The sequence below is a fragment of the Nelumbo nucifera genome, chromosome 4, assembly GCF_055504915.1.
Source record: "Nelumbo nucifera cultivar China Antique chromosome 4, China Antique-T2T, whole genome shotgun sequence".
NCBI lineage: Eukaryota > Viridiplantae > Streptophyta > Magnoliopsida > Proteales > Nelumbonaceae > Nelumbo > Nelumbo nucifera.
The window spans coordinates 38,677,087-38,749,175 of NC_142652.1; the positions used below are offsets into that span (position 1 = coordinate 38,677,087).

The window sequence follows — 72,089 nt, forward strand, 5'->3', positions numbered from 1 at the left end:
GCTGCACCCTTCTGGCTGCATTGCGATCTGCAGGGAGGGTTCCACGTAGCAAGAAGCTCGCGAGCGGGTCAATCCAGCTCAGCTCTGCTTGAACGACAGGAGCGACCTCCTCTGCCCCCTGAGAATGCTAGGCCGAGACAAGTTCTCTATGTACACGGTTCTCATGGTGGTGTCGCTAGTGCTAGCTAACTTGGACAAGGCATCGGCCTCAGTGTTCTCCGACCTAGGGATCTGTCTGATGAAGTGTGACTGGAAGTCGAGCAGGGCCTCTCTAACTTTGGTCAAGTAGGCAATCATGGTTGGCTCGCGAGCTTCATACTCGCCGGTGACCTGGTTAACCACGAGCTGGGAGTCGCTGCTGATAACAATGTGCTTTCCTTTTACTTCTCTGGCTAGGGCTAGTCCAGCTATCAACGCCTCGTACTCTGCTTCATTGTTAGACGTCGCGAACTCGAAGCGTAGCGCGTATTCCAGTTTCGTGCCGCTTTGGCCATGTAGAACTATTCCGGCTCCGCTGCCCTGTTGGTTTGAGAAGCCATCTACGTGAAGGATCCATGGCTCCTCATCCCAGCTCGCGGTTGGCCGAGCTAGGAGAGATGCCACACTGGCTGCTACCTCATGGGGTTCGGACTCGACCGGCCTAGGAGCTTCGGGCTCACCCGAGCTGGGAGCCTTGTGCTCAACCGGCTTGGGGACTTCGGAGCTTAATGTGCATTTAGCTATGAAATCTGCTAAGGCTTGGGCCTTAATGGCAGTTCGCGGCTTGTACTGGAGGTCATACTCGTTGAGCTCAACGGCCCACTTCGTCAACCGACCAAAGACCTCGGGCTTAAGCAATACTTGCCTCAGAGGTTTGTCGGTGAGGACGATAACAGTATGAGCTTGGAAGTACGGGCGAAGCTTCTGAGCTGCGATTATCAGTGCATATGCTAGCTTTTCCATCTTTGGGTATCTCGTTTCTGCTCCTGCAATACTTTACTAACATAATAGATGGGTCACTGGACCCGATCTACTTCCTTTATTAGTACCGAACTGACCACTTCGTCGCTCGCCAAGAGGTATAGTTTTAAAACATCACCCTCCTTGGATCGGGTTAAGGTTGGCACACTAGCGAGTTATTTCTTGAGCTCGTCGAACGCGAGCTGGCAGTCTTGGGTCCATTCGAACCCTTTGCTCTTAATTGCCTTAAAGAACGGTAGACAGCGGTCCGCCGATTTAGACATGAAGTGGCTCAAGGCGGCTATGCGGCCATTCAACCTCTGAACCTCCTTCAACTTCCGGGGTGGTCTCATATCTAAAATGACTATAATTTTGTCCGGGTTGGCTTCGATGTCGCGCCAGTTAACGATGTATCCTAGGAACTTGCCCGAGGTCACACCAAACACACACTTATTTGGGTTCAGTCTCATATTAAACTTACGCAGAATTTCAAAAATAGAATGCAAATCTTGTATTAATTCATGTGAAAATTGAGTTTTGACGACCATGTCGTCTACATATCATTCTACTTTTCTGTCGATTAACGGTGCAAACAACTTATTTACAAGCCTTGGAAAGGTTGCCCCTGCGTTTTTCAACCCGAAGGCAGTCTTTTCTTCGTCCGCTGGGTCCATCTTGATTTGGTTATAGCCCGAATAGGCATCCAAGAAACTTAGAAACTCGTGCTCTGAGGTCGCGTCCACCAAGCGGTCGATCTTGGGGAGTGGGAAGCAGTCTTTTGGGCAAGCCCAGTTTAGGTCGGTGTAATCGATGCACATGCGCCACTTGCCGTTGGCCTTCCTTACCAGGACGGGGTTGGCTACCCAACTCGGGTAGTGGACTTCTCTTATGAAGTCAGCTGCGAGGAGCTTTTCGACCTCCTCGTCGATCGCCTTCCACCGCTCCGGGGCTAAGTGGCGTTTCTTCTGTCTAACGGGCCTAACTACAAGATCAGTGTTCAGCTTGTGAGTTATGAGTTCGGGGTCTATACCGGGCATCTCTGCCGCGGACCATGCAAAAATATCTAAATTTTGGAGTAAGAAACTTACCAGTTCGGATTGCAGAAGTTCTTGGACAGAAGTGCCGATATGAAGCGTTCGAGATGGGTCCACTGCTGAGGTTGGAACCGCGACTGTTTCTTCTGTGGGTGCGGCCTGTTCTTCGCTTTGCTCCATAGGCCACTCCAGCTCGAGGTCATCGACTACCTTGGTTTTTCCCTTCAGGGCGGCGATGTAGCACTTACGGGATTCGAGCTGGTCGCCCCACGCTACCCCCACGCCGAAGTCTGTTGGAAACTTCATAGCCAAATGGTAAGTGGAGACCACCGCCCGTAGGACATGGGTGATCGGTCGACCTACTATGGCATTGCAGGGCGAGGGGGTTGTGACCACCAGAAGGTCATGCTTGAATCTGACCACACAAGGCCACGTGCCGACTTCCACAGGTATTGTTATTTTCCCAAGGGGCTGGACTTCTTCACCGCTGAAGCCTACCAAAGGAGTGTCTGCGGGCTTCAGGTGGCCTATCTGCAACTGGTGCTGGTCAAACGCAGCTTTGAAGAGGATGTCGGTTGCGCTGCCTGAGTCAACGAGTACGCGCTTGACCTCGTAGTCGTTGATTCTTAGCTTTATTACGAGCGCATCATCATGGGGATAGTGGACCCCTCGTGCATCATCTTCTGTGAAGAAGATTGGCTATTCTATCCTCGGCCGCTTTGGGGGGCTCTGCTCCTCCCGGGTGGCCTCACGAACTGATGTCCGAGCTGCTGCTGACGTGCAACCCGCGACGATCGAACCTCCCACTATCATGTGGATGGTCCCCCGAACTGGCCTCTCCTCCGGAGGTTGCCTCTGCGGTTGTTTGACTGGCATGCTGCTGGTCGGGAGCATCCTTACCGTGCTCCCCTTGACGACCTGTTTTATTACTATTATTATTATTATTTTGTACAAAGTTTCTTAGATACCCGCGACGGATGAGCTCCTCTATCTCATCGCGAAGGTTTTTACAACTCTCGGTACTGTGACCGTGATCTTTGTGAAAACTGCAAAACAGATTCTTATTTCTTTCATTAGGATTCCCCCTTAGACGGGGTGGCCACTTCACGTATGGGGCATCCATGATCGCCATCAGGATTTCAGCCCGCTTTGCGTTCAATGAGGTGTAATCGGCTCGGTCCGCTACAGGAGGTCGGAATAATTGACCCGGCCTTGCACCCCAAGCTGTGTCCTTTTTCTTTCGGTTGTCTCCTTGACTGGAGAGCTCTCCTTCCCTCTTTCTTTTTTCGGGCGCGCCTTCGCCCTTTTGGTTGATCTCCTCTTCGGTAGCTATGAACCTGTCTGCAAGCTTCAGGAACTCGGCTATGGTCGCTGGTTGGTTAACGACCATGTGCCATTTAAACTCTTTGTGCGTCATGCCCTTCTTAGCTGCTGCAAGGCGTACGGCGGGGCCCAGGCGCGGTATCTGCATACAACTATCATTGAACCACTTGATGTAACTTTGGATGGATTCTCCCTCTCTCTGCACTATGCTGAGGAGACTTTCTTCAGTTCGCGGACACCGCTTGCTAGTAACGAAGTGGGACGCGAAGGCTTGCGCGAACTGCGCCCAACTTCTTATCAATCTAGGTGCCAAGTTTCGGTACCATGTACGGGCTGCTCCTCTAAAAGTAGTGGAGAAAGCCACACACATGCATGACTCGCTTGCTCTCGCCAGGTGCATCCGCGACTAAAAAGCATCCATGTGATCGTTTGGGTCGAATGACCCATCGTACTTGTCAAGAGGGGGGAGCTTGAAGTCTCTAGGCAATGGGACTGCCAGGAGCTCGGGAGATAGGGGAGACTGGACTGAAAGGAGGGGTGCCTTGGCTTCGCCCGAGCTTACCTCTTCTTTGCCCCCAAGCTCGGGTAGGTCGTGGGTGGCAGATCAGCGAGCTCGGCGGCGGCATCTCTGCTTCTTGGCGGGCTCGGCATTAGTGCTGCTCACCTCCGCGCTGTCAAGAATGGTGTGTGTCGGAAGTAGCTCAGGCCACTGGTGGTGGCTGCGGACAGAGGGATCCTGCTTGGAGCCTGCGGCCAGGATCTCGAACCAGTTCTCTAGGAACGGGGTATCGGGCTTCGAGGGCTGAGGAGATGTGGACCTGGTGAGCTGGGGTCCTTGATGTGTGGCTCATTGTGACACTAGCAAGTGCACTAGCCGTTCAAGTAATAAAGTAATGAGTAGAGTATTGTTCCCACGAGGACTTATGTAGCAACTACTAGTAATAAATTAGTCTACTGTTATCTGATCAGCCAAAATGTAAAACTAATGAAAATATGAAATTCTAACTACAAAGTTATTTCTAACACATTGGACCAAACACCTTGTATGCAAGTGAGGAGACAAGCTAAAGATGCATAGAAAAATAAATTCAGCAACTGGTTTCTAGGCAATTCGAGTAGAATAGGATTCAGCCTTGGTTTGGTGAAATCCCAAAGCAATGAACAGCCTCTCTCGAGCGCATATTCAGTCTATGCATGAGTGATGATCCTTATATCTCTATCAAGGATCTAATCAACATGCATGCATTCAGATCTAGCAATTTTAGGGCTTCATTTTAGCTGGATGATCATCAACTCAGCTGAATGAACACCAACCAAATTGTGCAAGTTATCTCTAACCTTGCACTCAATTCAGCTCTTGATTGGAAGATCTGAAATCTTAGAGTCTTTCTCAAGCTACCTGAATAGCAGTTCGAATCTCACTATTTCATGATCTGAATTTACAGATCTGAGATTGGAAAATAGCAATTCAGATCTTGTAAATTCATGATCTGAAATTTCAGATTTGAGATTTCAGAATAGCAGTTCGGCCAACAATCCACAATTGATATTCCAAACAAGAAACTTCAAAATTGAATCTACTTTACTCGAATGAACTTAGAAAATAAATTACTGAATTGAATTTGCATAATACATGCTTTGATTACAGCAAGAAAGGAAAATTTGATGGAGAAATTACATAAATCTTAGCTGAATTCGATTACCAATTTGTGCAGAAATCAAGTGAGGATGAAACCTTGATCTCCAATTGCTTTCTCCCCCTTCGAATTCAGCTTCTTCTTCTCTTGAAGCTACTTGTTCCTCCTCTCTTCTCCTCTCTTACACCTATCTCTCTCTCTTTTTCTCTCTTAGAACAAGAGCTCAAGGAGAATTTGAAATCAAATGTTGGACCCTTTTTCCCCCTCTAGAGGCCTCCTTATATAGGCTTTCAAGGAAGCTCTTGCCTCTTCTTGAAGTCTCTAGAATTTGGTGTAATACACCCCTCATGAACCTTTTAGAGTGTTCCCTCGTTCTCTTCAAGAAACTTCTAGGAGTTGCCGCCCCTAGCTCCCTTTGGGCCGCTATTTGGGCTGCAACTTAACTTACTTTTGAGCACATGTAGGCTACACTCTAGGCTGTTCTTTGGGCTGAAAATGGGCTGAGCCGAAATTTCCTTCTTGCTAGGCTTCTTCCCTTGGGTTTTCCAAAGAGTTAGCTTGCACTACTTGGGCCGAATGAAACTCCCTTGCTCTCAAGGCTGGGCTGGGCTGAACTTGATAAATTTTGGGCTTTCTTTTCTTGCTTTTGCCTTCTTTTTCTTGAGTTGGCTGCCCTGAAATCTTTATTGCAATTAAGCTAAAAATAGGGCAAAATTTAATTAAACCGGCATAAAATTTCATGCAAAAACCTTATAAAATATAGATAAATTGTAGGTTCATCAAATACCCCCACACTTAAGCTTTTGCTTGTCCTCAAGCAAAGACTTCAGGCATAAACTGAACATTCCCCCCTTCTGTTCTCACTATTTACCTGGTGAACTTTTTAAGATAGAAATGCATTGAGTAGTCGGGGAACTGTTGTAAGTGCTCAACTCTTATACTTGTAAATTACCATTTAACATATATAAGATCCAAGGAAAGGAGAATATGAATTTCATCAAAGTCCAGCCTTCACTCCCAATCAATATATAATTCAGCTCCTTAATTGTCAAAGTTAATAATCAAATTGCACTAAGTTTCACATCTGTAACTTTATCTTAATGAGAGTTCAACTTAGTATGCCAACTTGGACCTCAACTGTCACCATCATTACTTATTTCTAGGGGTGAGTGCATTTTATGCTCCATCTCACCTTTTTCTTTTTTCTGTGTGAGTGCATTTTATGCTCTATCTCACACACTTTTTTTTTGTGTGAGTGCATTTTATGCTCCATCTCACACTGGTCACTTGCTTGAGGTAGGTAAATAGGACTCATGTTCTGAGCTGCTAGTTTTACTATTTAGCTCAAAATAGCGGAGTCAATTTGGGCTTAATTATTGAACCTCATGTATCAGTAATTCAGATGTACACTAGCTTTCTTGACCATTAACAATGAAATCAAGAGCTTCCATACACTTGAAGGTAGTTAGGGCTGGTCATGCTGAAAGGCATATTCAACTCCCCTTTTCTCATGCATATATCAAACTGGGTTATTCACAAGAATAAAAACTTAACAAGTACATCGGTCTCCCTCAACTCATTGAATTCCTTCTTAAAAATCATCAAATAAATAGTAATGAACTTGAGGGGTTCTAGTCTTTTTTTGGTTATGTCATTGCCTGCATATGTGTGTTGGGGTGAATGAGGTGCATGGTTTCAGCCCCTATACCCTAGCCTCGGGCTCACTCCCCCGCACTTAAGATGAACATTGTCCTCAATGTTCCTAGTGTTAGGGAGTCACAATAAAACCAACAAGAGTAATACCAAGGAAAGAAAAGGGTGTATATAGGACTCCCTGAAGATTGTTTTCAAATTTTGTAATGGTTCTTTTGGTGGGAGGCGTCTTCTCCTAAAATCACTTCAAACTAGAAGGAGAGATCAGAATCTTTATTCTAACTAATAATCTAAGCCAAACAATAAAAAGACTACTATACACAATTCCAAACAATGTAAATAATTTAACCAATCTGTAATACACATCAGAAACTTACAAGGCCAAGAAGTTTGAATTCAATCTTGAAATCAGTAACCTCTGAGAGTAGAACAACAGTTTACAAATTCCTTCTCATTATACAGATCTGATTTCATTGTTGAAATTAGCAATGACATTGAATTACAGAGATCTGAACTTGAGAATAGCAAAATATAGATCTGAAATCAATTATGATATCTTAGCAACTACTGAGAATAGCCATATATAGAACAACTACGACTGCTACTGAGATCAGATCTGAATTCAGTAGCCACTGAGAGTAATACAGTTGTGTTCAGGTTTGATTTCCACATTGAAAGGCTACTAAATATCAGATCAGACCCCACTGTTTTTATGAGTTATGCATCACCAAACACCAGCTAAAGTGGCCATACTAAAACTGAGCAATTCAGCAAGATAACCCACTGATATCAGCAGTGAAGCATGCTGTATACAGATCTGGACAAAACCGAAATCAATCAGTAGTAAAAAGATATTTAGTGTGCTCATATCTGATATGAGATTTTAGAAGAAAGAGCTAGTGTATACAAATCTGAATCTATGGCTATACTATGTATGGTAGCAAAGTTTCAGATCTGTATATACCACAAATACAGATCTGAAACTCAGAATTGAAAGTTATAGCAGCAAGTTATACATATATGATTCGGTATGTGTTCAGATCTGATTGCAGAAGTGATAAGTAAGGTAATCAGATCTGAACCACATTATTTTCATAAGATACACGGACCAAAAAGAGCAGAAGCTATAGCAATAATGAGTTCAGATTTGATCTTTGATTTCAAAAGTAACAAGAAAAGTAATCAGATCTGAACTGCACTCTTTTGAGTAGCAGCTACTCAATCTGAAATCAGTGGTTATTGTGAGGTTTTACAGTAGCTACTTGATGCTAGGTCAGGGCTGATATGGAAATTCAGCAAGGAGTGCAAGTGTATACAGATCTGAAATTAGTGGTTATGTATGGTAGCAAAGTTTCAGGTCTGTATATCAGGTCTGTTCTAACTTGCTTCCCATAAGACCTGCTAGATCTCCGAATTGATGTGGGTTTCAGATCTGAAATCATGGTTAATATAGGTTTGATTTCAGATCTGAAACTCTGAATTGAAAGCACCAGGTTAGAACAAAAATGCTTCATTAAGTGTTCAGATCTAATTGCAAAAGTGATAAGCAGTGAGATCAGATCTGAACCACAAAATATGCAAGCAATTATAGCAATAAGTCTAGGTCTGAATTTTATAAATCACAGTTAATGCAATCAGAACTGTACTAGCTGCCTATGCATCATTCAACCATACATTGAGAAAAATAAATTTTTTTTAGATGAAATAGAACTAGAACACAAAGAATTAATGCAACTATACTACTGCACTATAACAAAATCTATTGTTAGTTCAGATCCGATTGCTGAATTCAAAATTGACAAGTATAAGTAATCAGATTTGCACTCTTTTGATGTTTATACATTTTTTTTTCTTTTGAGATAATAGAACCAGAAATTTACTACATTAACTAAATTGAAACTAATATAGAAATTCAGCAATGGGCGCAAGTGTATTCAGATCTGAAATCAGTGGATCAGGTCTGAAATCATGCATAACCTGAGATCAGATCAGTGTATCAGGTCTAAATCCATGCATATCCACTGATTCCAAATCAGGTCTGTTCTAACTTGCTTCCCATATACTGCAACCGGATCTGAATTAAGGTTGGAATCAAGAGCTTTAAGCTTTTTATTATTTGTATAACTCGTATACATCAAATAGTTGCAGAGACCTGAAATCAGGTCTGCAACCTGTGCTACTGATAGTAGCCGAATTCAGATCCGAGTTAAATGAGTTCATGTCTGAGTTTGGATGAACTCTGATCTCAATTCATTTAACTCAAATGATTTCAGATCTGCAATCTGAGTTCACACCTCCATCCTAATAGGGTACAGATGTTGTACATGATTTCTACACCTTGGGATCTGAAGTTTATGAGGGTATATGCAAGAATCCTTTACACCTTCATATCTATAATTTTTCATTTCAGCAGCTATTGATGCTAAGTTCAGTAGCTAGAACCACAGTTATCAGGGCTGATATGAGAATTCAGCAAGGTGTATTGGTGTATATAGATCTGAGATCAGTATATCAGGTCTGAAATCAAGCAATACCACTGATCTTAGGTCTATACAATAGTTGTTCTAGCTTTCTTCTCATCAGTCCTGATGTATCTTCAAATGGGGGTGAGTTACAGATCTGAAATCAGACCTGTACACACACCATTTCAGATCTGATCTCAGATTTGAAAGCAAACATACCATTTTTTTTTCTTTTTTTTTTCTTTTAAGATGGAAGAAAACTAAAAGAAAAGAAAATAAACTAACCAAAATCTTTTTATGTGAGTGCAGATCTGATTGTTGAATTCAAGAAACAACAAGTAATGCAATCAGATTTGTACTCTTCTGAGATAATGAAGCTAAAAAAAAAGAGTGATCAGGTCTACAAAAACTCAACTAAACTGAAATTAAAGATGGAGCAATCAAGTATTAAGAGAGATAACCGGCTCCATCAATGAAGCCATTGCATTCAAAACTGAAATTTAAGATGTAGAATTGAAAATCAGCAATGAATGCAAAGCTACAAATCAGATTAAGAATGACCAATGGTTCCTAATATTGCTATAATAAATCCCCGGCAACGGTGCCAAAAACATGATGTGAGGCTCATTGTGACACTAGCAAATGCACTAGCCGTTCAAGTAATAAAGTAATGAGTAGAGTATCGTTCCCACGAGGACTTATGTAGCAACTACTAGTAATAAATCAGTCTACTGTTATCTGATCAGCCGAAATGTAAAACTAATGAAAATCTGAAATTCTAATAACAAAGTTATTTCTAACACATTGGACCAAAAACCTTGTATGCAAGTGAGGAGACAAGCTAAAGATGCATAGAAAAATAAATTCAGCAACTGATTTTCTAGGCAATTCGAGTAGAATAGAATTCAACCTTGGTTTGGTGAAATCCCAAAGCAATGAACAGCCTCTCTCGAGCACATGTTCAGTCTATGCATGAGTGATGGTCCTTATATCTCTATCAAGGATCTAATCGCCATGCATGCATTCGGATCTAGCAATTCTAGGGCTTCATTTTAGCTGGATGATCATCAACTTAGTTGAATGAACACCAACCGAATTGTGCAAGTTATCTCTAACCTTGCACTCAATTCGGCTCTTGATTGGTAGATCTAAAATCTTAGAGTCTTTCTCAAGCACTCTAGGAATTCCAAGAAAGAGGAACAATTCGGCCAGACTGAATTAAAGCTACCTGAATTCTTTCTCAAGTAATTCAGGTATTACAAGTTCATGATCTGAAATCACAGATCTGATTTTATAGAATAACAGTTTGGATCTCACTATTTCATGATCTGAATTTACAGATTTGAGATTGGAAAATAGCAATTCAGATCTTGTAAATTCATGATCTGAAATTTCAGATTTGAGATTTCAGAATAGCAGTTCGGCCAACAATCTACAATTGATATTCCAAACAAGAAACTTCAAGATTGAATCTACTTTACTCGAATGAACTTAGAAAACAAATTACTGAATTGAATTTGCATAATACATGCTTTGATTATAGCAAGAAAGGAAAATTTGATGGAGAAATTACATAAATCTTAGCTGAATTCGATTACCAATTTGTGCAGAAATCAAGTGAGGATGAAACCTTGATCTCCAATTGCTTTCTCCCCCTTCGAATTCAGCTTCTTCTCTTGAAGCTGCTTGTTCCTCCTCTCTTGCGCCTATCTCTCTCTCTTTTTCTCTCTTAGAACAAGAGCTCAAGGAGAGTTTGAAATCAGATGTTGGACCCTTTTTCCCCCTCTAGAGGCCTCCTTATATAGGCTTTTAAGGAAGCTCTTGCCTCTTCTTGAAGTCTCTAGAATTGTACACCCCTCATGAACCTTCTAGAGTGCTCCCTCCTTCTCTTCAAGAAACTATAGGAGTTGCCGCCCCTAACTCCCTTTGGGCTGCAACTTAGCCTGCTTTTGAGCACATGTAGGCTCCACTCTAGGCTGTTTTTTGTGCTAAAAATGGGCTGGGCCGAAATTTCCTTCTTGCTAGGCTTCTTCCCTTGGGTTTTCCAAAGAGTTAGCTTGCACTACTTGAGCTGAATGAAACTCCCTTGCTCTCAAGGCTGGGTTAGGCTGAATTTGATAAATTTTGGGCTTTCTTTTCTTGCTTTTGCCTTCTTTTTCTTGAGTTGGCTGCCCCTGAAATCTTTATTGCAATTAAACTAAAAATAGGGCAAAATTTAATTAAACTGGCATAAAATTTCATGCAAAATCCTCATAAAATATAGATAAATTATAGGTTCATCAGTCCTCCCAACCTGACTACCCGCAATGAGGCCGGAGTGGTTGTTCTTCTACGTCTGCTGCGGGAGGAGGCCTAGCTCCTAGGAGGCTTCTGGGGGGCCTCTCCTTGGTGAGAAAGGTGCTCCTCCTGGCGGCGGGACCTGGCTTGCTGCGAGGCCGGGTGCCAAGGAGGGAGCTGCGGCTGCTGATGCTGAGGTTGGGGCAGCTGAGGGAATTGCTGCTGATACTGGTACTGGGAGACCTGGTATAGTACGTGTTGTTGATAGATTTGAAACTGTTGAAACTGCTACATTTGAGCCTGCATGGTCCGCATGCACTGCACCAAATCTTCCAGCTGGTTCGGTGAGGGTTGTTCCGACTGTGGTAGGGAGTGGAGCAACGACGGGTGCCCCTGCAAGAGGCACGTTCAAACTTGGGATCCCGTCCACTGAAAGGGGGACGGTGAACTGTCCGATGTAGACAGTAGGAAGCTGGGGCTGTTCCTTGGTGTTATTCATCTCCGTGCTTCGTCCGATATTGCTTGAGGACGCCATGAGCGTTGAGTTTTAGGAGAGTAAAGAGATGTGAAAGTTTAGAGAAAGTCTTTTCAAAGCGTTTCCCATTGATGGCACCAAATGATGTAGCGCGATCCGGTCACTCTTAGCTAGCGCTCACGTGGCCCCTGGAAGATACCTGAGAAGAAGAAAATTCCCGGAGGGAGTTACCCGGCGGGAACACTCTGATGACTAAGTTTGTACTTGGTAGGAGAAGCAAGGAGGAAGATGAAAACTAAGAGTGGAGATAGCGCACGTACCGTAGATGAATCCCCCTCCCCCCCCCCCCTTGATGTTGAACTCCTTATAGCATAAATTTGTTACCTCTCCCTGTTGGCCTCTGACAGGGTGGGTATAACCGTCACTACCAACCTGCCACAACCGTTATTGGCAGGGCTGAGGTGGCACGCATAGGGCCGCCACTGCTGGGTACGTGTCTGTCAGGTGTAGGACACCTTCTAAAGGTGGCAGGCACGACGCTGCGTAACGAGAGACACGACTGTTGTCACCAGATTTGTCTGGTACGGTGGTCGAGCAGGAGATCTTCCTGCCTTCCCTCATGCGGCTCGCCGAGCTGCCACAAACTGGGGTGCTTCAGGGCAGATGGATCTCTGCCCTGAAGCACCGAGGTACTCCCTCCCAGGTGGGAAAAATCTTGGCGTCCCTTAGGGGAGAGCCCGGGCTCTCCGAGCTAGGCGGGGGACTGACTCACCGAGGTATTAGCCTTCGGCAAGTTGGCTGTCTTTAACTTGGCGTTTCCTCTGCGCCGAGTCGGGATCGCGCTGCTAGGCTGGATTGTTCACCAAGCCAGGTCATGCGCACGTGTCCTGGGTTCATGGGGTTGAGCCAAATCGTCCTCCATCACATAGGAATTGAGAATACCATAGTTACCAAGATGCTCATTATTGAGCAACCGAGAGGTGCTACCGGCTTCCATCCTCGCTAGTTGGTAGTAGGAATGGATTGCATTCCTTCAGAGGTGGACCTAAGAGAAGTTTCTTTTTTTGGCTTGCTTTGTTCTAGTTCGTCTTTCATTTTATCTTGTGGTTTTACTTAGTTTTTCTTCTTGTTTCTTATTTCTTCTGTCATCTCATCAGTTGATCTTCTATTATTTCTAACTTTCTTTCTTTTGTGCCTCACCTTTGTCACTTCTGTGGAGTGGTAGGGCCTGATTCTTCGTGGGGATTAAAGTCTCCCATAAGAGAATGCTGATGATGTCCAAAATCGAAAAAGAGATTAACTAGTGGAAAATTGCGTTTGCCTTTGTAACTAACACTTACGATGAGAACCCAATTGGTGAAAAGAAGAACAATGCCTGTAATAGAATCCTCAAGAAGGAGTACTGGGATGATCCTATAAGGAAAACAATACGAAGGAGCACAATGATATGGCGCAAGTTCAAGCATATGAGCATAAAATAGGAAATCAACTAAAAGTCAAATTAAAAGAAAGAAATAAGGAAACAAATTAAAAGTGATCCCCACCATTGTAAGAATTTTTTCTTTTTTTAAATAGCTTCTGATTGTAGACACTAATACATTCCTAAAACAGATTGAGGAAGAAGGGATTATGAGCTTTAATCTTCGAAAGAAAAGTATTGAGTACAAAGCAGCTAAATGGAGCTCTTGGAAAGTTAATGTGGGGAAACATAATAAGCTTAGACCTCCTAGTAGTGGACAATCAGACCAAGGATTAGAATGCATAGTTCACGGTTTATCTGATAGCTAGTGAGGATGAACTTGTCAGCCCCGGCCAAAAGACAAGCTAAGTCAATCCTCCAAATTAAAAGGTAATGCAACCTGTTCCAACTTCTTCATCGGATCTAGAAATAAAGATTTGGTGAAAGACCATCTACCTTTCCTCAAGGAAGTGGTTCACTGAAGTTAGAAAGAAGATCTGAGAGTCCTTAATTGAGCCTACCCTAAATGAGTGGGTAGAAGATAGAAAGACTGTTCAAGGGGGGAGATCCATCCCATTGTAGCTAGGCAGAAGATCCATGTGTTAGTGACATCTCTCCTAAGGCTCATGTGGATAGATCATCTTGCATATATAGGGGTCTCGATCGTTGAGTGTCTTATAACCCTACCATTAAGTCATTGCATGCTCCAGCATGATCAAACAAAAAAAAAATGAATTTGCTCCTGAAGACATGAAAAGCCTTTTGTCATGCGAATTGAAGAATGTATGATGATCAAATAATATTATTGGAATATAAGATAATAATGAAACCCCCAACTTTAAAGCCATAAAAGAAATTAGGAAGGGGGAGGCTCATCCTATTAGCCTATATACGATTGTGAGGGCCCTAAAACTTAATTTGCATGGGAAAAGGGGGCATGTCAAAGAGAACTCCAAAAGCCTCATTAAAAAAGGTGGCAGAAGTTACAAAGATGCCTTATTATGCCAGCATAGTAAGGCTCCTTCTCACGGGGACTCAAAGAGAGAAAGAGAAAAGCCACACTTAGTGAATACTAGCCTGTAATAAATGACAGAGATCGAGGAAGCTAGTGAGGGAGGGTGTATAAGAGGGAATCAGATCAGTGTTGAGGCAAAACACTTGGTTACCCAGTTTGTAGAAGGATTTAACTACAAATATGTCAAGAGAGCAGAGTTAGAACCCCACGTACTCACATCACCCTTGCATGGATTATCCTATATCCTTACATGAATTGTAATTCTTAATAATGGTTATCCTCTAGGGAGATTATCCTCTAGAGTCATGGTTTATTACAAACTCTATCTCAGATAGAGTTATCCTAACTAATGTACTTATCTTGTAAACCATCAGCCTTGTATTTAAACCACTGATCAATCAGTAATACATTGAACCATTCTTATCTAATTATCCTCTTTCACTTGGTATCAGAGCCATGGCTGCCAATCCATCTTCATTCTCTTTCTCTTTCTCTTTCTCTTCTCCCTTCCCTTTCCCCTTCAACAACCTTGCTAGTTTAATTTCTGTCAAACTAGATAAGCATAACTACCTGTTGTGGAAGGCCCAGTACCAAACTATGCTTAAAGGACTGGGCCTGTTCAACTATCTCGATGGCTCTACCCAATGTCCCCCTTAGTTCCTCTGTGATATGACAGACCCCACTGGCGTCAAAACCTTGAACCCTGCGTTCACCTCTTGGAAAATCCAGGACAAGTTCTTGCTTAGCTAGTTGTTTATGACTCTCACTGGAAGAGCTCTTGCTCAAGTAGTCGGTTTCAGAACATCTCATGATGCATGGATGACCCTGACTCGTATATATGCTTCTCCCTCACGAGCTAGGATCATGCAACTTAAAAATGACCTTCATCATCTTCAAAAAGGCTCCAAGTCGATGACTGACTATCTACAACAGGTCAAAGGCTACACAGATGCCCTTGAAGCCGCCGACCAAGGTCTCTCATCCGATGACATCGTCCTCTACACCACGGGAGGTCCGGGACTAGACTATGATACACTCGTCACCGCCATCACCACAAAAAATGACCCTCTTTCTCTCGAAGAACTTCATAGTCTCCTACATCAATTCAAGCTCCGCCTCAACCGCCAACACTCTACCCTCACCAACACTTAGCTCTCTGCCAACTTAACTATTCATAAACCAGGAGCTCGCCCACCCAACTCTCACCAGGGTGGTCACGGTGGCAACCCCTCTTCACATGGTGGCAGAGGTAAGGATCGTTATAGTAACACCACTCCATCTCAACCAAAGGTCACTTGCCAGGTCTATGGAAAGGTTGGACATTCTGCTCTTTCTTGCTTCCGCCGCTTTGATCTCAGTTTTTAGGCATCCGGAAGTAACCCACTATCTAAGGCCCTTATTTCCTCCAATACCACGAAATCTTCTGATGGCGATTAGTACCCCGACACTGGTGCCACAAATCACCTTACAGCCAATCTTGGCAACCCCTCTCTTCGGTCTGATTACAACGGCAATGACAAGATAGCCATAGGTAACAAGATAGGTTTGGACATCAAACACATTGGACATAATTCTCTTCATACCTCTTCCCGTATATTGCACTTAAATAATATTCTTCACGTACCTGACATCACCAAAAACCTGATATCTGTTCATCAGTTTTGCCAAGACAATAATGTCCTTTTTGAGTTTGATGATTCTAGTTTTGTTGCGAAGGACAAAATTTGGGGAACACCAATACTTTTAGGGATGATTAAAGACAACCTCTATCAGCTCTCTGTTTCTTCCCATAGCTCGAATAAGGGACTTGTGGCCATGTTGGGGGTACGTACTACTGTCGATGGCTGGCATTGATGCCTCGATCATCCTCAACACCGTGTAATTCAATAGATTGTTCAACAGCACCACCTACCAGTTGACTCCAAGTCTATCTCAAATTTTTGCTCTCCTTGTGTTCGTGGAAAGTCTCATCGCTTCCCACACCCACCTTCATCAATTAGTGTGCCTACTCCTTTAGATGTTATCTATTCTGACTTATGGGGGCCTTCTCCTGTACCCTCCAATAATGGTCATCATTACTACATTGAGTTTATTGATGCTTTTACTAGATTTACTTGGATTTTTCCTTTGTATACGAAATCTGAAGCCTTGTCCACTTTTTTTCGTTTTCGGACCATGATTGAAAAACAACTGAATAAGCCCATCAAAATCTTACACACTGATGAAGGGGGCGAATACCACAAATTTCATGATTATTTACAGGAACACGGAATCATCCACCGTTGCAGTTGCCCACACACTCACGCTCAAAATGGCGTCGCTAAGCGTAAACATCACCACATTGTTGATTCCGGGCTAACACTCCTCGAAATTCTATGCTTCCTCGATAGTTTTGGAGTGAAGCCTTTGCCACATCGGTTTTCTTGATCAACCGCCTTCCAACCCCGCTTCTTGGCCACAAGACTCCCTACGAGATGCTCTTTGGACGTCCCCCGGATTACTATCACTTCTGAGTTTTTAGTTGGGATTGCTACGTTCTACTATTTCTTGCTTCCACCACTTCGATCACCATTGACGTTGAGCCCACTTCCTTTACTTAAGTTGTGCGTGATCCAAAGTGGCGTGATGCCATGAATACCGAGTTCTCTACGCTGGTTCAGAACCAAACCTAGTCTTTTGTTCCTCCGCCACAAGACAAAAATATTGTGGGATTCCTTTCGGTGTTCAAAATTAAGCACTGTGCTGATGGTACCGTTGAATGATACAAAGCACGTCTCATTGCAAAAGGTTATCACCAACGAGAGGGGATTGACTTTTCGGATGCTTTCAGCCCAGTTGTTAAACCATGCACAATCAGGTTGGTTCTCTCCATTGCCACATCCAAGTCCTAGTCTATCCGCCAATTGGACGTCAACAATGCTTTCCTTCATGGCTACTTAACCAAGGAAGTCTACATGAGTTAGCCACCCAGTTTTTGACATCCATCCTACCATGATCATGTCTGCAGATTACATCGCTATCTCTATGGCTTACGGTAGGCTCCACGAGCCTGGTTCACTCAGCTCCACAATTTTTAAGTCACTCATGACTTCATTGAGTCCAAGGCTGATGCCTCACTGTTCATTCATCACACTCCTCGTGATGTTACTTTGGTGCTCGTCTACATTGATGATATCATCATCACTGGCTCCAACCCCGCTCTTGTTGATCAGTTCATTCAGGCCCTTGCTTCTAAATTCTCTCTACGAGACCTTGGGCCTTTGCATTTCTTTCTTGGGATTGAATCTCAGCCCACTATTGATGGCATGATTCTCTCTCAGCCCAAGTATGCCTTGGATCTTCTTCACCACACTCACATGACAGATGCTAAACCATGCACCACTCCTATGGCAGCTACTACTAAACTCTTTAGTTGGAACATAAGAGGGTTAGGGAGACCCCGGATTCATCATCAAATTTTGGAGTTCAACAGAACTCATAAATCAACTATTTGTTTTTTGCAAGAAATTAGAGTGAACCCTATAAGAGCAAAGAAAATTGTTAGGACTTTTTCTGTGTTTGATGAATCCTTGCTAATTGATCCAATTGGTTTTGTGGGTGGTTTATGTTTACTATGGGACAAAAGCAAATGTAATGTTAATGTTATCTTAACAAATGATCGTTTTGTGCAGACTCAAAATCAAAGATCAAACAAATAACAAACTATATTTTTGCACCTTTATTTATGCACCACCTTAAAAGCTAGAACAATGCATTTTATGGGATTGGATCAGACTCATTGCTGAAAATAATGAAGGTGCATGGATCCTAATGGGAGACTTCAACTCATACAGATTGAATGAGAACAAGTTGGGGGGAGACAAGTCACTCCAAACCATATTCGAAATTTCAATTGAATATAAATAACTGCAATTTAATTGAAATCAGCATGCATGGTTTGATATACATGGAAGAACGACACCACTTGGGAACACTTAGACTGGGTGCTCTCAAATGATTTATGGAGGAGGGAATTCCCAGATGCTAACTTGCTTAATCATCCCTTGTATCTGACCACTCCCCTATTTTGTTGGATACCACAGGTCTAACATTTTGCGGCTTGAGGCCCTTTAATTTTGAGGCCATGTGGTGCAGTGACCCAAGCCTTGAAAATGTTGTTAATAATGCTTGGAATATTAACACAGATGACTCACGAGCTATGACTTTCATTAAAATGCAAAATAATTTGGTAAAGGAGCTAAGATTATGGAATAAGAATCACTTTGGAGATATTCTCAAAAGAAAAGAAAATCTGTTAAATAGGATTGGGGAAGCTCAAAGGATTATTGTGAATAACCCTTAATATCACCCCACGATTAATCTGGAGAGAGCATTATAGATTCAACTAGAAAATATCCTTAAAAAAGAGGAAATATTTTGGGTGCAAAAAGCCAAAATTGACTAGATTAATTTGGGAGACAAGAAGAATAGGTTCTTTCACACCATGATGACTATCAAAAGAAACAAAATTAGAATTAATAGAATTAAAAATGATAATTGTGTGTGGATCCAAGATCAGGATGATGTTACCAATTTCTTTCTCAAGAAATTTGAAGATAGATTTAAATCAGAAGGAACTAGTAGGGATGATGATTTTATAGAGGGTATTAGCCCTAGTATCTCGATGAAGCAAAATGATCAAATTATAAAGCAAGTAACATACACTAAAATCTTGGAGGTAGTGAAGTTTATTAAGGACCTGAGAGCCCCAAGCCCTAATAGCCTAAATGCCCTATTTTTCAAAACATTTTGGCACATCATTGGGGGTTTAGAATGCAAGGCTGTCAAAGCCTTCTTCCATTCAGGGAAAATGAATACTATTTTTAATGAAACATTCATAGTCTTGATTTCCAAAACAAAGAACTCGGAGATTGTTAGTAACTGTAAACCCATAAGCTTGTTCAATGTGATCTATAAAGATATATCCAAGATTTCAGTTAATCGAGTTAAGTCATTCCTAGATAATATCACTTCCTTGTACCAAAGTGCCTTTGTCTCAAATAGGCAAATCAATGATAATATCCTAATTGCCCATGAGATTATTCACTCAATGAAGAAGAAGAAGAAAGGAATGGAATTATGGGATGTAAAGTGGATATGCAGAAATCTAATGATAGGCTAGAATGAGACTTCATGGAGAAAGTCCTTCTCAAATTTGGGTTCCATAAGAAATGGGTGGATTGGACTATGTCTTGTGTTAAGTCAGTCTCATACAAGATTCTTATTAATGGATCCCTAGGGATGCAAATGAATTAGACCAGATTTGAATCAGGGTATATTCAAATCTGATCCAACACTATTCATGTCGGATCGGATCTGATAGGATTCAATTTGAATTCGAATCTTATCGGTAAGTCAGATCTTTGGATCTGATCTGATTTGACTTGTTTTCTTTAAAAAATAATAATTTATTAAAAGAAAAATAAAATATACTAATTTAACTAAAGTAAAAACAAAAAATACAAGTATTTTTTAATTATTTTCATCATACATATATACATGTTTTTTATAAAAGATAAATAATATAATAAATTTATAAAATATAGTATAAAAAATATATTTATAAATAAATAAATAACATATATATTTATAAACATAATATATATCAGATTGGATAGGGAGGTGATTCGAATCCGATCTGATTTTTTATTGGATCCTATTACCCAATTTGATCTGATCCAAATATTTAAACAGGGGTGATATGAATTCGATCAAATAAGATCGAATCTCATATCGGATTGAATCATGATCCAATCCATTTGCACCCTTATGGATCCCCTTCAAGAAGTTTCACCCTATCTAGGGGGCTAAGATAAGGGAACCCTCTTTCTCCATATATTTTTGTTTTATGCATGGAAGCTTTGTCTAAAAAGTTTCAATATGAAGCGCCTAAACACCAAAGCCAAATAAGGTTTAGAGCCTTGAGAGGTAGGCTCTATATCCTAATCCTTCAATTTGTTGATGACTGCCTCATTTTTGCAAAACTTTTATGCCTGCTGGTTTCCAAATAAAAGATATTCTTAATTAGTTTGCACTAGCATGAGGACAATACCCAAACTTTGATAAATCTGCCCTAAGATTTTCAAAGAATGTTCCTAAAGACTTCATAGGATCCTTTCTAGATGCATAAGAATTCCTCTTGATGTGAAATCAAACTCTTACTTAGGGGTTCCTATGATTTTGGATGGGGTGACTAAGAGGACCTTTGGTCATTAAAGGGAAAGAATCTGCAACAAACTTGTTGCTTAGTTTAGAAGGAGTACATATACAAATATGTACATTATAAATTCATACAAAATATAAGGTTTTGTGCTCTACATATTTGTATTTGTACTCCTTCCAAATGGATCTTGTAGGGTGGAAGAAAAATACTCTCTCTCTTGCAGGAGAGTCACTCTACTTAACTCCACAATTAGTTCTATGCCCCAATTTATAATGAGATCTTTTAAGATCCCTTGGAAAACATCAAGGAGATCAATAGATGCCAAAGAAATTTCTTATGGTCAAATAATAATGGTAAAAAGCCTATCCACCTCTCATGAGTTGGAATAAAGTTTATTTGCCAAAACATTGGGGTGGGCTGGGGCTAAAGAACCTAAGTTGGGTAAATAATGCAAACCTTGCAAAACTTGGGTGGAAAATTATTACGGAAAAAAACAACCTTTGGGTCAAAGTTGTTAAAAATAAATACCTAAGAAGTGAGGACTTTTGGAATGCCAAAGATAAAAAGGGGATTTTGTTGGCATGGAGGGGGATTCTCAAATCTAGAGATCTTCTTAGTAGAGGTTTGTGTTGGTCAATTAGAAATGGGAGATCTATTAATTTTTGGAATGATAGATGGGTGGGGGTCTGCATCTTAAAAGTTGTTGTGAGAGGTAACACCCATGTAAATGAAGATCTCAAAGTTAGTGATTATGTAACTTGGTTCCAAATCTGATTTAGAACAAAATTAAAACCATCTTTATTCCCTCGGACCCAAAAAAAGATGTAGTTTGGAGACTAGACCCCAAGGGTAAATTTACTATAAATTAAAATTAGCTTACAAAGAAGCTTGTGTGATGGATAGTGGGCAAGTGGAACACCGAGGCTTCTTAAGCATGGTTTGGGGCCTCAATGTTCCTCCCAAAATTAAAACATTTATGTTCTTGCTCCTAAACTACAAATTGCCATCCAAAGACCTCCTCTGGAGGAGGGGTTTGCCCATAAGTGAGACGTGTAATTTCTGTGGGGATGATGAAAATATTGATCACATTTTCAAAAAATGCATGATAGCAAAGCCAATTGGACCTGAGTATGGTGAACCAATTGGACAAGGAAGGATCTATAAAAAGCTGGTGGTCTATTATGGACCTAAAAACAACCATATAGATAAATTCAATAGAGAGAAAGCCAACACAAAAAATAGAAAAGAAATATTTTAAATGACAAAAGTAATAATCCCTCAGGGATTAATCCTACAATTTCATTAATCATTTAGATGCTATAACCACTCATTAGGGGACAATAACACTAATAAAGCATGGAATTCAATATCTTGGAAAAGCCCAAGACCCGGGTCTATCAAAATCAATTTTGATGCATCCCACAATGACGAGGGGCGTTGTGCTATTGCTTGCATTGCCAGGAACTCCCTCAGTGAGGTCATGGATGTGAAAGTGTCCTATCGGGAATACCACCATTAATCTCATGGAGGGGAAGCCCTCAATATGACATTAATCTTTCTCATCGTCATTTCCTATCTTAGAAGACTCTTGAGTTGTCGTGGAGACTTCAGACCATCATTGAAGAATGTTTTCAATATGGTGGGGATGCTGGGTTGTAGTGTGGTGTTTTTCCATGCCTATCACGAAATAAATCAGGTTGCTGATTGATTGGCAAAAAAAGCTCTCACTCAAACCCTCTTGTCAGCATTAATCTTCGTTTGCTTCTTAGGCCTTTAGAATTCATTTGTTGTGATTTGTGGGACCACATACCATTAAACTTGTAGTAGTTCCTTAATTACCAAAAAAATTACGTTTAATCTAAAATTACATGATTTCGAGTCCTTAATAGTCCGTTTGATTGTTGAGAAAGGATTGAGAAGAGAAAAATCTTTAAAGAATATTCGATTTTCCAGGTGTTTGTTTTGAAGGAAAAAATGGGATGGAAAGAGATGGGACGCGGGTTCCCAAAACTCGATACGCGGGGTCGCACCAAAATGGTGAGACCCCACTGAGAATAGTAAAAAAGCCATTCGTGAGAAAATAATCCAACCCAGAGTGTCTTCTTCTCCTCACACGCCGTCCAACGGTACCTCGCCGGTGCCATCTCCGACAATTTTTTCCAAGGCAAGTTCAGATTTTGCATCCTCTGGCGATTTGTGTTCATTTTTTAACCATTATTGTCTTCTTTCATTGAATGAGCTTCCCCTTCAAATCTCACCGTTGTCTACCTTAATCCCTGGTCGTCCAGACCAATTTTCATTGCCAGAAAACGGTTGATCTACCGTTCAAGGCGTTGTTCTTCCATATCGACAGCCACTTGCGTTCATTTTAACGTCGGAGCTCCAGATCTGGCTTCCTGCGTCTGCCTCTTCCAGATCTGGCGTTTTATTTTTGATTTGTTTCAGGTCATCTCAAGCAAACCAAGTAGGGGATTTTTAGCCTGAGGTACCACATACCCTGTATATGTTGATCGTATTAATCTCTCTTTCATTTTTTCTATGTGTTGATCGATAGAAGTCTACTTTCCATTGTCATTTTTTGTTTCGTTTTTACATTCATATGATTATCTGTCTCTGAATCAGAACAAATGTTGAATAAACATCAGTCACCATGGGTTTCTGTGTTCATGTTTTTTTTTTGTTTTCTTTTTTCTTTTGAAGTTGTCATACCAGAAAAATTAAAAACACCTTGAAATGTATTTTTGCATTAACATTACCTGTCTTTTTCCTCAGTATAGAATACAATGTGAAAAATAAAATGCACAGGCCAAGATTGATTCCCACAGAATTTAAAAGAGCAGACACAATCATTACTTCAATTTGTTATCAAAAGGAGGTCAGAACAGAGTATCTTCCTATTCTCTTAAATGCCCAAATTCAACTTTAAAAAGATGAAGACCTGTAGAAAAAGAGGGGGAGATGTTGTTCGAAGCAAATCACTTAATTGTTCGAAAGCAGGTAAAAATAATTTTAATATAAGAAGCCCCAAAACAAACAAGGAGCTACTAGGGAACAATTATTCTGATGGGTGGATAGTGAAACTAGTAACTTCATGCTACAACATTTTTTTTTTTTTTTCTGTTGATTCTGTCTCTGTTAAACCAGTAACTTCATACTACCGCCCTCAAAGCTCCAAGGATAGGTTCCAGATTACAAGGATCAATTGTAAGATCCAAAAAGAAATCCTTCAATGTTCCAAGGATAGGTGCTGGTTGGGCCAGAAATAACAGCCCTCAAAGCTCACTAAAAAAGAGCCAAGAAAAATGGATTTTTTCAGGCCAAAACATCTGTTACAGACAAGCATATCTCCTTTGCCTGTTTCTTATCTGATTAGCATAAAAGTAAACAAAAGAATATAAATAAGTTTAACTACAATCTCATGGAATATGACAAGTAACTAGGTGACTGATCATGATTTTGTCTTCTGATCAGAACTTGGAGTGAATTTAAACTTTTGCTCATTTCTTCCCCTTCTATTCTGAGATTACCATGGAACCTGACATGTATGGTGGGTCATCTCTTCCTTTGTATTGCTATATGGATAGCATTTTTTAATTATCTGTGCTTTATGGGTAGAATTTTAATTGTCTTTTTGTGCAATAGTATCTTAGAAAACTCCATAAACTAGTGGCTATCCATAGCATAGGGTCTTGGGTTAGTTTTGACTATTGAAATGAGTTATTTACATGAAGAAGACTTGGGTTGCCGAGCTGTATTGATTTTTGCAAAACAGAGGGATTCATGGGTGTTTTCTTGATTAAGGCCTTCATGAGTTTAATTTGTGATGCCCATTCCAAGAGAAGATAGAATGGGTCATGTTGGTTTGTGCATGGTGTCCTATAGGTCTTTACAACCCAGATCCCCTATTCTTTAGTTTATTAAAGAATAGACTGGTTTGACAGAACCGTTTATATTAACTATTACAAGTAAGCTATATATTTAATATATAGGAGTTTTTAATTGTGCAATGTCAGCATGACACGTGGCAATATTAAAATACTATTGTGTCATGTCATCCAAAAAACAAGTCTTGTATTGTGGAATTGGAGATTGCATGGATTTGTCAAAGTGGAATGAATCCAACCATCTTGCAAAATTTTCTCAGCAACCAAACACTGGAAGTAGATTTGGTAGGATAATTGGTCTTAACAACCAAACACAGGTGATAGGATTGAGAAAAAAAATTTCCCTTCTCATCCCATCCCATCTCGTCTCATCCCATCCTTTCTCAGCAACCAAACTGACCATAATAGCTTGTTTGGTTTGTGCGATTGGGATGGGAAAATAGGAATATTCTTCAAAGATTCCTATTTTCCCATGTTTGTTTTGGGCGAAGTGATGAGATGCGATGAGAATTGGAACGCGGGGTCTCACCAAATAGGTGTGACCCCACTAAGAAAGGAAACAATTGAGAAACTTTTATCGAAGGAGGCAAGTTGAGCATCGTCTTCTTCTCAGCCGCCGTCCAACCATATACTCACTAGCTTCATCTCCGACGACCTTTCTCGAAGGTAAGCTCATATTTGGGTTCCTCTCATGATTTCCATTCGTTTCTATACCATTTTTACCTATTTTCATTGAATGAGCTCCCCATGAAATTTTCCCAATGCCTAGAGCCATTGTGGTCATACAGATCCAAAAAACATCTGATTTGCCATTGAAGGCGTTTATTTTAATGTCGAAGCTACATATCTAGCTTCTGGTGTTATGGTCCGTTTGGTTGCTGAGAAACGATGAGATGGGATGGGATGAGAAGGGAAATTTTCCCATCCCAGTTGCATAAATAATATGTTTTCAAAATTTTCTATAATTTTATTCTTATTTATCACACTTATTTTTGTTTAATATGATAAATATATGATATTAGAGATGTGCCCAAATGGCTTCTACAATTATTTTTTGTATTTTTTAATACTTTTGTTTGTTTTCATCCTTTTTAGTTTTTATTATTATTTAATTATTAAATCAAGGTTTTTTTTTTTGTAAAGGTAAAGTAATATTTATTGAGAAGAAATTACACAAGGAGGCTGAGATCAGTCCCATAAAAGTCTGACTGATCAAATCAGCAATTACACATTCCACCATGAGCTAGAAAGAAAAACAGCTGACACATTACAATTTCTGAAATCAGCAGACACAGACACCCAAGACATCAGCTTGCCCACTGTTTCCTGAATTAGCTCTTTCGGACTTAGAGTCTTGTTACTGAAAATCCTTCTATTCCTCTCAGCCCAGATGGACCACAATACAGCAATTGGAATCATCTTCCAAACGGTCTTCTTTTTCTTGCTCAAACCCATAAGCTGCCACCAACATAACAGCTCCTTAACTGACCTCGGCATCACCCAACTTAACTTCATCGAGCTGTGGAAATGGCTCCACAACTGAGCAGAAAACGGGCAGTGGATGCACAAATGGTCAGTGGATTCAACACTACTCCCACACAGACTGCAAGACAGGTCCAACATCTGAAAGCCCCTTCTCTCTAGGTTGTTTCTAGTAAGACATTTATTAAGAGCCATAGTCCAAACTAGGAAGTTGGCTTTAGTTGGGCTAGTGGGATTCCACACTTGATGATCAGGGAAATCAGGAATACCCCTCCTATAGAGGTTAGAAGCCAGAGACTTGACAGAGAACACCCCATCTGAGTTCCACTTCCATTGCCACTTATCCTCCGAATTGTAATCCAACTCATGGTTCTAAAGACAGGTCAACAGATTCAAAACCTCATCCACCTCCCAATCAAAAAGGTTCCTTCGAAATGAAGAAGACCAAAGAACTGAACCACCAAATACACTATAGCACTCTGCAACTGAAGCCTCTTGATCTGAAGCACATTGGAAGAGGAGAGGGAAGGAATCAGGGTTGATTTTAACCTAAAAGGTTGAATAGTTGACTTGCTACGAAATAGGAAAACAACTCTATTTTGGGTTGATTTTAAATTTGTATTTTATTTCTATCATCTATAAAACAATTATTCTTTGTTACGCTAATTTTTTCTAGGGAAATTGTCTAAAACTCACCATGACTTTTTAGTTTCTCTTAAACTCACCATAACTTTTCAAAATGTCCAAGAAACCCCACGTAAGTAACTTGATGTTAAACAGACTAAAGAGTGTTAGGAGATTACTATTTTACCCTTTGTCATATTCAACCCATTTTCAACATTTCAGAAATACCCCTGTTATTATTTGATCCAAAACCAATTTTTCAGCTTTCTTGAAATACTTTCAAGCAGTGCAATGAGAGCAATGAGAGCAAGCCGTCTCTCAACAAGTACAAATCTTATATATAAGGCAGTTGGGCACTTAAGGGCATTTTTAGTCATAAAAATATGTTTAATAAGGCTGACTTGCCATTCAGGGGCAGTTTGGTCATGAAAATTGCATTTATTCTGACATGGACAACTTCTGCCAATGTACACCCGGTGCTCTAATGGATGGTGAGTTTTGGAAAATAAAAACTCGCTGATATGGGGTTCTTTGGACATTTTGAAAAGTTATGGTGAGTTTAATTGAAATGATGAAAAGTCTTGGTGAGCTTTGGACAATTTCCCTTTTTTTAATATGGCCAATTAATATTAGAGTTAATGAAAAATTGGAGTTAATACCCTAAATATAAAACTTAATGATAGGGAATTGAATGAGGAGAAATGTAGTAGTTCAAATTACATTTTATACCCTCATAATTGGAGAGACCAAATTCGAAAATAGGGGTATTCTAGTCAAGAATAGGATTCAATGAATGTCATTGGGAGTTATTATGTATCTTAAATATAAGGCTTAATGATAAGGATTTGAATGAGAAAAAATGATTATTCAAATTACATTTCTGTCCTTACAATGAGGGGTCAAATTAAAAAAAATTGGGGTATTTTAGTCAAACAAAAAATTTCATTCTCATTCAAACTTTTAATAATAGTATAGATAGATATAGATTATTCACCATATAATTGGTTCGGAGCAGCAAGAACTAGTTCCAACCCAATTGTTAATCAGGACACAAACAGAACCAGAATTGACATAATTGGTTCAGTTTTTTCGTATAGACCTGACTCATTGACAGTAGGGGTGCAAGTTGGGCAGACTTGGGTTGCGCTTTTGTCAAAATTTGAATGGGCCTAGACTGAGTTCCAAGGCCGAAACAATGTAAAATGACAAATCAGGCCATAATGAGTTGTACTCTTAATTGACAGCTTTAGCTGCTGTAGCGAGATTGGGGCTAAGCTGGTCTGCTTGCATCAAAAGAGCAAAATGGCTTAATCTTTTTTTTAATAAATAATATATCACAGTTCATTAAAATACTTGATCTTTCTTTATCAATATAAAAAATTTGGACCATTTCTTGATTTGTGTGTATGGTTAATTTGGATGCTGGGTCCTTGTGAATTTGACAAATTTAATTTGTTTTATGCTCTAAAAAAACTAACCTGAAAATGAAGTCGGATAAGTACTGTTATGAATTTACTTTGGTTTTGGCAATGATAGTAAGTTGATGACTTGAATGTCGAATACAATTACATCAACTTTTTCAAATGTTGGTTACAACAGTTATAGTCATAAATTTTTAATAAACGATAGTGGATTTTATTAGAATTGTATTGGTTCAGGGGGTCTCAATTTTTTACATGGTCAATGAGTTAGAACCATGAAAACAGGAAAAACCAAAATAAAAAAAAACAGTGCAATCAGAAAACAAATATGGTGTCAATCCATCTGCCTTCCAGGTCTACAAAGGGCATCCACAACTCCTTTAGTTCAAGACTTCAGTGTGCCATCATGAATCTTATCTTCCTGACGAGTTTCTCCTTAGTTGTGCTCTTTGAGTTAAAAGAAATTCTGTTGTTTCTTTCACCATAAAATCAGCATAACTGCATAAGTGATGGAATTGAGGATTAATCTAGAAGATTTGATAATTTCTATCTCCATGTATTCATGAAAAACTCCTGCTAATTTGATTCTCTTAAAACTTGTAGAGGATGTAAAAGAGCCATCACCAGTAATTTTGTGAGTTACATTGCCATACTTGGGAAATTGTTGGTTCGCAGCATTCAACCAAACAAAATCTAGGCATTCCTAAAACCTAAATTTATTGATTCAAGCAATCCTAATCCTAATCATCCAGGTTTTTTAAGAACTGTTTTGGACTATTGTTGAAACATTTTTTTTTTTAAATCCAAATAATATTTAATAAACTAGAACTCAAATAAGTGGTTTGGCTAGTCTGCTAGCCAAATCATTAAAATTATAAAAAAGTATCCCATATGGGAGTCCCCTCTCTTTAAGTGGGGAGTTCCCCTCGCTCTAAGTGGGGAGTTCCCTCTCTTTAAGTGGGAGGGACAGGTGTCCTTTACCTAGGAGGAGGATGTAGTTACATAACTACCCCACTCCCTATTTAAGCTCCTTAAGAGGAAGCTAGAAGCACATATAGAGAGACGGAGAGACTTTTCGGAGAAAATTTTCACAAGAGATTCTTAAGGAAACAAAAGATAAGGAGAGAAGAAAAGAGAAGTGCTAAAGGGAAGGCGAGGAAGGAAAGTCTCACTAACATAGGTAGAAAAAAGAAAGGAAAGTCCTCGACTTCCTATTTACGTCTTCTGCTATGTATCCTTCTTTCTCTCTCTTTTATTTTTACTTTTGAGAAAGGAAATAGAGGGAAATAAACCATCTGCAACCAGGTGCGTTTACTTGGTTGATTACAGTCCCTCTTTCAAGACAAAGTTAGGGATTAAACCATCTACAGTCTAATTCACGAAGGCTGATTATGGTTCCCTTCAAATGAAAATGAAGAGTAGAGGGAAGTAAACCATCCACAACTAGGTGCCTTTACTTGGTTGACTATGGTCCCTCTTTCAAGACAAAGTTAGGGATTAAACCATCTACAGTCTAATTCTCGAAGGCTGATTATGGTTCCCTTCAAATGAAAATAAAGAGCAGAGGGATAAAAATCGTCTACAATCAAATCTTCAGTTTGATTGACTACGGTTCCCTTTTTGTATGCAAAAATCCAAGGATCAAGGCTGTCTACAGTCAGGATTTCATCTGATTGACTACAACTTCTTTTGAACAAAGGAGTGAGAAGGAAACTTGCTTTGTATTAAAAAGAAAAGAGAAATGTATTGTTGTATAGTTTCTCAATTGTATTTTCTTTTTCTTTCTTCTCATTTTTGTAGACCTGATATAAAAGAAAAGCAAATGAAAAGTTCTTTTTAAGTACCCTATTGTTCTTTTCTTTTGTTCTATGCATTCATTTCTCTAAGTCAGAATCAAAAGGTGTTCTCTACTTTCTTGTGGAGATGTAATTAAGGGGAACAATCCGTATGATTCCCTGATGGGCCTTACCCAAAATATTAAAAACTCAATCACTTGATTGAGTGAATTATGTTGCATGAGAATTTATTAAAATTTTCACACCAACATAATTTTGGCACGCTCGGCGGGACCCATTTTCCTTTTCATCTTTGACTTAGAGTATAGAACAAAAGGAGAGAACAAAAAAAAAAGAATGTGTAAATCTTATATCAATATTATCTACTTATAGGAAGAAATATCTCGAACATGGCACCTAAAGTGGTTGTCTACTACCACAAACTGACTGCTATGGAGAAGGAAAAGATAGGAGGCTCTAAGAAGTCTTCCTACAAGGCAACATTTACTGTGGACGTGAATCCTCTTGCTGCTGCTACAATGTCTTCTGTCACTAAGGTGGAGAAAAAGGTCAAGAAAGAGAAAAAAAGGAAGGTCACTAAGACCTCTCCTGTGAGGAAAAGTCTACATTACTCTGTGCAGAAGGTAGGTTTGAAGCCACCCAAGGCAAATTCCTCCAAAATGATTGCTTTGTTAATCTTGAATATTACAAAATCAATGGTGACTTCCCCGAAGAAGTCCACTAAAGTAAGGGCTAAGGTTATTTACCCTTCCCAAATCATGATAGGAACCATTCCAGTGAAACTCTCGATTCCTCCTACAACATCAATCATGATGGTCACTATTTCTGAAGAGAAATCTACTCTTCAAACCTTTAATGAGGCTAAAGGAGAAAAGGCAACAGATGTTCTTTCATCTACACAATTGAAGCCCCGAGTAATTAAACTTGGAAGTTCAAGTGGAAAAGGTTCTTCCTCTTGTGGGAAGAAAATTATTTATAATCAGAAGCCTTCAACTAGAATTGAAGGATCTTCAAAACAATTTCCAATTCCCGTTCGTAAGCCTAGATCCAAGAGGCCTCCAAAGGCTAAAAAGTTACAAAGTAGCACTCTCATTCCCCTTGCTGATTTTACTACAGAAAGATCAAAAAAAGCAAAATTAGACATGGAAGCTAAAAAGTGGGCTTTTATTTCTAGATACATGTTTGCTAAACAAGAAAGTTTTTACTTTGCATCGAGGGCATATATATGCCCAATGAAGAACTTAAGCCCTATAAAGGCCCTATCACTAGAGCAAGAGTTCAGTTGTTGCAAAGTTCTGAAGACATGTCAAGTTCAAGTTTAACCAGTGAGTCTGTCACTTCCAAAGTTAAACTAATCCAAGAAGATCATAAATCTTCAATTCAAGAAGATGAGTTTGTGGATGAAATTACTTCACAATTGCAAGGAATTGCTATGTCCTTGGGAGAAGATCAAGAGCCATCTCCTATGACAGTCATGGTGACTGGTACTTCAAGTTTAGAAGAGCAAATTCAAGAGATGTAGCGAAAGATGGCAGAAAAGGATGAAGAAATTGCATCTTTGGCTGCTCAGTTGGCGGCTCAAGCAAGCACATCTGCTAGAGAGTCGTCTCAATAAGCATCAACTTCTGCTCCAGCTCCTCAAATAGATCTAAAGACACTTATTGTAGAGGGAATAAAGGAATTCCAGACATCTCTCACACCACCTGTCCTTGGTTATAGGAAACCATATCCTGCCCATTATGATACACTTCCATTTCCTTCAGGATATCAAAAGTCCAACTTTAAGAAATTTGATGGAATAAATGGGTGAATTAGCAATGTCTGATGCCTTATTAATAAGGAAATTTGTGCAATCCTTAAAAATAGCAGCTTTTACCTGATACACAATTAGCACCAGGATTAATCATCACATGGGATGATATGGAACATGCTTTCTTAGCACAGTTTGTGAGCTCCAAAAGGAAATTATCAATTACAAACTTGGCTGAAACGAAACAAAGGCCAAATGAAAGTGTAAATGAATTCATAACACGTTGGAGAAACATGAATCTTTAGTGTGTTGAGCAATTAAAGGAAACTTCAGCAGTACAAATGTGCGCTAACAATCTCTTGCCAGAGATTGCCACCTTTGTAGGCACAGCAGAATCTCAATCATTTGATGCATTGGTTTCCAAAGCCAATAATGTGGAAAGACAAATTGCTAGGCAAAAGACTCTGGCGTGCAAGCCCAATCCTCCTTCAGAAACAAAAAAGGATGGCAAAAAGCCTGTAGGCAAAGGAGAGGCCATGGTCGCCTTTGTTAATATTAAAAAGAAGGATAAGGCTAAGGGAATGGATGTCCCTAAGCCTATAACTCTGCAAGAAAGAAGGGAAAAGAAATACTCATTTGACAATGAGGATGTGGAAGGAGTTTTTGTAGATCTCTTAGCAGCAAAGGCAATTGAGTTGCTAGAGCCAAAGAGACCATCTAAGGTGAACAAAACAAATGATCCGAAATATTGTTGGTATCATAGGATGGTCAGCCATAGTATCAAAGATTGCTTCGTTCTCAAAGACATCATCCAATCAATGATAAATAGGGGAGAAATTGAAATCGCAGAACCTCCTCCTAAGGAAACTATTGCAGCTGCAAATAATGTTTCTCTATTAGAGGAAGAGGGTCCTACCTTCCCTTCATTATATGAATCGATGCAAGAACTAAGTGTGATGTGCTTCGGTGATTCTTCTGAGGATGAAACAAATTGGCAAATTGTAGTCAAGGAGGCAAATGGGGCAGTCAAGCCCATACAAATTACACTCTCCAATTCTCTAGGCATTAGATTTCGGGGACAAAGAGCCTCCACAATGAACAATAAGAAGAAAAATAAGAGGGAACTTAAGAAAAAGTTCAAGTTGATTTTGAAGAAGAGTATGGACAACCCCCAAGGTTTCTAATCACATTGAAAGAGTACATCCCAAAAGAAATCTTGGGAGAAAGTTTTGATGAATTGGAAGTAGCACCATGTTATGTGGCTTCATGCAAAGAAAATGAAGAACCCACTACTGAAAATGAGGTGGATCAAATTACTTTGCAGTATAGCCGAAAACACAAGAAAGAAAAGAATATAGATGGTTTTATCTCCAGAGTAGAAAATGAAGAGCCAGGAAAGAAAAGGGAGTTAGAGTTGACTCAACAAGTTCAACAAGACAAGGAGGAAGACCATAGATTAGAGAATCTAATCAAAGTCAAACCTCAAGTTCACAAGGCATTGCAAGAAACAAAATTGCACATTAAATATGACATTCTTGCGCATCTGAAGCGCATTCCTGCATTATTAAGTGTTTATGATGCTCTCTAACTTTCTCTAGAATTGAGAAAGGCATTGATTCAGGTATTGCTTAATCCTGAACAATTCAAAGATGAAGTTAATCAAATTGAAGCACAACCAGAGTCCCCAAAGGTTTGTGCTTCACGTATGGCATGCATATCTTCTGATGATGAAGACTTGTAACTTGGGACGGAATATCACAACCGTCTTTTGTATATATCAGGGGTAATTGGTGATACTCCCATCAATAGAGTTCTCTTAGATTACGGATCTGCTGTTAACCTTCTACCCTTGAAAACATTATTGGTTATGGGTATGAGACCTTGCCAATTATCCCCCTCATGTTTGACCATTCGAGGGTTTAATCAAGAGGGGCAAAAATCAATGGGTACCATTGCTTTGAAGATTGAAATTGGGGAGCTATATTCCGATGCTTTGTTTCATGTTATTGATGCAGATACTTCGTATAATGTCCTTTTAGGACGTCCATGGTTACACACATACGGAGTTGTCCCATCAACACTTCATCAATGCTTTAAGTTTAGTAAAGATGGAGAGGTAGAAAAGGTGGTTGCAGATACGGATCCATTTCTAGGAGAAGTACATTATGCGGATGCTAAATTTTATAAATCTGCTAATTTTCAATCTTTCCCTTTTTCAAAGGAAGAAGTTAAAGAGAATGGTGAAAGTAGTCTTCAAGAGTGCAAAGAGCCATCAACTTCTAAAGTCAAGATTGTTGTATCATTGCAGCAGGAAGTCAAAGGGAAGCAAAAACCTCAAGTTGACTCAAAACCTAAAGCTACCTTTAGGTACATTCCAAAAAGCCCAAGGAAATTGGGGCAAAAGGCTCTTACATCATTGCAAGAGACTACAATGGCAACATTGATGACAAGTTACACTTGTCCACTTAGGAAGATTGATCAATCCATCCTATACACTCAGTTTATTGTGTCAACTTCCCTTCCAAAAAGTGGAAGAAAGAATAAAGGGTTAGTTCTCCAAAAGTTCAAGCCATTGAGTCACTACCATAATCCTACATGTAGTGATGCAGCATCGACCTCAACAATCCCTATGTTCACAGAACGTGAAAAGACTATTTTCAGCCAAGAGGAGATAAAGCCATGAGTCTCTGTGTTCAAACGACTTAGAGGTTTGAAGAATACACAAAAAAATGAAAAGAAACGAGTCTCTGTTTTCAAGAGACTTGTACTTCCAAACCAAAAGGTCAACAAGGTTGTGGAAAGGAAAGAGCAACCCAACATTATCATTAAAAAGTTAGAAGATGGTGGAGAATTCAAAATAGAGATCAATTACATCTCCACCAAAGAGCATGAATCCTCACATCTGGAGGATCAAGGTATGAACCCTATTTAGGATTCTGATACTTCAATGGCACTTCAAGGTACAAACCTTAGTTGTAATAATTTGCAACAGGTAATGCCTCAAGAGGATATCCCTCACTCAATCTTTTCCACGAAGATGAAGAAATAGAAGAAGTTAAAAGAGGCTCAAAACCTGTACCATCAAAGCTTGAAGATGGAGGTCAAGCAACGATAGATAACCTTCAAGAAATCAACCTCAGAAGTGTTGAAGACCCCAAGCCCATCTTTGTTAGTGCTCTACTTACTAGGGAAGAGCTAATAATGTATGTATCCTTAAAGAATACAAAGATGTTTATGCTTGGGGATATAAAGACATGCTAGGATTAGATCCTAAAATAGCTGTACATAGATTAGCTATTTCTAAGGATAGACATCATATAAAACAAGCTGAACGTCACTTCAAACTAGAGTTCACTGTAAAAATTGAACATGAGGTTGATAAATTGTAAGTGTTGGTTTTATCAGGGATGTTAAATATCCTACATGGCTTGCTAACATTGTTCCTGTTAAAAAGAAAAATGGACAAGTCCGCATCTGTATAGATTTTAGGGATCTTAATGATGCATGTCTAAAAGATGAATTTCCACTACCTATTACAGAATTGCTAGTGGATGCTACTACGGGATTTGAAGCATTGTCCTTCATGGACAGCTTTTCAGGTTATAACCAAATTAAGATGGCTCTAGAAGATGAAGAGCTAACTGCTTTTTGAACTCCAAAAGGGATATTTTGCTACATAGTTATGCCCTTTGGCTTGAAAAATGCTGGAGCTACATACCAGCGAGCCATGGCAATCATATTCAATGATATGCTCCACAACACTGTGGAATGTTATGTTGATGATTTAGTGGTGAAAACTAAGAAAAGAGAACACCACTTAGATGATCTCAAAAGGGTTTTCGACAGACTTCGAAAACACCAACTTAAAATGAACCCCTTAAAATGTGCATTTGGGGAAGCTTCAGGAAAATTCCTCGGATTTATATGCCTCATCCTTGAAATTTGCGAGAATTATGTGGCTTACAAGGGAGACTTGCTTACATAAGGATATTCATCTCCAACTTGTCTGGTGGATGCCAACCTTTCTCTAAGTTGACGAGGAAGAATGCACCTTTTATATGGGACGAAGCATGTCAAAATGCTTTCCAAAGCATAAAAAAATATTTGTTAAACCCGCAAGTGCTTGCCGCACCAATAAAAGGAAAGCCATTAATATTATATATTTCAGCTTCACCAAATTCTCTGGGGGCATTTTAGCTCAAAATAATGATAAAGGAAATGAATATGCCCTTTATTATCTGAGTAGAGCCTTAGTTGGAGCTAAACACAATTATTCTTCAATTGAAAAGATGTGCTTAGCTTTAGTATTTGATGTTCAAAAACTACGACGTTATTTGCTTGCACATCTAGTTACTTTAATTTCTAAAGCTTGTCCCCTCAAATATTTGCTCTCTCAACCTGTTCTAACGGGTAGGCCAGCAAAATGGTCACTTATTTTATCTGAGTTCGAGATAAAATATGTTCCTTTAAAAGCAATAAAAGGACAAGATTTAGCTAACTCCTTAGCAGCTCATCCTGTGCTAGACAACATTGAGCTTTCAGAAGACTTCCAGACGAAAGGGTCTTATACATAGAAACTGAAAGACCATGGCAACTCTATTTTGATGGAGCTTCTTCAAAACAAGGTGTAGGAGCGGGGATTGTGTTCATCACTCCCATAGGAGATTTAATTCCATATTCTTTCTCCCTCACATCATTATGCTCAAACAATACAGCCGAGTATGAAGCAGTCATTATCGGTTTAGAAAAGGCTCGGGAGATGAATATTAAATATTTACAAGTCTCCGGAGATTCTCAATTGGTGGTTAACCAGTTAAATGAATTGTATGGGGTTAAAAAGTTTAGTTTAATCCCTTACTTTAATAGAGCTAGAGAGCTGATATCTCAATTCAGCAGCATACAAGTGAGTCACATTCCAAGATCATAAAATGATAAGGTTGGTGCCTTAGCTAAGTTGGTTGCGTCTCTTAGCTTACCTGAACAAAGACAACTTCAGATCATAGTCGGCGAGAGACATGTTCTTCCCCCCATAAATGAAAGAGTTTGGGAAGCTGAGCTTGTGAACTTTGTCACAATTCAGTCAGAAGAAGAAACCTCAGATTGGAGAATGCCCATAATCAATTATCTACAGTATAGGTTCATCCCGGTAGATCCTAGGAGTACTGATGTACTACGCCAAGCTGAACATTATAGATATATAAATGAGACTTTATACAGAAAATCCATAAATGGAATTCTACGTAAGTGCCTTTCTGGAAATGAAGTCCAACAAGCTCTCCGCAAATACATGCATAAGTGTGTGATATACATCATAATGTCCCTGAAATGATAGGACATTTAGAAGAATTTGGCTATTTTTGGCCCACTATCATCTTAGATGCTATCTGCATCTTAAGGAATTGTGTTAACTGCCAAAATCTAAGGGGTATGTTACCAGAAGCTGTCAATGTTAACATGGTCACAATGTACCAAATTGAAGAAGAAATAGATTGGAGACAACCCGTTATTGATTATTTATAGTATGAGAGATTACCTATAGATCCAAAGAAAAGAGTCGATATACGTCGGTGGGCCCCATGTTTCACTTATTTTGGCGACACCTTATATAGAAGCTTTGATGGAATCTTGTTAAGATGTCTATCTAATGAAGAGGCAAGAAATGCATTATATGAAATCCATTAAGGCACATGTGGAGCTCATCAAGTTGGACCAAAAGTTGCAGGCCAATTAAAAAGGTTAGGTTATTATTGGCCTACTATGATTTGAGATGCAATACAATTTGCTTATACTTGCAAAGTATGTCAACTTCATGGCGATTTTATACATCAACCGCCCATGCCTCTTCATCCTACAACATTATCATGGCCATTTGAGGCTTGGGGCCTAGATGTCATCGGTCCTTTTAAACCACCATCTTCTAAGTTACATTCATATATTTTGGTTGCCATAGATTATTTTTCCAAGTGGGCAGAGGCAATTCTATTAAAAGAAGTTAGGGCAATAGATGTTGCCAACTTCGTTCAAAACCATATCATATACAGATATGGAATTCCTTCCAAAATTATATCGGATAATGCCTCGAACTTTAAGTACAAGGCCACGATAAAGTTAGCTGAGAAATATAAATTTCAGCTTGCTAAGTCTGCAGCTTATAACCCATTGTCAAATGGACAAGCAGAAGCTTTCAACAAAGTTCTTTGCAAAATACTTAAGAAGATGGTATTGAAGAATAAAAGAGATTGGCATGAACGCCTCCTTGAAGCACTTTGGGCATATCGAACAACAGTGCGGACAGCCACTAGATGCATACCTTATAGTTTGGTATTTGGAGCAAAAGTCTTCCTCTAGAAGTTCAATTGCCCTCTTTAAGGATTGCAACACAACTCATACATCCGGAAGAAAATGTAAAGATAAGGCTTGTGGAACTTGAGGCTCTTGATGAGGAGAGACTCATAGCTCAATAAAGATTTGAAGTTGACCAAGCCCAAGTTGCAGGCGCCTTTAATAAAAGGGTGAGATATCGGTCATTTGCGGTAGGAGATTTGGTCATAACTGTTAGAAGACCTATTGTAGTCACAAGGAAAACTTTAGGGAAATTTGAACCCGAATGGGAGGTCCATATGTAGTCACTAAAGTCTTCCCAAAAGGAGCATATGAACTCTCCGCTTTGAAAGTCAAGTAAAGTACCATTGTGTAAATGATAAATTCATTAAGTGCTTTTATGCTTAAACAAAAAGAAGGCCTAAATGAAGACCCCTCGACGCCGTGGTTAAACTGATGAGACAGCCCACCAATCTCTCTTACATGATTAAACTGTTGAAATAAGCCCAAAAAAATATGGGCATAAAAAAAAGGCAAGAGACCACCAAGTGCTCTTATGTGGTTAAATTGATGAGTAAAACCACCATGTCTGCATGTGGTTAAACTACTTGGACAAACCACCAATGATATCAGTACATGGTAAAACTGCTAAAATGCCCCACCAATCGCTCTTATGTGTTTGAACTGTTGGAGCGGCACATGAACTACGTTTGCTTGATCCCTAAACGGGTACATAGGCAGCCTGCAAGAGTATAAACTGTAAATGGCTAAAACAAATCCAATTTCCATTTGGTCTGATACCATCACCTAAAGGCACTTAAAGAATTCTTAACGGTGGAAAGCCTCACCCTATAGTGCCTTAAGAATGAATACATAATAATGATTCCTTCTTTTTTTGGTCTCTATTGTGATATCCTCATTTGATATCCATAAATACATTAATAAGCTCTCAACTGATCTCTGCTATCAAATCTGAAATTGATCTCTTTTACAAGACCAAAAGTTGTCTTTTCATCAAAACCCTTAAATCTGAAATCAATCTCTGATTGTCAATCAGAACCATCATCAAGTAGTTAAAATCTATAAAAATTGATATCTGTTATTCCCTCTTTATTAGGTCCAAACCATTCCCATAGTCATAATAAAAAGTTCAAATCTGAAATTTATTGAAACATTCTTCTGTAAAGGGGATCAAAATAATCTTTTTTTGAGGTCAACTTGACCTAATCTTTTTATGAGATCAAAATAGTCTTCAATAATGTCAACTTGACCTAATCTCCTTATGAGATTAAAACCCCTAAATCTGAAATTAATCTTTGATGGTCAATTAGAATCATCAAGTAGTTAAACCTTATAAGAATGGATATCTATTATTCTTTCTTTATGAGGTTCAAATCATTCTCTTTGTCAATAGTAACAGTTCAAATCTGAAATTGATCTCTTTATGAGATTAAAAGCTTGAAATTTATTGAAACATTCTTTTGTAAGTTATCATCAAGGGATCAAAGTAATCTTCAATGAGGTCAACCTGACCTAACTTCATTATAATATCAACATGATTTTCAAATAAATGTGTATTTTTAAAACAGATTTTGTTACAAGATCAATTATCTTTAAACATTTTGATATGATCTCTTTATGAGATCAAAGCAACCTTTTAATCCTTCCACCTTTATGAGGTCAAATTTTTAAGTTGAGAATATATTAATCTAAGACTAAGGTAGTTTTCATCTCTTTGGGAGATCAAAATGATTTCTTAAAGTTGATTTCTGCAGTCTCCAAATCAAATCCTTCCCTCTTTTCAAAGCTGAAATTGAGAACATATCAGCCTAAGACCAAGGAAGTCTCCAATTAGGTCTACTTGAAAAAAAATCAAAATAATTTTCAAACAGAAGAAAATCTCCTTAAATTGATTATTGTAGTCAAATATTTTGATATAATCTCTCTAATGATATCAATCATTGATCTAAGGAGGATGAAACAAATATTTATGAGATCAGATTTTCTTCTTTTTCTAAGTTTGATCTCTTTTATGAGATCAGGTGTAAACTGATTACTGTAATGAGGAAGGGAGTCACCTGTGAGAAGTCCCTGATTAAAAAATCATCAGTACTAAAAACAGAGTGAACATACCTGAAAAAAAAAGAAATCTTAGTTCGCTAAGAGAATAGGAAAGTGTTGGCAAAGTTGTTTTTGACAACCAAAACATAGGCTGTGTTCGAAATAAGATCAACAAATCAGAATATATAGGGAGAAAGATAAGGAAGTTCTGCTATGTTTTGCAGAGACATGCTGTTTCTGATGCAGTAGCTATACTGCAAACTTAACTTCTTAATAAACAGCAGATACACTGTTTCAGCAGACATGCTGATGCAGTAATTATACTGCGAAATTGGTTTAAAGAAAACAGCAGATATGCTGATATGGTACTGCAAACTTGGCTTTAAATAAACAGCAGATGTGGTATTTCAGCAGAAATGCTGCAGTTATTATACTGCGATAATCCATTGAGGAAGCAAGTGAAGCTTTCTCTTGATAGCAATCAAATATATATATATCAAACTTGGTTTAGGGGTTTTTCTCCTCAAGAGGAGAAAAAATCTCTCTTTGTTCATCCACCACTTCAGAAAACAAAGAAAACTTTCTTTGTTTAATCACAGATTGTGAAGAGAAGACAAAAAGTCTCTCTTGTTGAAAGATTTCAGCAAGTCCTTGACTTGAATATTGAAAGAGAGGTTTCCCTTTCTCTCATGAACCATAGAGAGCTTGTGAGAAGCCTGTGGAACAAAAAATTAGAGGCCGGAATGCCAGCCCATGTCTTTTATAGCCAAAATCAGTCTTACAATCCTAATGTTATTAGGATTGTTCATTAGGGATAAGAACAAAGGTTGGGGCGTGCAGCCCACTTAACAACTTTATAACAACTTATTTGTGGGCCTATTTTAATTTTAAATAAGATTTTTTTTTTGAAAAAGGTAATGTAATTTTATTTAACACAGAATAAAAACAAACTGCAATTCAGACCCAAGAAGGCAGTTTGAAATGCAGTCGGGATTACAATCTCCACCAGGAGCAAGACTGAAACAAAACGGGCAAGTTAAGATCTCTGAACTCCCTAGAAATGGAAATCCAAGAAATCAGCTTGCCCACTGCTCTCTGAATTACATCATCAAGACCTTTAGACCTATTACAGAAAACTCTACTATTCCTTTCTGCCCAAGTGGACCACAAAACAGCAGCTGGGATTGTCTTCCATATCAGCTTTCCTCTCTTACTTAGAGTCTTAGACCCTTCAACCCAAGCCCTCTTAAAGAGGTTGGGACCACTTCTTAAGGGGGTTAAATGCAAAGAAAATAAAAACCCAAGCCCTCTTAAATAAATTAAGATGCTGGGACCACTTCTAAAAGGGAGTTAAATAAAAAGAAAATGTAATCCAAACCCTTTTAAACATATAAAAAGAAAATATAAGCCCAAAACCTTAATAAACTTTCAAATTCTACCCCTTACAATATTTCCAATTCAAATGGATTCAAATTGACCATTAATACCCTTATGGGCCCACCTGATGTTTAATTAAAATTATTCATCAAATAAAACAAAGTAAAAATATAAAAAATAAAAAATAAAAAAAGGAGTAAATTACATCCATCTTTGGATGCTATAAAAAAAGAGACCTATTCAAAATCCTATTCAGATTAGGACTCCTGTTCCACAAAAAAAAAAAAAAAACTAATTACATGATTATTTCAAAAAAAAGTCCTACTAAAGCCAGGATTCCTCCACGAATCCTAAATCCTACTTAAATTAGGACTCTTATTTTATGAGCCTACAAAATAATTATCTTGGTCAAAAACAACTTGGGATCAAGGTTTAAGGGTGGATTAAAGATAATTTCATAAAATCAAAGAGTCCTACTTCAACTAGGACTCTTCCAACTGTGACAATCTGTGATTAACCCTCAAATACTCAAATACTCAAATCAAATCACACAGTTTATAACATCAAGCATAACAAAATCGAGAGTACTAGGACTCTTGATTATATCAAATTTTGTCTACTGAAAAGATATTGCAAGAGTCCTGATCATACTAGGACTCTTCCAATTTTGGCTCAATTCTTTTCTAACGATAGAACTTTCATAAATTTTGACTTTAATTGCTTATTTGAGCCTTGTATGCCCATATTCTAGAATTCTGGGCCCACAGTGCTCAAGGGGGCACTGTTGAAAACATTTTTTTAAACCCAAATCATATTTAATAAATTAGAACTCAAATAAGTGGTTCGGCTAGTTTGCTAGCCAAATCATTAAAATATAAAAAAGTATCCCGTATGGGAGTCCCCTCTCTTTAAGTGGAGAGTTCCCTCTCTTTAAGTGGGAGGGACGGGTGTCCTTCACCTAGGAGGAGGTAGTTACATAACTACCCCACTCACTATTTAAGCTTCTTAAGGGGAAGCTAGAAGCACATATAGAGAGACGGAGAGACTCTTCGAAGAAAAATTTTTACAAGAGATTCTTAAGGAAAGCAAAGATAAGGAGAGAAGAAAAGAGAAGTGCTCAAGGGAAGGCAAGGAAGGAAAAGTCTCACTAACACAGGTAAAAAAAGGAAAGTCCTCTCTGTGAATACTTCCTATTTACGTCTTCTGCTATGTATCCTTCTCTCTCTCTCTCTTTTACTTTTACTTTTGAGAAAGGAAATAGAGGGAGATACACCATCTATAACCAGGTGCCTCTACTTGGTTGATTATGGTCCCTCTTTCAAGACAAAGTTAGGGATTAAACCATCTAGAGTCTAATTCTCGAAGGCTGATTATGGTTCCCTTCAAATAAAAATGAAGATTAAAGGGAAATAAACCATCTACAACCAGGTGCCTTTACTTGGTTGATTATGGTCCCTCTTTCAAGACAATGTTAGGGATTAAACCATCTACAGTCTAATTCTCGAAGGCTGATTATGGTTCCCTTCAAATGAAAATGAAGAGTAGAGGGATGAAAATTGTCTACAATCAAATATTTAGTTTGATTGACTATGGTTCCCTTTTTGTATGCAAAAATCCAAGGATCAAGGCTGTCTACAATTAGAATTTCATCTGATTGACTACGGCTTGTTGTGAAGAAAGGAGTGAGAAGGAAAGTTGCTTTGTATCAAAAGAAAAGAGAAATGTATTGCTATATAGTTTCTCAATTGTATTTTCTTTTTCTTTCTTCTCATTCTTGTACACTTGGTGTAAAAGAAAAGCAAATGAAAAGTTCTTTTTTAAGTACCCTATTGTTCTTTTCTTTTGTTCTATGCATTCATTTCTCCAAGTCAGAATCAAAAGGTATTCTCTACTTTCTTGTAGAGATGTAATTAAGGGGAACAATCCGTATGATTCCCTGTATGGGCCTTACCCAAAATATTAAAAACTCAATTACTTGATTGAGTGAGTTATGTTGCATGAGAATTTATTAAAATTTTCACACCAACAACTATGAGTATGGTTTCTTATTCAAGAGAAGTAGTTTAGTAGGACTTGCAAATTTCAATTTAACTCAGTGGGCTTGAAGAATTACATTTGCCAGAGCGCTGTATGGTATGTGAATTCATTACGTAAAGGTGATGAGCTTTTAGGAATCCAAAATGCAGGATCTTGAACATCCACATTGAGAACAAGGTAATTATTTCATCAAAAGGCAAGAAAGGTAAATGTATAATATCAAAATTCTCCATCTTTGGAATGTAAAAAGCAACTGTTGTTTGTAGTTTAAATAAATTAAGCACAAAATAGTTGTGGGTTGAAAAAGACAATGTTTACACCCTTTCTAGGCTTGTAGAGAGGGCCTTGGTAGGAGGGCTAGTGGTAGGTTTCCAAGTAGAGAATGGGGAGGTGGGGATTCCTCTGCTACAATTTGCAGACGACACTTTTTCTTTTGTGTCTCTTATTGGGAGCAAATTCTGGAATGTGAAAGCAATTTTAAGATTGTTTTAGGTGGTCATTGGTTTACATATTAATATCCAAAAGAGTGAAATAATGGCAGTTGGGAATGTCATAAACTTGGAAGTTTGGGCTGATGATTGGGGTTGCAGAGTTGGAAAACTCCTATCAAAGTACTTGGGGTATGCCATTGGGTGAAAATTGTAAATCCAATTCCAGTTGGGAGCCCATCATTGAAAAAGTGGATAGAAAGTTGGCCTCTTGGAAGTGTGTCGTCTTCCCTTCCTGTTTATCACTTGTCTTCATTCCCAATTTTGGCAAATAAGGCTGCTGTGTTAGAAAGAAAGATGAGAAACTTCCTATGGAGGGGGTGGAAGGAGGAGTCAAAATGCCATCTGGTGAGTTGGAACAAAGTCTGTTGTTCAAGGGAAAATGTGGGTTTGGGAATCAGGTCAGTAAAAGAGATCAACACTACTTGTTTTGTGGAGATTCAATGACTAACCGGACAGTCTGTGGCATAGTTTTCAAGGTGTCAAGGAGAAGCTAGGTGACAGGGGGGCGCCTTGTCGCCTAGTCGCCTAGGCGATGGATTTTTTTAAGTAAAAAATACATATCCTAGGGTAGTTCCCTAGGTTCCATAACCATCTTTCTTTAATAACTATGAACTTTATGTTTAAAGTCTAGAAAATCAACATTTTTATGAGAAGAAAAAAGAAAGAAAGAAAAGAAAATTCAAAAAAATATGGGGACTGAACCCCTATTTTTGTTATAGGAAAAGAAGAAAAGAAAAGGTGGAAGAAGAAGAAGTAGAAGATATGGAGGAAGAATTTGTTGATTAGACAAAACTTGAAGTTTTTCCCTTATTGGTTCAGATTCTGAAGTCTTTGAGGGTTCAATACAGCAGTTAGCAATGTTTGTGTTGATTAAACCCTAACAAACAAGAAAGTAATAAAAAGAAATTAGTTTATAAACACAAAAAGTGAATATTTTTGTTTAATAATCTCAAAAAAGTAACAATATATAAGTATTTTATAAGATAGTATACAAAACTGCTTGGTGACTGGACGAGGTAAGCCTCCAAGGGCACCTTGTTGCCTAGGCGCCCACCTAGGCGTCGCCTTGACAATTATGATCTGTGGAGGAGGTTAATTGTATCCAAGGCTCCGTTTGGAATCAATGTAAAACCTCATCGGTGTAAAAGTACATCGATGAGGTTTTACATTAAACCATAAAAAAGTGACCGTTACATTGAAAAGCGTGGAGTTTTACATTTATTTTATCAATGTATTATTTACATCGATAATCGATGTAAAATTTTACATCAATTTACGATGTAAAACTCCACTTCATCCAAATGCCAACAAAACTGAACTGGCATAAATATTTACATCGCTTCCATATGCAGCCCAAGTATGGTTCCAGCAGCAGGGAGTGGGAGAAGTAAGATCCTCTTATGGGTGTTCAATTTGGAAGGCAATCCAGAAAATTCATCCAAAGTTTATGAAGGGTATAAAGTATGAAGTTGGCAATGGTCAGAGAGTGCTTTTTTTGGAAGGATTACTGGTGTGGGGATGGACCATTAGGGGTCTTATTCCCCGACTTGTTCAAGATTGCTACAAACAAGGATGCAACAGTGGAAGATTACTTAGAGAGGCAAAATGGGCTTTGTATTTGGAACCCCCAATTCCAGAGGAACCTAAATGACTGGGAGGTTGCTTCTTTGGTCGTCTGCTCCAGGTTTTATGACTCAGGAGCATCTGGAGTAGGGGAAGAGAAAAGAAAGTGGTTATTTGAGAAATCAGGAACCTTCTCTGTAAAATCTTTTTACAACAACTTGTTGGGGAGGATATTTCTTCCTTTCCAAGTGACAGGATTTGGATAAGGTCTGTTCTGTCAAAACTGGCTTTTTTTTTGTTTGGTTTGCTGTGCTGGACAGGATCCTAACACCAAGGACAATTTAGTTAGAAGAGGTGTAGAGGTGGCGAATATGGCTTGCACACTATGCAATGGAAGTGTGGAATCTTCTAGCCATTTGTTACTACATTGTGATTCCACTTACTGGATTTGTTTGGGGTTAATGTGTGTTTCCCGGCTGATGTGAAGGGATTCATCGGAGCTTGGTATGCAAGTGGATTAAGCAGGATGGAAAATTAGCTTGGAACATCCTCCCTTCATCTGTCTTTTGAGCAGTGTGGTGCAAAAGAAACAGCAGAATATTTGAAGAGAGACAAAGTACAAAAGCAGAGGTGTTTAGAAGGATTTCGGGAATGGTGCATTCCTGGCTGGAAAATCACCCTCTATTCAAAAATAGACATTCATATTCTTTTTTGATCATGATTTCCTTTTTGTAAGGAGTTTATAGTCTTTTTGGTTTGGGGCTGATTCTGGGTATACTGGTTTCTTTCCTCTTGTATAGGTTCTTTTTGTACAGGGGTTTACATAGTTGCATGGTTTTAAGATAAATAATGAAATTACTTTACCTTACAGTTAAAAAAAAACAATGTTTACAGCTCTTTACTTCCAAAATACCATAACCATGTAATCAGCCATGGTTGAAGACAAAGCTTGGGCTTATCCTGAATTGAATCTCACACAAGTATTTACTAAGGCTTCAAGTGGAAACACACTAATTAAGGATAGATCCAAGCAACAAGGTCTCACAAATAAGTGAACAGGGAAATGGTTGTAAACTTGTGCTGTAGATCTAATAAACCTCATACTTGAAACTAAATTGAAATCTTAGATCTACTTCAATTATTCTGTTTAAACTAAAAAGGACATGGGCAGTAGTGAGCAATGATTTTGGTGCCAAACTGCCAATAATTTAACAATGAATATAGCATTAAACAGAATGGAATGGCAAAACAGGATTCATGCAGCTGACCCTATATAGTTGGGATAAGGCTTGGATGATGATGACTTTAGTGACTATTTAACTTAATTACTTCATAACTCTGTCGTGATTAGTCATCTTACCTATTTCCTTGTAATGACTTCATGGTTGTGAAGTTTGCAAATGTATTTGGATGATAGAATTCCTTTCAAGTTCTTTGAAGCAGTTGGAATTTCAGATGAATGGTATCTAATTGGACTTAATGCTGCCAGGTAACACTGAGGATTTGAGGTTGATAGTCCCGAAACTATCATATTATCATCAGGTCTGTGAACATATTCATACTCCTGGTATGCAGTTTTAAAGGCCAATATCTGAAGTGAAAATCTCTGGTATTTCTTTTATTCTTTATTTCTGTTGCAATTTCCATAGCAAGATAATTTGGTTATGAAATGAATTTCTTAGTTATGAACTGATGCTGTCAGGTGTTTTTTTTTTTAAAAAAAACAAGTGGTTTGTTTTTTATTCTATAGATTTTGATGCATATAAGATTTTCGTCTTTGTAGACATACGCCATAGAGTGAAGATGGTGAAGTTGACTATGATAGCTCGTGTTACTGATGGCCTTCCACTGGCTGAGGGACTAGATGATGACCGTGATATAAAAGATGCTGAATTTTATAAACAGCAGGCTAAGGCTGTATTCAAGAACTTGACAAAGGGCCACAATGAAGCTTCAAGAATGTCAATTGAAACTGGTCCTTATGTTTTTCAGTATCCTTTGCATGCTTCAAGAATGTCATCTCAATATTTCCATATCTAATATTTTCATGATGTCTCTTTGCATGTGATTGGAACTTATTTTCCTCATTGTTATTGTTACATTGTTGTCTAAGTATTAAATGGATTGAGCCATTTGGAGAAACATGATGTGTAATTTTGTAACAAGTGCAAATATTGTCTTCATTTGCATATTTTGTTACAATACATGACTATGAAATTGTTGCAACATGTTGTTGGTAGTTATCAAAGGCAAAACAGGAGTGGCAAGGCTCTGAAGTTCAGTGCCTAAACCTACTGAAGCTTATCTAGACTAATGTAAGTGCAGTTGGTGAAGCACATCTTTGCACCTATGCACCTCAATAAAGATATGGATATTTGTGCATTTGTTTTGTTGTTTCCTTATATATAGTAGCTACAATGGCTAGTGCTAATAAAGTTCCATTTAGTGTTCTGACTCCTATGACCTCTGTTGAACTGCAACCCAATCCCAAAACTGTGTTTTGAAATGACCAGTTCTCCAAAACATTGACTTGGTAAAAGCCTTCATAATAGCCATACTAATGGTCTTTTTATGATAAGTATACTAATTGGTGTTATGTTGTTTTAGGCCAGTCTTTACATAATACAGGTTTTAAAAAATGAGTAATGAGTTGGGTAAAAGACTTAAAACCTCCCTTGATATTTCTCCTAAATACTGAGACCTCTCCTCTCTTTTCAAAATGGACTAAGACCTCCCCTGTAAAATACATTAACTGTTATGTCTAACTGAGAAGGTAAAAAGTCTAACATACCTTTACCACTAACAACAGTACTAAGATCTTGAATATGGTTAAGGAAGGAAGGAAAAACCTCTTTTTTTTATGAATGAATATAATTTATTAAATCAGAAATATGAGGCAATACAGGAGACCCAAGAGGAAGGACAAACCTCTTGAATTGCTTTCTAGGGAGATGTTGATAATGCATTAGGGGCTGCTTTTGCATTCCAGCCACTGTCTGACCACCCATGTATACTTTCAAGTTTCAATCACCTTGTACCAAAGCCTTTTTCGTTCTAAGGGAAATCTCCAAAGCCATTCCTAGGAGAGTTATATTTTTGTGGACCAAGTTCCCTATCCTAAGCCCCCCTTTGTCCTTTTTTTTTCTATCAATAACAGAAACTTTTATTAATAAAGGAGAAGGAAGAAGATACAACAGGAGGGGGGGTAAAAACTCTTACCCCACCCTAAAAGTAAAACATTACATTACAACACAGCCCAAAAGAAACTAGCTCGTCCCACCCCTTGTTTAGCTAAAAAGTCTGCGAAAGAATTGGCACTCCTCTTGGACCATTGAAACATAATTTGCATGTCTTGAGTGAGCTGGTAAATTTTCTTTTTTTTTTGTTTCATTCAAGAATTTCCACAAACTAACATCTTTCTTTTGCAGCCAATTAATAGCCAATCTAGAGTCACCCTCCACCAGCAACTACCTAATATTCAGTTGTTTGGTTCTTTTTATCCCTTCTAATACTGCTGAAATTTCAGCTCTCAGAGAATCTCCCCAACCTATAGGCCCCGAAAACATAGCCAAAATTCGACCTTCTTCATCCCTGAATATTCCACCTATACCTGAAGGGCCTGGGTTTCCTTCGCTGCTGCCATCAAAGTTCAATTTAGTGAACCCCAAAGTTGGAGGAAACCAAGTTGGAACAGGGAAATTAATCAACCAACCGGACCAGTCTACTTCTTTCCAATTTCTAATGATATCTCCTGCTGAGAATCCTTCAAATAGCTTCGTAGACTTGACCCAGTGGATCACCCTAACATAGATTAAGTCAATGATGGCTTCTTTGTTCTTTTCTTTTTCATGGAAAGTACATTGATTCCTGTCCAGCATACAGCTGCTCTTGCACATCTCCACAAGATTTTACCTCTCTTTTTTAAACCCTCACTGAGGTAAAGATAAACAAGCTTTGCACACTTGGCGGCCCCCCCCTTTGTCCTTTGGTCTGCAAACCTGCTCCCATTTCAGCAAATGGCCTTTCTTTTCGTCTCCTGGTTCCCATAGGGAAGCGCCCCCCCCATCTTCTCCAACTTTCCTGCTATTTTGACTAGAATTTAAACAATGGACAAGTAATAAACAGGAAGGTTAGCCAATGTAGCTTTGATTAAAGTTAGAATACAATGATGAGTCCACAGATTATATGTATCAAGTTCATGCTAAAAATGCATCCAGCATTCCTTACCTGAAATGTACACAACATATTGTTTGAAATTTGAGAGGATTTTCATTAATTGTTTTCAAACTAATCCCATATGTTGATGTAGGTGGAAGTGATTCCCAATCAAATATAGCCTTTCCATACTTGGTTGTAAACTTGCAATCACTTCAATCCATAACTTGTTCTGCTCTTTGTTATATTGCCAATAATCACTTTCCCGGGATCACTGTGTCTATGGTTCTATGATGCCTCAAATCGTGCACATCCAAGAGCTTACCACAAGGTGGTAATTTTTCACTGTTAGGGCTTATCCCACAGGGTTGTTTATTTTTCTCTCTTGGCCAAGTTGATCAATCCCATTGGACATGATCACAAGCTTTTTCCATATCTAACTTATAGCTGATTCTTAGAACTCCTCTTTTACTTGGAGTCTATATATTTGTTTGCAATGAGGATCCATGCAGGATTTGTGTACCATTCATGATTCATGAAAGTTCCTTGAGAAGAGGATATGGTGGGGGCCAAGATCTCCTTGGGCACTTAGCAAGAACCTTGAGCAGCAGCTTGTAGATGGTTTTTACAAGTCTGATTAGTTTATAATCCTTAATATTTTTTCTATTTTTTTCCTTGATCAATAGCCATGCATTTGTATTGATCTCGAAGATTGATATAGAGAAGACAGTACAAAGAAACAGCATCAGCTGGCTTTACAGATTTTAGATCAATACCTAAACTTGATGACCACACAAAAGACTGCTCTTGTTAACCCCCATTCTTGCAAGTTCATCTGCTATTATATTTTCTGATCCAGGTATCCAATGATCCATCTGAATGAGCATTTCAGATTGGATACCAGGCCTTTAGCTTCTCTTGTTTTCTGCCTCAACAACCAAGGACCTTTTTCATTTTCCAGCCAAGTAATGACTACCTTGTAGTCACCTTCCACAATCAGATTGGCCCATCCCAAGGAATATAACCCCAGTTATAGTTCTTGGATGAGAGCTGGAATCTCCTCTCTTAAGGATTTCTTATGGGCCCATGAAGCTCATCTTAACGGTGCCATGATGGTCTCTAATTGTATCCCCTATACCTGACAGTGCCATGCTGCCAAGACATAGCTCCTTGCTTTGATTGGTTGTTCTAAAGGGGGTGTAGGCAGGGGTGATCATGGGCTGGGCCCATACCAGTCTTAGCACCTAGCCTGGCCTGCACCATAGTTGTCAAGGTGACGCCTAGGGGACAAGGTGCCCTTGGAGGCTCACCTCGCGTAATCACCAAGCAGTTTTGTACATTGTGTTATAAAATATTTTTATATTCTTATTTTTTTAAATTGTAATTATAAAATAGACATTAAACTAAAATATTCATTTTGTGTGATCATATACTAATTTCTTTTTATTATTTTCTTATTTGTTAGGGTTTAATCAACACATTATATTTTGTTATGAAAATTATGGATAGTTATTAAAGAAATATGGTTGTGGAACCTAGGAAACTACCCTAGGGTATATGTTTTTCACTTAAAAAAATCCATCGCGTAGGAATGGAAACCTCCAGATGGTAACAGGTTTAAACTGAATTTTGATGGAAGCTCATTTGGGAATTCGGGACTGTCAGGTATTGGGGGAGTAATCAGAAATTCTGAAAGGAGAATATTAGCTTTGTTCTCTGGACCGATTGGCATGGTCAACTCTCTAAAAGCTGAGCTAATGGCATTGTTACAAGGACTGAAGATAGCTAAGCAACTTGGAATGAGGCATATTGAGGTTGAAGGGGACTCCAAGGTGATCATTTCTTGGGCTAAAAACAATAGAAGTATTCCATGGACCTTCAAACAAGTGATAAGGGAAGTGGAAAAGGTTGCAAGGGAGGTAGAGGCTGAATTCAAATGGGTTAGAAGGAGTGCAAATGGGTTAGCTGATTATCTTGCTAAACAAGGGGCTTTAAGGCAACAATTGTTTTGGCCTGCAATGTAAAGTGGGACAGAAATTTGTAATAGTGTGGGAGATTTAATCCCATAAACAAAGATGTAAAACCTTATTTTAACCTAATTTCAAATAAAATTCTCTTCTTGCTGATAAAAAAAAAATCCATCACGTAGGTGACTAGACGACAAGGCACCCCCCTGTTGCCTAGCCACGCCTTGGCACCTTGAAAACTATGGCCTGCACCTTCAGCCTGACATATAAGTATATGTTGGGTTTATTATGGCCTACAAACATTAAGGGTGTGTTTGGTTCTTTGATTGATTCCAATTATGGCACCAAATGAACCAAACAACAATGTGGGAAGAACTAAAGGAAAACCTCAATCTGATGGGAAAATGAGAGTTTATAATAGGAAAAGAATGTATAGAGCATAACCATTGACAGAGTCTGTATTTGAAAGGATTCAAGATGGTGATATTTCCTCTGATGAGGAGAGAAATCTAAGTGAGGAGGATGAGAAAGAGGTTTGTTTAGATGAGACTCATCAGATTGACAAATCTATTGACATGACTAAGGTTGTAGACAAGGCTGTGGAAGTAAGTAAAGCTCTAGACTTGCTTGTCTCGGGAGGTGAGTCATTTACAAGGAAAATGTTCCAAGATTTGGAAGAACGCTATGTGATGCCTGAAAGGAGAATACTGGAGATTTTCAAGTGCCTATGCTGCCAATTGATGAAGGCCATAATAACTTAACCATAACTAGTTTGGAAGAGGATGGTAGTGAAAAAAGTGCAGCTTTAGTTGATGCCAATTATTTTAGAGAAACACAGTACTAGAATTGAAAAGGACTAAGAGAACCCCTCTTGCTTGTTGGATTCCCGGAAGTGTGTTTTAGCAAATAGAAGATTTGAAAGACAGAAAACATCAAGATCTTCTGGTCTCAAAGGTTTTTGGTAGACTTAAATGAGGCCTATTTGGGATTGAACCAAGCAAGATGATCTGGAAGACCAAGAAAACCTCTAGAAGTGGTTAGTGGTTTAGAGGCTACAATTTTGAGGGTGGAGCTGGTGTTGGTACTTGAGGAAGGCCATTGTTTCTAGTGAGTTTTGAAGTATTCTGTCTGTTGCTGTCTTTGAGGTTGAGTTTTTGCATTTTTGAGTCTTGCCTGATCTTTGGTTGTTGTAGCTTGTGTTGGTTTAGTGATATTTTGAGCTCTTGGGTTTTGTGATTTTGAGGCTTGGAAAGGTTGGTGGCTTGTTTGTGAGTGCAAGTTTGTTTTTCTTTTCTCTCTTGAGTGACTTCTGGTCACTCCCCTTCTGTACTCTCTTTTTTTGCTTTAATAAATTTTATTTTTATTACCAAAAAAATGAACCAGACAGCAATTATTGGAATTCAACTTCAATTTCCATCTGAACCAAACAAGCATTGGGAATAGATGATTCTGATTCTAATTTCGATCTTGATTGCAAACCAAACAGACTCTTAAGTATATTATATTTAATATGTAATATTTTGTATTATATGACACATACATACATACATACAAGCTGGATTGGGCTTGATAAACCCTAGTGAAGGTAGGGGAGTGTTTCTTTTGCTTTCATTTTGTCTCAGTGATATCTTATCACTATGTATCTCTCTCCTGGATTTCTTTTTAATGGTTTTTATTTTTATTTTTATTTTACTATAAAAATTAAAATACATTGTTTGGAACTTTGGATGATATCCATATACATGTAAGTTTAAAATATTGCATCAATATAACTAAGTAAAATTTGTTGAAAACAATATAAAAACATTAAAGCACTAGGGAATATATTGAGATATTCTTATATTAATATTTCAAAATGGGCATATTTCTACTTCTTAAACTCACAACAATGTTCCAACATCTCTTAAAAGAAGGCCATAGGGAATCCAGATGGTCTCAGTGCTTCAACTTCTTCCAGTACCTGCAAGACTCCATCGTCATTAAATAGGTAAGGGTGTCAATGGACCGGTTTTGGATTGGACCCCGTCCAGTCCAAAATCAATTTGGACGGATTGGATGGACCAACAAGACAATATTGGATTGGACCAATCCGGTCCAAATATTTATTAGATTGGATTGGACCTGGTCCATCCATAATTTATATTGGATTGGGTTGGATTAAACCAATATCTGGTCCATTGAAATAAGATAAGAATATAGGTATCAATGGACTGGCTTTGGATTGAAACCAATCTAAATCGAAATGAATTTGAACAGATTGGATGGTCCAAACATTGAATTGGACCAGTCCAAAATGGTCCAAAATATTCATTGGATTGGATTGGACCTGGTCCATTTATAATGGATTCACATTGGACTGGATTGGATTGGACCAAATCCAGTCTAATTGACACCCCTATAAATAGGGCCTCGAGACAATTGCATTCCAACCCTGAGTTGCAATCAAATTTGATACGATCTTGCCTAGGCTGGAGGTAAGATTGATTTAAGTGTAGATTTCTATATAAATCAACAATGACTGTTCTTACCTCATTTTCTTATGCAATGAGATGACCATTGATTTGTTGCTTTGCGATAGTGTTGGAATGTTGCTTAGCAGGATAGTGATGAAAGAAATTTGTGTTTTTATTCTAACCATAGGATCTTGGATTTCTGCCTCCAGGAAATTTCCTCCATGTGAGCTAAGCACCTATTTTCATCCTTTACCATTACTCTTGTTGCTCTACCAGCCTTCCTGATTGGGGCCTACCTCTCTCATGTGATCCATATCTTTTATTTTAGCTAACATCCTCCACTTTTTTTCTGCTATTGTTCCTCATTGATTTTTACTCCACCTTTTTAATTGTGCTATCCTTGTCATAAAAGATTATTTTTGCCATTGCCTGATGCAAGAACTTTGCACTAATAACCATGTTATTGAATTGATATATAAATCTATATCTGTTCTGACCTATTTTGCTCCAGTAGGCATCTCAAACTGTAATAAATACATACATTTTTACAAAAGTCTTGTATATACATGTATGATCATAGTTTCATGCATGCACCAATATCTGTTTAAGATGCCTTATTTTAATAAATGGATTTTCTTGAACTATATGGAGTGAATTTATGGTTGCATGGATAGCATGATAACCTGCCATTATTGGGCATAATATGCTTCCTTTCTGAGTCCATTCCATCTTCTGAATTTACCTTGACCGAAGTTGACAGCTATATCATTGAAGGCCGTGTATGTTATTTGACAATGTGTGATCGTGCTTATCCAAAAAAACTTGCTTTTCAATACCTAGAAGATCTAAAAAATGAATTTGAGAGAGTCAATGGGAATCAAATTGAAACTGCTGCTAGACCTTATGCCTTTATTAAATTTGGTATGGCTTCTATCAATTTTGTCACATGCTCTTTTCCCATCGAAGTTCCATTGGTGCCATATTAATCTCTAGATTTCTCTTTGTCTTCTATTTCTTTTTGAAAGATACATTCATACAGAAAACCAAGAAATTGTATTTGGATACCTGCACTCAGAGGAACCTGGCTAAGTTGAATGATGAACTTTATGAAGTCCACCAAATAATGACTCGCAATGTACAAGAAGTTCTTGGTGTTGGTGAAAAGTTGGATCGTGAGCTCCCTCTAATCTTCTTTCTTTGACTCGAATAGTTTGATTTAGTTCTTTTTTTTTGTGGAAAGTAATTTTGTATGAAAAAAGAGGTCTAAGTTTACAAGTCATTCTTATCATAGAACTTCATTCATGGATTCTGTGTCAGAGATGCATGGGAACAAATATTGAACAGTGGAGCTTCTGCATCTTGTCTTCATTTTTTGTCTGATATAAAAGTATTGTCAAAGCATCAATTAGTAAATCGACTAGTCAATCTAGGGTTCATACTGACTGCTTCACTAACTAGTTGGTCAATAGACTCAATCCTAATGATGTGGTCACTTGGGACGACCAAGCTTCAACTAGGTAACTAGGTCAACTAGTTGACTGATGTCTGGTCGATCTAGTCAAAAGTGAAGTTTATTTAAAAACTTATATTTGTTTGGGTTTATCTGTAATTATTTAAATAGTATTATATATGCTTTTATTTTGTACACTTATGTTAGTTGCTTGAAGCATTTATTATGGTATGTGGTTGGTTGGTGGTTTTTAAACAGAACTGAATGGTATGTATACATACATGTATGTATGTCTCCTTTACTAACATCATTATTCTTCGCTATAAACTTAGACTTGTTTCAAAAATGAAATAAAATATTTGGGTTCAGCTTTAACCCCTGTAAGACACTCCCCTTGACCCTTCTAAATCTGCTCCTTTTGACTGAACTAACATTAATCACTCGGTAGGGAAAACTCCTCAAATAATGAATTTCTTTTTTTCTGGTTAATAATTATGAGCCTCTAGATGTGGTCTGCTGGACATACTTGTCCTGTCATCTTCTTGGGTTCTGTAGCAGTTAAATTAGTTTTAAATTTGTAGTTAATTAAGACAAGAAGTTGATTTAATTTCAGTATCTAAGATGAAAGAAGTTGATTTATCTTTCAAAAAAATATTAATTATGATCAAATTGGCTTATTTTGTCATGTCATTGTATTTCCTTAAGCTGGTATTTTTTAGATTTGGTGTAAAAAAAATACAGTTGACCTTTATTTAGAGATTCATTTTGTTTCATGTATTTTACCCTGTGGCTTAAGTATTCATGTTATTTTAATTTCTGGTCAATTTTAAGACAGCTCAACACTAATTACTGTTGTGGTTTCAATTTTGTAGAGGTCAGTCAAATGTCTAGCAGGTTGACCTCAGAATCTCGTATATATGCTGATAAGGCTAGAGACTTAAATAGACAGGTCAGTTTCTCTGATGACGTATTTTTCATACTGCTAATGCCTATTCATTTTTGCCAGCTTTATTTGATGATAGATATGCTAGAGTGGTAAAAATCCTCACTTTAACTAGTCCTTTGTGTGAACTTTACCACACACTCCTTTTCTTTGTGTTGATGTGTTTCTAAATATTTGCCATTGAAAATGGAGTTGCTAGTTTGTTGGCCAAACAGTGTCCTCAAATGAACTCATGCATTATTATGAATTACCTTTTAATTTAAAAGGTTATTGCTATTTCATCATCCTTGTACTTGGTAACGATGGTGGCCATCATTTTATGGGTTAAGGAGTGGTAAAACTGATGCAATATTTGAACAAGTAATTCCATTCTAGCATATGGTTTTTTTAAATGCTGGAATACACTACATATGGAAGTGTCATGCTATGTCAAGAATTAAGCAAAGAATACATAATGTTGAGTATATGGCTGATGTTTCTGTCTATGCTTTCTTTGACCTTTTTCTCATTTTTTCCTGCCTTTTCTGATTTTAAGGCTACTCCCATCGTTACTTCCCTTTTTGGAATTTGATATACTGGGTATAATCCAGCTTTCAATTTTAAAAAGAAGGAAAGAAAAGAAAGAGAAAGAAGATAATGATGAGAACATGGGCCATGGCATACCCTTTCCATGTGTTTGCATTGAATGTTAAAAGCTGTTTCTTGCAATTTTCTTCAATTCACTTCTTTATGTGGTTGTCCACCACCAATTGCAGGCTTTGATTCGTAAGTGGGCCCCTGTAGCCATTGTGTTTGGAGCTGTCTTCTTCCTCTTTTGGGTCAGAAAGAAGATCTGGTGATTCAATCTTTCAAAGGCAGTTCCTGCACAGTTTTGTTGTGTCTATTGCATTCACATGTTACATGTATTATCAATGTTATCAAGAACTCCAGAATAGATCTTTTACCTATGGTGAACACTTCCATATCATCTTGTCATCTTGTGCTTTTTATCGATTGTCTGATAAGTAACAAATTCATGAGTTTGAGAATAACATTTTATGAGGAGAAACCGAGCTACAAAGAATACTGTGGATGTGGGCAATTCATTTGATTTTATATATAAAACAGGGAAGTGGACATTGTTTTAGAAGTATAAACATTCTGGTCTACTTTTACAAGGACCAATAGAGTCGGCTATCTAGTCAACCTCAATTATTAAATTCCATTATTGTATGGGTAGATCTCATTGTGAAAAAGACATTACTGATAATTCATGGTAGTTCCCTCAAATGAGAAGATAATTCATGGTTGAGCCAAAGAGTAAACTGTACAGATTATCAATAACATTGATTAAATGAGGGTTAATTGAAATATTGTTTCCCCAAAATGAACTGTACTTGTTAAGCAAAAGGTCCGTCTTTTCTTTAGTCTCTATTTGGGAAAAGAGCAAGTGCCAGTTCAGTGCATATATTCACTCTGGTTCAGTTTTGCTGTTTGGTAAGAATGCATTTATGTTTTGAAAGTGACGGTTTTTACAAATTCCAAGGCATCTTTACACTCAAAATGAGAGAAGTTTACATCAAAAAATGGATGTAAACTTTGCACTCAAAAGTTGATGAATGTTAAATGGTATGTTTCAAACTCTGGATTTGTCTTTGCATCCATTGCAATTAAAAATCGTTTGACAAGAAAGTAAACTTATCAATGCAAAGGTAAACCGACTTTGTATTTGCATGGACTAGAAGGCACTCTAATATTTGTATTTGTATTTCATTTGCACTCTTCCCAACTAATGCTGGTTCAATGCATATTTGCTCTGGTTTAGTTTTGCTAGTGTTTGGTGAAAGTGTATTTATGTCTTGACAATAACAACAAATATAGATTTCAAGACATTTTGCATAAGATGAGAACAAAGTTTGCATTCAAAGTTAATCACAACTAATCATTATTTTTGTTTGTACTTATCACCAATGCTCAAAGTATCGAAAACGCTGATACTGTGTATCGGAAAGGCAAATTTAAGAGACATCAGGAAATGCTATAAATACTCTAATAAATCATAAATAAACATTAATATCACTAAATATAAGACTTAAATGTGTTATTTATACATAAAAATCACATGTTTTAGTGGGTTTTATGAAAAAACATATTATAATGAACATACGGGAACAAAAACGTGTTATCTAATAAAGTATTTAATTCAGTTCCAACTTCAAATTTTAAATCTATTATAATTTATAAATTCAACATGTGAATCCCAATATGATGAATTTAGAAGTTAAAAGTTAGAATATACCTTGATCACTTTCATTATCTTTATGGCTTTATTAAACTAGTAAAAGGTGACAAAGTGCTCATGTTTAATCTTAACCTAAATAAAACATTATTAAAATTAGATAATTAGTAAATAGACAAAAATCATAAAAAATTGTCATTACTTGGCAATTTATAATCATACCTAGAATCAGAAGTGATGACTATCAATACCATAGGGAGTTATGTGTAGGTTGAAAGTTACTTGTATCAACATTAAACCGATCGTTGACATAAAAAATAATATTCATTCCAAACCATCTTAGTGGAATAAGAATTCACATATATTTGTCTAAAATACTCATATTGCTCCCAAGTGCATTGTTGATAATGAGTTTGAGGCTGATAACTTAATTCATAATCATGTGAATCATATTGTTGTGTACTTTGTGTTGTACGAAGATGAATTATTAGTTTGCCTATTATCATATCCTCCACCACCAAAAAGCCAAGAACCCATAACAGATAAAATAGATCTAAGAGCAAACTAAACAGTAGCCATGTGACCCATGCCATATCCATAATGTAGAAATGATTTCAAATTCATGCTACTAATGCCTTGCATCATGCCATATCCATAAGCTTGGCTCTACTCATTTTGTCCTCTATAACCATAATTGCCCATTAACTGTGAATCCTTACGACTAGGACGGTGTTGCTCTTCACTAAAGACATTATATCATATATTGGTAGTATATATTTAAGAAATTCACCACATTGATCACCTTGATTTTAGTCACCTCTAGAATCAGCACCTTAATTGTTTCTAGTGTTACCACTTCCATCACTAGCACTATCACCACCACCACCATCATCATCACTACTATCAACGGTTGTATGTTTTCTTTGTTTCTCTTGTTCTCTAACTCATTGATCAACATTTACCCTCATTTTACTAGCAATAAAGGCATCAGGTCTTGGTGGATCACCTAATTCATCTAATACCCTTGATGCATCTTCTTTCTTTGCCAACCACGACAATATTGGATCATCTTTGTCATATATGTCATCAAGATTAATTGGGTCAAAGTAACCTTCTCGATGCCTTCTATCTGTAGTAAAATGACTAACCCTTAGTCTCGTATTGTAATGCACATATACTATATTTATAAATATAAATATATATAGTACATATATATGTTATTTATTTATTTATAAAAATATTCTTTATATTATATTTTTATAAATTTACTATATTATTTATTTTTTATAAAAACATGTATATATATGATGAAAATAATTAAAAAATACTTGTATTTTTTTGTTTTTACATTAGTTAAATTAGAATATTTTATTTTTCTTTTAATAATTTATTATTTTTTAAAGAAAACAAGTCAAATAAGATAAGATCCAAAGATCTGACTTACCAATAGGATTCGAATTCAAATTGAGTCCTATTAAATTCGATCCGACATGAATAGTGTTGGATTGGATTTGAATATACCCTGATTCGAATATGGTTTAATTCGTTTGCATCCCTAAGGATCCATTTAGAGGTGTAAATTGGGTCGAGAGTTCGAGGCTCATAGATCGGCACGGCCATGCCACCCGCGGCCCGCGTGCCGGCACGGCCTAGCCCACAGGGCTCGTAGCGTGTTGTGCTCGGCCCACCTAAAATATAGTCGTTGCCCCTCCCCCCACCCACTCAAAAGGGTCCAATGACTAGTTTCAGCTTTTTGGGTTTTTTTTTATAGAAATACCCCCCAACAGCTTTTTCGGGGGGTTTAATTTTATCTAATTTATTTGATATATTTTTTAATTATTTAACAATGTAATTTTGTAATTTCAATTTGTAACCATATCGTATTTTTTATATTTTATTAATTTATTCCATTTTCATATTTCATTCATCCAAGTATGCAATGATCCAATCATTGTATTTGTAATTTGTACCATTCAAATTTAAATGAAATAAAATTCCTATTTGTTATTCCATCATTCTTATTCCAATTTGGTTAAGTATTTTTTTTCACTCATGTGTTAGATAACTTAGATTTTTCATTTCTTAATTTTTTAAATAATTCCCAATTCCCAAAGTTGAAAGGAAAGTTAAATATTTTAGTTTTACAATTTTACTTAAAAAAGAAATCAAAATTTTCAAAAAAACAAAAAAGTAAAAAAACAATGCAACCCGATTCAGCCTAGGCCGGCCTTGTGGCCTAACCCGATACGGCCCAAGCCCACAGCACGGCCTGCAGCCCGACCCAGCCCAGGCCCACAGCACTGGCCCGCCCCTGTATCGTAAGCGTAAGGGTTGTATATAATTTCATTAAAAAAAAAGTTGAGTGAGAAGAGAGCTTTATTTATTTATTTATTTTATTAAAAAAACATAGATGAAGCGGTGCAGTAATTGTAGCTGAGAAATTCTCCAGCCTCCATGGCTCCATCTTTATTTCTTGTGAAAATTCATTGAAAGGAGAATCCAATATCCCATCTGTATAGATTGAATTCAGTTACACAATGACCTGCAAAACCGTCGGCCCTTTTGCTTAGTGTTGGTTGATCCCCCTTTTCAGGTCTCTTTTTTTCATTTCACATTTAGGCATAGGGATGCAAACGAATCAGATCAAAGTCGTAAGGGTATATGTGATTCGACCCGTTAAGAAAATTAGACTGATCATAAGCATCGGATTTAAAAAATATGATTCGTATTCAAATTCGAATATATTGTTGGATATCCGATTGGATAAAATTATATTTATAAAATAATAGATTATATTATTAATATAATATAATAATATATTAAACTACAAGAAAAACGGTATAACCACTGGCATAGGCCTTTAGACCGCCGCCTTAGATCTAAGGTGGCGGTCAAGCATCTGCCCCCGTATTAGCTGCCGCCCTAGATTAGGACCGCCAGCTTAAATGTAAAAGACCGCCTTAGATGGCCGGTCAAAGACGGTTTAAATTGTTATACAGCGAGCCGCCAGCTTAGCATTAACTAGGCAGGGGTTTTGACTGCTGCCTTAAGATTTCTGTCAAACTCCCTCGTGTTCTTAGGTGGAGGTTTGAACCGCCGGCTTAGGTGTTGTTTGTGGCTAAACCGACAGTTGCATGACTGCTGGCTTAGATCTTTTTTCTCATTTTTTATTTATATTAGGTTAATTCTAACATTTTTTGGTCATATTGATAGCTAAGAAAATGGACAAGACCGCTAACATATACTTATTTTTTTTAAAAAAATCATATACCCGCTTAATTGCAGCATTTTTGTGGTACCTGAATTGTTTATTGATTTAGCATTTTCATACCTGTTTAATACAGCAAAACCATTTGATAAAAATCAATTTAAAATGAAATCTATTAATTCAAAGATTATATATTAAAATATCCAAAAGACATTGTTCAAATACAACATCCAATTGACATATTAATAGTATAAGAACTTCAAAAAATAATCAAATTCTCTAATAATGTAGCACATCTTCTGCAAATCCACTTAACATGTTGGTTGAACTTGCAAATCAAAACATGCAAGTATTAGAATTATATTCAAGTATTTTAACCATAAAGATAGGAATAGTAACTAAAATTTACATGGGTTGAATTCTAAGCAATTAATTGGAATATCAATAGTAGTTCAAAATATTCTATAGCATCCATAAGGGCTTACTGGCAATGCATCACTTATAATTGGAATTCAAACACTAATCACAAACTAAAAAGTAAATTTTAAATATTCTACATGCTTGGTCAAGAACAGAGAATCCATGGAGATGAATCATAGCTACCACATATTGATAAGTTAAGAAGGTCCGCTAGGGTGCCTAGGAGGAATCTGAGGTTCGTGGAGTGATGAACTGGACATGCTCCTACTTCTGTCTTTACTTCGGTTAGAATGGGTCAATAACTGGTTGGAGAATATCTCGGCCAAATTAGTTAGTTGTTAGTGTGTTAGTTGGTTATTGTTGCTATAGCATAGGGATCGGCCAATTAGTTTATTATTGTTAATTTGTTAGTTTGTTATTTTGCTAAGGCTTAGGGATCGACCAGCGAGTTAGAAGGCTAATCCCTTAATTAAAGGCTATCGTAGAGGTAGGCAGTTAAGAATTTATTGTATTTAAACACCACCCAACCAGCTGGGATGGGTAGTGAAATTTTGAATGAAATTCTATGGTTTGTTCTGACCCTAAGAAGAGCACTTGTCACGTAGTTGCTAACTGGGACCTATCATTGGTATCAGAGCTACTAGTTTTCATGGCAACTAACAAGGAGAGGATCGAGAATTTGGAAGTGGGTCTTGGGGGGCTCCAAAATAGCTTTAGTCGAATGGAGGAGAGTATGGCAGACAGATTCCACCGATTGGAGGATACCATTAATAAGTTATCGGAAGTTATACTCTCTAGTAAGGGGACGGGAGTTAGCATCAACCCTGAGTTATCGTCTTCGAAGGTTCGCAGTCGCACCATCAGAGAGGAGGTTCACGATAACTCAGATGAAGGTCAGCCTCTGTTTGCAGCGAAATCAGTCAAAGTTGAATTTCCTCGATTTTCAGGTGAGGATCCAACGGTTTGCAGTACATGAGCCGAACAATATTTTGATTTTCAGGGCACACCGGATCTGCAGAAGGTTTCCTTAGCCTCCTTTCATCTGGAGGGCGAGGCTAATGAATGGTGGCAATGGCTGAAACGGGTCTACTGGGAAGAGGGCAAGGTGGTGACGTGGGAGAAATTTATAGAGGAATTATGGGCTCAATTTGGTCCTACTGAATCCGAGGACTTCGACGAAGCATTGTCGAAGATCAAGCAAATGGGATCCTTACGTGATTACCACCAATTACATGGGATGGATGCCCCTCCAATTCAAGCCACGTCATTTAAATCCATCTCAAAGCAGTCCCACCAAGGATGTTCCATGTTCGCAGTCTGCTTTCAGCCACCGATACACAGGCACTTGAGATGCAAATGGACATGCAGCAGTTGCTGGATACGTATGAAGATATTTTCCAAGAGCCAAAATAGCTACCACCAGCAAGAGAGATTGAATATCGCATCACCCTCAAGGAAGGTACCGAACCCATTAATGTTTGACCTTACAGGTATGCCTATTTTCAGAAAGCTGAAATTGAAAAACAAGTTCATGACTTGCTAAGATTGGGGCTAATTAGACCTAGTACAAGTCCATTTTCATCTCCTGTTTTATTAGTTAAAAAGAAAGATGGTTCCTGGCGCTTTTGTACTGATTACAGGGCTCTCAATACGGTGACCATAAAAGACCGATTTCCCATCCCCACCGTTGATGACATGTTAGATGAACTACATGGGGTGGCCTTTTTCACCAAACTAGATTTATGGTCCGGTTATCACCAGGTACAGGTGCACCCATCCGACATTCATAAAACCGCATTTCGTACTCACAATGGCCATTTTGAATATCTAGTTATGCCTTTCGGGTTATGCAATGCGCCCTCAACTTTTCAAGCTCTCATGAATTCTATTTTTCGCTCGTACCTACGATAGTTCATTTTAGTCTTTTTTTATGACATTAATTTATAGCCCCAATTGGACCATGCATCTTGAACATGTTAAAACGATTTTTGAGATATTAAGGCATCATCAATTCTTCATTAACCTTCGCAAGTGTGCATTTGGCCAACAAGAAATTTATTTGGGTCACATTGTCACTCCATATGGCATTAAGGTGGACTAGGAAAAAATCCAAGCCATGTTGAAGTGGCCAACTCCTACTAATGTTTCCGAGTTGCGTGGTTTTCTAGGCCTCACAAGTTATTACAAGAAGTTCGTTTGCAACTACGGAATCATTGCTCGGCCATTGACAAATCTCTTAGAAAAGGGAAAATTCGATTGGACACCAGAGGCAGAGGCAGTGTTTAACAATCTGAAGCTGGCCATGACGACAACACCTACGCTCACTATGCCCAATTTTGACCAGCCATTCGTGATTGAAGTAGATGCCTCAAGTGAAGGAATTGGGGCAGTCCTAATGCAGCAAAACAAGCCAATTGCTTTCATGAGTCGAGCCCTCGGGGTTCCCAAACAATCATGGTCCATTTATGCAAAAGAGATGCTCGCCATTCTTGAAACTATTAGAACTTGGCGTCCTTACCTTCTTGGTCGCAAGTTCTATATCCATACACACCAGAAAAGTCTCAAATATCTCTTGGAACAACGAATAGCCACTCCAAAGCAACAAAAATGGGTGGCTAAGCTATTGGGCTATGATTATGAAATTGTCTATAAGTTGGGTCGTGAAAATTCAGCCGCAGATGCATTGTCCAGAGTAGAAGGAAGTCCTTGTCTTGACACCTTGTTCGTGCCTCATACCTCTTTGTGGGAAGCTATCAAAAGCGAGGCCATGGATCATCCTTACATGATCAAAATTGGCAAGCGTGCGGATGAAAATCCTGGGGAACCTTATAAATGGAGAAATGGAGTAGTGTGCTACAAAGGCAGAGTTGTAATTTCTCCAAATTCGAACCTCATCTCTCAGCTCTTATATGAATTCCAAGATTCACCCTTGGGTGGGCATTCAGGTACCTTGCGAACATTCAAGCGGCTGACTCAACAATTTTATTGGCCATCAATGCATAAAATTATCAAAAAGTATGTGGCTTCATGTGACATTTGCCAAAGAAATAAAGCAACCACACAATCACCAGCTGGTCTCCTTCAACCCCTACCCATTCCATGCCAAGTTTGGGAGGATATCACAATGGATTTCATAGAGGGCTTGCCGACTTCTAATGGATTCAATACCATTCTAGTTGTCATCGATCGTTTGTCAAAGTATGTGCATTTCTTGCCTTTATCGCATCCCTTCATGGCCAAAGTAATAGCTGCAAAATTCGTTGAAGGAATGATCAAGCTGCATGGAATGCCAAGGACGATCATCAATGACCGTGACCCCATCTTCATAAGAAACTTTTGGAAGGAACTCTTCAAACTATCAGGAACTCAACTCAACATGAGCTACTCCTACCACCCACAAACCGACGGACAATCTAAAGTATTAAACCGTTGTCTCGAGCAATACCTTAGATGTTTCACATCTCAACAGCCACGCAAGTGGGCTACCTTCCTTCCTTGGGCAGAATATTGGTATAATACCACCTACCACATATCCACTGGAATGACACCCTTCCAAGCCCTTTATGGAAGATTGCCACCCAACATTCCCCACTATGAAATCGGGTCTTCAGCAGTAAACGAAGTTGATCAAACACTTCTCACAAGGGATGCTATCCTCCAACAACTCAACACCAATTTACACGTGGCTGTGAACAGAATGAAACAGGTAGCTGATTCAAAGAGACGTGATATTGAGTTCCAGGTTGGTGATTCTGTCTTCCTTAAATTACAGCCATATCGCCAACAAACGGTGTTCCAAAGAACTTGCCAAAAGTTGGCCAACAAATTCTATGGTCCATATACCATAGAAGAGAAGGTGGGAAAAGTTGCCTGTAAGCTTAAGTTACAAGAAGATTCCCGGATTCATCCTGTCTTTCATGTGTCTTCATTAAAGAAATATGTTGGTGATCACGTCGCTACAAGCACAACTTTGCCGCCTATAACAAATGATGGGGAAATCATTGTTGAACCAGAAGCCCATAAGCTATTATAGACACAAGGTGGGTGAAAAAAGAGAAGCTCTTCATTGAGGAAAGCCTGGTCCAATGGAAGAAATTACCCATCAAAGAAGTTACTTGGGAAAACACACAGGAACTACTGGACCGGTTTTCCACTTTGAACCTTGAGGACAAGGTTCAACTTAATGGGGGGGGGGGGGGGGGGGGGGGCAGTGATAAGTTAAGAAGGTCCGCTAGGGTGCCCAGGAGGAATCCGAGGTTCGTGGAGTGATGAATTGGACATGCTCCTACTTCTGTCTTTACTTCGGTTAGAATGGGTCAATAACTTGTTGGAGAATATCTCAGCCAAATTAGTTAGTTGTTAGTGCCATACTGTGTTAGTTGGTTATTGTTGCTATAGCATAGGGATCGACCAATTAGTTTATTATTGTTAGTTTGTTATTATTGTTAATTTGTTAGTTTGTTATTTTGCTAAGGCTTAGGGATCAACCAGCTAGTTAGAAGGCTAATCCCTTAATTAAAGACTATCCTAGTGGTAGGCAGTTAAGAATTTCTTGTATTTAAACACCACCCAACCAGCTGGGATGGGCAGTGAAAATTTGAATGAAATTATGTGGTTTGTTCTCACCCTAAGAAGAGCACTTGTCACATAGCTGCTGACTGGGACCTATCACATATGGCTTGACACAACTAGGATGCGAGCTATGAAAGTTACTTATTGTTCTGAAATTAAGCAAGGAATAGTTCATTAAAGAAGTTAGATATAGATAGGGAAACGGCTCTAGATTTCAATTCCAGATGGATACTTGGTGCAATCTTTGACCTCTTAATGACATTTTCCTCCACCTGTACACATTGCTACCAAATGACAATGTAAGATACTGCTACTAGATAGGTGCAAACAATGTGGTCTAGGAATCTGTTTTCAGAAGAGTTGAGAGTAGAACCCGTGGAAAATTCACTTTCGAAGCTGCAGAACAACAATTCCAGGCCTCTAGATGCTGTTTCAAGGTCTGCTTATAGGATGGATTAGATATTTTTTAGATGCCATCATACAAAAATCAGAAACAGATTAAAGCTGACCACTCTCATCTCTACCTTCTATTCTGATTCCTTTACAGAGATGCATCAGAGAAATCTGCTGTGAAAACAGAATTTCCAAATTTACAGATACAGGAAACACAAGTTCCAATGTAGCATTTAAGTTTTGGGAAATGCTTTAAAATCCAATGCAGATGTTGACCCAAAAATCTAGCTGGTGGCTGGTTTTATGGTCCCAACTAGCTGGTAAAATCAAAATCATAAAAAACCTAGGATCTGGTTAACTATTCATGTCTCTTGTTCAACCTCCAGGGTCAAAGGTGGATTGAAAGCACACTAGTTTGGTTTGATGATTATGCAAACATAGAATCAAGAAAAGAATCCATAAATCAAGACATCAATGTTCTCTTGATTTCCTATCCAATGGAAATTTTGTAATTTTTGGGTGGTTCTAATTTTGGTTAATTTGAGCCTTTTAAAAGCTAGTTTCTAGTTTGTTGGTGTCTCAAGAATAAGGTTAAGCATCTTAAATGGTTGTATAGTAGTTTAAGTTGCATCACTTTTATTTCAGCCTCATTAAATTGGTTATTGAGTTATCCATCCAACAAGACCAAGATCTTTGAATCCATCATGTTTTGAGAGACCTTATTTTCCCTTTCTTCTTCCATATTAGATCTTAATTTTTTCTTTTTCACCCTTCTATTCTACCAATGCTAACTACTAGGAGCCTAGGACCTTCTTTTACTCATGGATTTATCATTCATGGGTTCTGTTTTATGCAAAGAAATGAGAGATTATTCATAAATTGTAAATCCAGTATAGTGTAATGGGCCCACCATTCAGTCATATTTGACATTAAATTCCGCTTCATACACACCGTTCAGGGCATGTTACAGATATGGAAACTTCAAGCTAAGTAAAAGGGGGATAACCATATTTTTGGGTGTTTTGTGGAGCAATGAATTCAAGGATTTCCAATAGATCCATAGTTTGGCAAGGAATTCAAGGATTTCCTTGTATGAAGGCTTAGAATGGAGATTTGTAGGGATATATTGAGGATTGTGCAAATTTCTTTGCCATAAATTGCATTCAAGCTATGACATTCAATTATTGATTGAATCACCATTGAACCAGCATTGTAGCACCCAACAACTGAGATATAAATTAATGATTTAGCGATGGATACCAATGAATGCAAAATGAAAAGGTATTCAGATTGTATGTCTAAGAACAGAAGCCAAAAAGTGCAAGCAAATCAAATTATTGCAAAATGGGACACCCTCAGTCAATTGATAATTCGAGTAAGTAAATTTAAATCATAGGACATAATATAAATAACAAATTATGAAAGAAAATAGGAAAAGATTAGTGTTAAGGAATAAGTATTTTTTGAAGGATTTAGATAGGCATAAAAGACTTCCATTAGGTTTTAAAGCAATTAAATCCAGAGAAAAAAATCATGATTTTATTATTTTCCTTTTTTTATGAAATAACAACTTGTATTCATTTCCAATCATAAAAAGAAAAACAATATCCCTGAACTGCCAAAAAGAACAAGAAAGACTATTACATCCAAGAACAGCTGACCATCTGATGGTACAAATAAAAACTATATAATGTGTATACAATTCAGAACCTGGCCTTGGTAAACACCAATAAAATCCTTAATTTTCTTCGCCTGCCTTAGCTAAGCTGTCAACTAGGGAGTTAGCCAACGTTGGGAACCCACTTGAACAAGCAATTCAATATGTTCCCCAAAACTTTGGATTTCCTAACCAAAATCCTGAACCTCCAAGGTGGTTCCTCAAGAGCATTCAAACATGAAATAGCAGTTAGGTAGTCACTTCCACATCCACATCGCTCCAGCTTTGGTGAATTGACAGTTTAAAGCCCTAAATGACAACAACAATCTCTACTGTCAAAGCCACTCTACAACCCACATTTCCTGAAGTTTACTGTTTACTTTTCCATGTTTAAGTCATATTAATCCGATTGAATTTCTGCAGTTGAGTTAAACTAATCAAATTTCTTAGTGGATTTGATGGATCAAGCAATCTCAATTTCTTACATGATTGACTCAAAGAAGTCAAATCTACCATTCAAGTTTCTGACTTCTGAGAGCATCATCATCTAATTATAGAACTAAATGAATTCCTCCTCTAGATTGCAAATGCATGAAGGTTCATTTAAATATTGTATAAATATGATGTGTGGGTGCATGTCTCTTCTGGGCATATGGATGGAAGTAATGGACATCTAAGAGACCCACTGATCAATTGATTTAATCAGGATATTCTTAGTGGACAAAGGGATATTATATAAGGTATAACATATCTGATTCATAACAAGGGGCACCTTTTATGTTCAAATACTAGTTTAACATTAGCAATCAGAACCATGTCAAGTAGCACCTTTTATGTTCAAACACTGGTTCTTCCATTACAGAGCCATGCCAGCTTAAACCTACACTACCAAAAAAATATGAAACATGACTAGAGTTCTAATTTTGCAAATAATGGAAAACATTTTGATACATGAAGGCATGGTTTGAGTGACTTATATATAGGGCAGAAAAGTGAATAGTACTCGACTGCCAGGCAATACGGGACTTCCCCACTCCTATTTCTTGTAAAGAAGTTTAGTACTTTTACTTGTCACCCAAGTCGAACCTCTTCTTTGAGTAAATAATGAGACTTTACAAGATCACCCAGGTCAGACCTCTTTTCTTACTTCCTATTTCCCTCACTTTTCATTTATATCAACTTACAACTAGTGCATGCCATTTTCTCTCTTTCAACTTGAACTAACATTATACACATAAATACTCTACATACACATACATATAAATGCTCCACAAATGCTCCAAATATTTGGAGATTTCCAACTTTCAAGCTCGAAACTCCTACGTTTCCACTCCATGAATTGGTTATTTGGGTCAGAATTGTTCTTTTTTCTCACTCTCTAATGTTGAGATTAGGTTGATGGTTTGAACCACATAACTTGGTTGATTCCTCCATCTTAACACAAACAAATAATGATGCACCCTTAAATACAATAACATAATTTACTACCTTTGATGTCTAACATACATGAACTACTACAAACCTTTAATCTATTTAGCATAAAGATAATGTTAACAACTCACGGTGAAGATATTCTAGTGAAAAAAGAAACCAGAGAAAAAACAATTCCCCACCAGAAGAAAGTCGTAAAAATGAAATAAGAAGAAAATGGTTATAAAAATCACCCACATTGAAACGGAAGCATATAAGGAAAAATCACCTTCTGGTGCTGCCTCTGAACATTGCAATCACAACCATGCAGAGCTTCAGCATTGTCATATTGATCACAAAGTAATTGGACTTCTAAATGATGACTCTAAATGAAGAAACGAGTTTACTCAGGACAAGATTAACTTTTGGAGCTACAAACTTTCTAGGGGAAAAAAATAAGTTAACCAAATGAAAGGATGATGGTCATACCTGGGAGGCAACCTTCGTTATAAATATTGGAGAGCCAAGAACTTCACCCTGGGCTTGACTGAATAATGCACTTACTTCGTCATCATTATGAACATAAAAATTTTTAAAAGTGGATATATTTATATCCCATTCGAAGTTTGAAATGAGATCTAAAGAACTTCAAACCAAGTTATTCAACATGCATTTAGAATTAAAAAAAAAAAAGATTTTTCCTAAAACGAACAAGGTTCAGTGCTTGGATATCACCCAGAGAATTAAAGGTATCTCTCCCCTTCTCAACGAACAACATTTGTAACCCTAGATTTCTTGCCCAACTTCCCCATGAACAATGATTATTCTCTCTTATTTTTCTTGCTCGTGAAAAAAGAGTTTGTCTTCTTCAAAATTTCTCTACAAGAGGTTGTCTGAGTTTGTCTTCTTCAAAATTTCTCTACAAGAGGTTCTCTTTGCAAAGAACCTTTGTCTCATTGAGTGAAGTTTGTTCAGCAGAATGAAATTTTTTGCCTCCCCAATTTATCCTATATCGGTCTATTTAACTTTAAATTGGTTTAAATCTGGCCCATTGTAAAGGACCGTCGTGTTAACTTCTAAAACTGATGTAAGCGGTGGTCTTTAGAAGACCGCCGGCTATAAACCGCCACCTTTGACTGAATTTTTTGTAGTGTTATAAAATATATAATATATAATTATATAACTAATATATAGAATATACATATATAATATGTAAATAATAATATATAATATTTTATAATTAATGGATTGAATTGGGTCACAATGGATCGGATCGGCCAATATTTGAATTCAATCCATTAAGTTAACGGATCGGATTTTTCCGATCTAATCCGATTTGTTAGGATCAGGAGGGATATTCGAATCCGCTTCTTAACGAATTGGTATCAGATTTGGATTGGATCTGATCCGAATTATTTGCAGCCTTATTTGGGCAAGGATTGGGCACCTCTTAAGTCTTTAAGTCTTAACCCAAACCAAATTACAAATCTATTAGCATGGTTTTCAAAACTGGACCAGATGGTTGAGCTAGAAAAATTGGGAACCGATTTCTCGATTTGGTCAGGTGACCTGTTCCGGGTTTCCCCAAAATTGGATTTTTTTCCAAAAACCGTTGATTTTGGTCAGCAAACCACTGACTCGGGCGATTAATCGTTCGACAGTTTTGACCGGTTATTATTTTTTTAATTTCTTTTTAATTTTTTGTCAAAATGGGTCGACCGTTCGACCTAGGAACCAGACCCCTAACTGGTTCATTGTCTGGGTCAATTTTAAAAACCTTGTCTATTAGTCTATTTATGGTAACTACTAAACGTGTATGTGCATTTACACGTAGCAGTATCTCTAAAATAAAACTATTTATAATTCATGGGTAGTTTCTTATTATAAGTGGGTAGTTTTCAAACTATTATAAGTGGGCAATTTCTAAACTATTATAAGTGAGCAATTTCTAAAGTGAGAG

General features: G+C 37.9%; 2 protein-coding genes across 4 annotated transcripts; both read left to right on the forward strand.

Annotated features, from left to right (window-relative positions):
* Positions 1-22,440: 22,440 nt before the first annotated feature.
* Positions 22,441-57,387, forward strand: LOC104607259 (25.3 kDa vesicle transport protein SEC22-1-like). 3 transcript variants are annotated; one of them, XM_088903516.1, is made up of 8 exons: positions 22,441-22,640; positions 22,765-22,961; positions 46,773-46,892; positions 47,067-47,274; positions 54,619-54,779; positions 54,884-55,030; positions 56,181-56,257; positions 57,007-57,387. In XM_088903516.1, the coding sequence occupies exons 4-8, from the start codon at positions 47,087-47,089 to the stop codon at positions 57,088-57,090; spliced, it is 657 nt and encodes a 218-aa protein (XP_088759642.1). In that variant the 5' UTR covers positions 22,441-22,640; positions 22,765-22,961; positions 46,773-46,892; positions 47,067-47,086; the 3' UTR covers positions 57,091-57,387. The 3 variants fall into 3 exon arrangements, with proteins under 3 accessions (XP_088759642.1, XP_088759643.1, XP_010271160.1); XM_088903517.1 differs by having other exon boundaries at positions 22,467-22,640; positions 46,773-46,825; XM_010272858.3 differs by having other exon boundaries at positions 22,497-22,961.
* LOC148792206 (uncharacterized) lies at positions 33,376-35,085 on the forward strand. Its single transcript, XM_088903749.1, has 4 exons — positions 33,376-33,980; positions 34,140-34,348; positions 34,426-34,636; positions 34,839-35,085. Exons 1-4 carry the CDS (start codon positions 33,376-33,378, stop codon positions 35,083-35,085), a joined length of 1,272 nt encoding a protein of 423 aa, XP_088759875.1.
* Positions 57,388-72,089: the final 14,702 nt, after the last annotated feature.

What these genes read in the sequence shown, in the direction of transcription:
- LOC148792206 (XM_088903749.1), top strand. Translation starts at nt 33,376, where the DNA reads ATGGGTACCATTGCTTTGAAGATTGAAATTGGGGAGCTATATTCCGAT. An exon ending in CTCACATCTGGAGGATCAAG is followed by an intron (nt 34,349 to 34,425) that starts GTATGAACCCTA and finishes AATTTGCAACAG; the next exon opens with GTAATGCCTCAAGAGGATAT. An exon ending in ACTAGGGAAGAGCTAATAAT is followed by an intron (nt 34,637 to 34,838) that starts GTATGTATCCTT and finishes TGGTTTTATCAG; the next exon opens with GGATGTTAAATATCCTACAT.
- LOC104607259 (XM_088903516.1), top strand. Translation starts at nt 47,087, where the DNA reads ATGGTGAAGTTGACTATGATAGCTCGTGTTACTGATGGCCTTCCACTG. An exon ending in ACTGGTCCTTATGTTTTTCA is followed by an intron (nt 47,275 to 54,618) that starts GTATCCTTTGCA and finishes CGAAGTTGACAG; the next exon opens with CTATATCATTGAAGGCCGTG. An exon ending in TTATGCCTTTATTAAATTTG is followed by an intron (nt 54,780 to 54,883) that starts GTATGGCTTCTA and finishes TCTTTTTGAAAG; the next exon opens with ATACATTCATACAGAAAACC.